Genomic DNA, 72,089 nt, shown 5'->3' on the forward strand with positions numbered 1-72,089 from the left:
ACTATAGCACTATACTATTTTCGCTTTCACTCATTCCTTCCCATTTCATTTTTCTCCCAGCCCAACTGGTGGAGGTAAAGGAATTGGAATGTTCTCTACTTTCTCTGTTGCCATTTCCAAGCTCTCCCCACTCTTCAACTCACATCATCCAGGTGCTATATGTTATTATATCTTCCTTTACTCCTGTCTCATATGAAGAGATGACCCTGCCCCTTGCCAAGGCAAGCACAATGCCCAACTTATGTGCACTAGAGATCTAATTTTACCCCATCTTCTCCCATTTTCGTACTCATTTTTAATCACTAATTCCTTCCTACTTACAAGTGGCACATTCTCCCCCATCCCCATTCTCAAAAAAAGAACTGTCCACTTGATCCATCCACCCCCATCAGATATCCCATAATTCTTCTTCCATTTGTGATTAAACTTCTTTAAGAGGTCATCCACAAAGGGGTAGAGTCATGATGGAGTAGTACAGGAAAGGACTGAGTTCTCCCCCAAAGCCCTCAAAATTCTTTTTTTTTTTTTTTTTTAAACACACAATGCTTTATAAATCATGTTGGAAGAGAAAAATCAGAACAAAAGGGAGAAATCATGGATGAGAAAAAAACAACACAGAAAAAAAAGAAGTGAACATAGCATGTGTTGATTTACATTCAATCTTTATAATTCTTTTTCTGGATCCAGACCAATTCCTTTAAATAATGACTCTAAACAAATTTTAGAGCATCAGAAAACATATAAAAGATGGAGTGGAACAATTTCCAGTCAAAGACAACTTAAAAGGTCATCAAGAAAGGGATGTAGTATCAGAGTGGGAATCCAACCTACAGTCCCAGAGTAGTCCACACCAGTGAAACCCCAGCGTATCCCACATCAGCAAAGTAGGAGCCAGCCTTGGAGCTCTGAATCAATGGCAGTACTGGCTACTTTCAGACCTCTCAGCCCAGAAATACTAACAATGACTTGGAAGATAAGCAGGAAATCTTTGTCTCAACTAGGATGAGAGGGCTTTGGGAAACGAGCAAACTACAAGCAGGTGTGGGTAGAGGCAGGCAGCAGCTTCAGGGATCTCAGCCCATAGGAAGCCTCTTTAGTAGCACTGAGAAAGGATTCTGTTGCTTTAGCACACTAGATCTTATAGCCACAGGGGGATGGAGACACTCTCCAGAGTTCCAGGTAGAAAAGAAGGCTTGTGGCCTAGAAGAATTTCTGAAAACAGTGCACCCTGAAGCCCTGGAAATAGAGCCTATTGAAACAAAAAGTTAAAAGCTGAATAATAGGCTGGAAAAATGAGTGAACAACAGAAAAAGATTCTGACCATAGAAAGCTACTGTGGTTACAAGAAAGGTCAAAGTACAGACTCAGAAAATAGTTTTTACATTTGAAACCTCCAAGAAAAATAAGAATTTGTCTCAAGCCATGAAAGAGTTCAAAAGATATTTTGAAAATCAACTAAGAGACAGGAAAAATTGGGAAGAGAAATGAGAATGATGCAAATGGAAATACAAAATGTTAATGGGGACAAGCTCTTTAAAAGCAAAATTGGCCAAATGGGAAAGAAAGTACAAAAGTTTATCAAGGAAAGTAATTTCTTGAAAATTAGAATTGAACAAATGGAAGCTAATGACTCTATGAGAAATCAAAAAACAAAACAAAACCCCCCAAAAAAGGAAAAAAATAGAAAACAGTGTGAATTATCTCCTTGGAAATATAACTAACCTGGAAAATAGATCCAGGAGAGATAATTTTAAATTATTGATCTACCTGAGGACCATGATTAAAAAAAGAGCCTAAACATCTTTTTTATTTTCTTGAAGGAAAAAATAGAAAAAAAAAAAAGCAAAAATGAAAACAAAATAAAACAGAACATTGTCATGTGCCCAGCAAAACATCAGGGAGGATTAAAAATCCATTAACAAATTACCAGTTTAAGAAAGGATATATAATAGTGACCATCTTTGCTTCCTTGTAGGTTGTTCTGTTTTATACTTTTGACTTTAGTCTTTTTTTCCCCTTTCATTCCCCACACTCTCCCTCCAATCAGGCTATAGTTAAGAATGTGTGTGTGTGTGTGTGTGTGTGTGTGTGTGTGTGTGTGTGTGTGTGTATATGTATATATATATATATATATATATATATATATATATATATATATATATATATATATATATATATATATAATGTTATGTTCTTTGATATTGGCTCTTAAGTGTTAAATTTTCTGTTGAGTTCAGGTTTTGTGGAAACAAAGTCCCGAAACTCTGGAAGTTCTTTGAATGCCTTTTTTCATTCAAAATTATGGATAATTTTGCTGAATATGATATTTTTTGCCATAAGACTAGTTCTTTTCATTGCCAGTACATATGATTCCAGGACCTGCAGTTTTCTATTGTGGTTGCTGCTAAGTCCTATACAATTCTAATTGTAGCTCCAAAATATTTGAATTCTTTCTTGCAATTTTTTCTCTTTGACATGGGGAGTTTGAAATTTGGCAATAATAATCCTATGTGTTTTTCACAAAGGATGTCTTTGAGGTGGTGATCTATTGATAGATTTTTTTTCTATTTCTACTTTCCCTTCCTGTTGTATCACTTTAGGACACTTAGATTATTTCTTGCATTATCGGTTCAAGGTTCTTTTTTTTTTTTTAAGTCACAGATTTCAGGCAGTCCAATTATTCTTATATTTTCTCTCCTTGATCTGTTTTCCAAATCTTGTTATTTTTATTATGTTTCACTGTTCTATTTTTTCCATTATTTATATTGTTTGGTTATTTCTTGGTCTCATAGCTTCACTGACTTCCCATTGCTCGATTCTAATTTTCAATTCTTTAATTTTCTTTAAGATTATCTTCTTTCCTAGTTAATTTTTTTTTGGGGGGGGGCATGGAAGAGGAATCTGCTTTCTTTCGTAACATGACTTTTATGAAAATGTTTTGCATAACTTTACATGTATCTTCTTAATGAGAGGTGGAGTGGGAAAAAGGGAGAGAATCTGGAACTCAGTTTTAAAAACAAATAAACATTGTTTTACATGTAATTGGGAGAAATAAAAATATTTTTTAAAAAAAGCCATCTATAGTTGGTGCTTCCACTTCATTTTCTCTCACTCTTTTGAAACCTTCTATAATCTGGCTTCTGTTAATTACTTTCTCCAAAACTACCAATGATCTTATATACTTCAACAATATTATATGATGATCAATTCTGATGGGCGAGGCCCTCTTCAACAATGAGATGAACCAAATCAGTTCCAATAAAGCAGTAATGAACTGAACCAGCTACACCCAGTAAAAGAACTCTGGGAGATGACTATGAACCACTAACATAGAATTCCCAATCCCTCTATTTTTGTCCGCCTGCATTTTTTATTTCCTTCACAGGCTAATTGTACACTATTTCAAAGTCCGATTCTTTTTGTGCAACAAAACAACTGTTTGGTCATGTATACATATATTGTATTTAACTTATACTTTAACATATTTAACATGTATTGGTCAACCTGCCATCTGTGGGAGGGGGTGCAGGGAAGGAGGGGAAAAGTTGGAACAAAAGGTTTTGCAATTGTTAATGTTGGAAAATTATCCATGCATAAATCTTATAAATAAAAAGCTGTAATAAAAAAAATTACCTTGATCTCTTTAATTGCCAAATCCAATATCCTTTTCCAAAGTCAGACATAACTGAAATGACTGAATAACAGCTTTTACTCATTCATCATCCTTCTTGACCTATCTGCAACTTTTGATACTGTTAATAATTGCTCTTTTCTCATTAATATTTATTATTTTTAGGTTTCCATGATAGTACTCTATTCTGATGCTCCTACCTTTCTGGCCATTGTTTCTTTTTCCAGGTCATATCTACCAATGACTTTTTCCTCTCCCCCTCTACCATATCTCTCAGGGAATATTAATTGCTCTTATGGATCCTATTATCACCTCTATGTTGCTAATCCACAGATCTACTTACCCAGTCCTAACATTTCCAATTGCCTTTTGGACATCTTGGATTCTATTTCTTCTGAGGATCAAATGAGATATTTGAAAAAAAATATGGTGGTGGGGGGAAGGGTTAGCATAGAGCCTAGAACAAAATAAGTGCTGTTTAAACACATTCCTTTGCATTCCTTTTTCTCTTCTCTCCCCTCTTCTCTTGCTTTTCTTTCCTATTTATTCCTTCCCCTTTCCATGCAATCTTTCCCCTCTTCATTTCTTTCTTTAATTACTGTAGAGGGTATCACCTTCTTCCCAGTCACTCAATCTTGCAACTCAAATGTTCTCATCTTTTAGGTCTCTTATCTAATTTGTTGTTGTGTTCTGTCATTTTAATCTTTTTTTTTTTTTTTAATTAGTTTTGTTGATTTTTTTTTTACATTAAAACTTTTCCCAGGATCTTGCCCCCTTCCTCTCTCAAAGAGTCATCCTATAAAATGAGTATTTTTTAAAAAGGAAAAAAATCAGTTGTCTTCCAGTTGTTTGACTTTGAGCTTTCTTGTTGTTCTTGTTTTACACAAAGACAATGAAGTACTTTGCCATTTCCTTCTCCAGCTCTTTTATGATAGGAAACTGAGGCACACAGGGTTAAGTGACTTTTCCAGTGTCACACAGCTAGTTAAATGTCTGAAGCCAACTTTGAAGATGAGTCTTACGTCAGGCCTGATATTCTATCCGCTATACCTCCTAGCTGCCTTAAAAATTAATCCATCCAATCAATACATTGAAAAAAATATAAAAACATGTCTAATATGAATATCTGTATCCATTCCACCTCCATGAAAGGGTGGGCTAGGAATATTCTTTTATAAAGATCTTGACCTTTATAATTTTTCTACATACATTGTTGATGTGTTTGTATGCATACATAGCTGTTCTTTCCAATTTACATTATTGTGAACATTGCGAATATTTTCTTTTGGGGAAAGGTTCTGCTTACCTTAGTATACATCAATTTATATAGCTCTTTCCATGTTTCTCTGTATTCATCACATTCAACATTTCTTATAGTGTAAGAATAGTACACTATATTCATGTATCACAATTTGTTTAGCCATCTTCCAATTGATGGGGATCTACTTTGAATCCAATTCCTTTTTGTCACAGAAAGTGCTACTATAATATTTTGATGAATATATGAATTGTCTTATCAATGGTTCCTTGGGCTCTAAGTCACATAAATATGAATACCCTTTGACCCAGAATCTTTGGGGTTAAATCAATGGGAACAAACATTTTTAGTCATGTTATTTGCATAATTTCAAATTTCTCCCCAAATGGTGTTACCAATTAATAGGTCCATTAACAATGCATCATCCCTCCAACATTGACTATTGTCATTTTTGGTAATTTATTCAAATTTGCAAGTCTGAGATAAAAACCTCAGCATTACTTAAATTTTATTTCTCATTATAAATCTTTTGTTTTTCCAAATAAATTTTGTTATTTTGTCAAGTTCTATAAGCATCCCTTTGATAATTTGACTGACATAGTATTAAAAATGTAAGTTAACTTTGGTAGCATTGTCATTTTTATTATGTTGGCATGGCCCTGCTGTGAGCACTAAACGTTTCCCCAGATTTAAGTTTTTCCTTTTTGAAGGAGCACCTTGTAACTGAATTTATACATGTCTCTTGTGTGTTTTGGCAGTTCAATTTACAGTATTTTATGCATTTTCTAGTTATTTATGATAGAATGTCTTTTCTATTGGTGCTTCTTGCATTTTATTATTGTATGAGAAAGCAGTTCATTTTTGAGGGTTAATTTTGTAATCTGCAACTTTGCTTAGGCCATTAAGTATCTCAATTAACACCTATCCTGATTTACCATCATATCATTAATAAATAGGAATGGTTTTAATTTTTATTTTTGCATTTTAATGTCTTTAATATCTTTCTCTTATCCTTTTGCTATTGCTAACATTTGTAGAACTATATAACAGTGGGAAGACTAGACATTCTAGTGTACACTAGAGTACTACTAGAACACACTCTAGTATATTCCCATTCTATGTGATACTTTGGGGTGAAGATGGATGCTTTCCGTAATATTAACAAAGGTCCCACTATGACTATACTTTGCTGTTTATGTGGGACTTTTCGTGTGGGCAAAAGCTTTTTCTACAATTGTTGAGATGCTTTTGTGATTTTGGCTTTAGATATGGTTTTACTGTTTTCCACATGTTAAATTATCCTTGCACTCTGGACATAAATTTAACTTAGTCAAAATAAATGATTTCTTAGATAAACCATTGTCATCTTATAAGGTTATTTAAAATTTAATGAATCAGTGTTCATTAATAATACTCATCTATAATTTTCTGGGTTTTATCCTTCTCTGATTTAGGTACTATTTGTCTTCTAAAAGGCTTTTGGTAAGGTGTTTTCTAAATTTTTGAAAATAATTTATCTGGCATGAGTACTAGGCGATTTAAAAAAAAATTAATAGAATTCTCCTGTAAATCCAGTAGGACCACGTATTTTTCTTTAATAGGTTGTTTTGTTTATTTTGTTTTGTTGGTGACTTTTTAATGGCTAGAACTGTAGAAGCCTGCAGATAGTAGGGAAATTCTGGGTAAGGTATAAGACCCTTCAGCTCAGAGGAAACCTGCTAACAATGTCTGGTTTAGCTCCCTATTTTCCCTTTGGTGTTCTTACCTTTCCTGAGTCAGGGAGGACCTGACCACTGAGTGAACACCTTGTTGTAAGTATCCTTTTTCCAAGTATAATAGGTGGTCACACCCTCCCTGACTTCTCAGGAAAGGTGAGATGCCCCAAGTGGAGATAGGGAGCTGAAGCAGACTATTAGCAGGTTCCCTCTGGGCTGAAGGGTCTATATTTTACCCAGAGTTCCCCCACTATCTTCTGCCCTCTACAAGAACTATTTCCTTTTTTTGAGATAAGATTTCTGCCAATTTGACTATTTTATGATTTTAAGGATATTCCTCTATTGCTTTTGTGTTCTCTCTTTTGTAGACATATAACTAAGCATAAAAAGAATCTGATTCTTAAAAACTTTTTTCTGGTTTTGATTTCCCAATGATTGTTATTTTATTGAATTGACTTTCTGCTTTTTAAGAATCAGATTAACTAAAGATTTATCCATTTTATTAGTCCTTTTGAAGAACCAAGTTTTTAGTTCTTCTGTTACTATTCTATCTCAGCCTAGGTGTACTTGTAGGTTAATGTTCTTGGTTTATAGTCCATGGTTCCTTTAAACATAATGTGGTCTCCTTGTTTATTCCATTTCATTTTTTCATTAGTTTTATTTTGTCAGATAGCACAATTGCAACCCTTACTTTTTTATATTCCACTTTATGCACAGAATATTTTTTAAACAAACTTCAGTTTTATTCTTTGTTTTTTCAATGAGTTTCTTATAAGTAACAAACTGTAGGGTATTGCTTTCTAATCCAATCTGTTATTTTTTCATTGTATTAGGTTATTTTGTCCATTCACATTTAAGGTTGTCAGAATTAGGTTTATATTTTCCTCCATTTCTCATATTGTTTTGCTTTTTAGTAAATCATTATTGTTTTACCTTTTATGCTTTAAATATACTATGTCTTTTCAGTTACTTTAGCTTAATCTTTTTAAAGTTGGCTACATTCTCGCTGGCTTACTTCCTTTCTTTTCTGATGTCCTGATGTCTTCATTCCTATTTATTTCCCCATCAGCTCTGGAATGTTGCTTATTACTTCTCTTTTTTCCCCTGCTTTTTTTCTGGCTATTTAATTTTTTTCCCTGAGGCAATTGAAGTTAAATGACTTGCCCAGGGTCACACAGCTAGGAAGTGTTGAGTGTCTGAAATCAAATTTGAACTCAGGTCCTTCTGACTTCAAGACTGGTGCTCAATCCACTGCACCACCTAGCTGCACCTGGCTATTTAATTGTTTACCACTTTTTTTTTTCCCCCACCAATTAGTCAAGTAAAATTTTCTTTCTTCTTCTGCCCTTCAACTAGCACTGTTCATTAGTCTTAAATTTTTATCTCCTCCACTCTCTTCACTATCCATCCTCCCTTTCTGTCTCCTTTAGACCCTCATTCTCTGGTTCATGGTCCCTATCCGTATCTAGTCCCTCCTTTTCTTGGCTCCTCATGGAGTCAAAATTTCCAAGATGTACATTCTGATTACCTGTAAGTAATCTCTACTTCTGCTTTTTTAGATCTTGCTTCTATCCCACCTTTTTCACTCCTAGAAAAATGCCACTTGCTGAAAAATAATCCTGGAAATGATAGAAAGGCCTCTGGCTCCATAGCAGAATGTCTATTCCCCAGCCCTTATCCCTAATTGTGCAGCCTTTTACTGGCCTATATTCTCCTTATGGTCACCTCTTTTTCCCACTTACAATAAAATTACTTCCCTCAGTCCATGTGCTCTCATTGCTCTCTGAATGCCAGTTGACCCTAGGAATTTCAAATTCCCTCCCCCAAAGTGGGACAAATGATATCCTTATAGACAGCTCCCAACAAACACAATGTTCTCATCTCCCTTCATAAAATATCTCATCAATCACCATCAAAACAAGGCCATCTCCTTTTTCTTCCCTGTCTTAAGTTCCCCTTCTTGAGAGACCACCGGAGTCACTTACCTCATATCATGAGCTCTTAACTTGACCAAAGCACGTCTCTCACATGTCTCTATCCTCCTTCCCCACTCTCCCTTCTCTCGAATTCTTCCATTTTGTAATTTAATTCTACCAAAACCAAAATGGATTCACCTGTACATGTGGTGCCATAAGCTCAGTCCATAATGCTTCAGGCTTACCTCTCTACCATCACTCCCCTCTGACTTTCACCCTCATTTTCACTCTGTGTCTTCTTGCTATTGAAATCTTTTAACGGTCCCTCTTCTAACACTCTTATTGTTGCTGTACTTGGCAACTATAATCATTTACCCTTACATTTCTATTTGAGAAGCTAACAATCTCTGTCTGGTTTTCTAAGAATGAAATGACTATTATTAAATATCCATCTTTTAAAATTTATTTCTTTATTTAGATGTTTATCCATCATTCATTCATTCAGTTAGTTAATTATAGTTAAGCCAAGATTTCTAAGGTAGAGCAGAATGAGTTTTGATCTTCACTGTCCTTTAGAGCGTATTATTCCATTCCCATCTGTGTTTTCTGGTGAGTAAAGAATAATTTTATGTTACTTCAATTTCCTTTCCTTTCCTTTCCTTTCTTTTGTATTCCTAGTTGCCTAGAGAATGCTTTGTTTTCCCACTGGGGGAATCTATGGATTCCTTCTTTTGGGCACCTTTGTCTCCTGTGTTAATTTTCTTTTATTATATCTTGAATTATTGTGATTTTTTTTTTCATCTTCTTCTGGGAGATCTACGATGCTGAGATTGTCTATATGCATCTTGTCTTCAAAATTCAATGTTTACCTTGTACAAAGAGGTTTCCTTTGATATACATTGCCTCTTACTTTTTCAAGGTTATCTTTCACTCCTATTTATAAGCCCAATCAGTTGTTCTCTATTTGGTTTTGTGTTTCTGTTTTTTTTTGTTTTGATGAGACTTGCCACCATGGATTCAAAATTTTCTATTTTGCTCATTTTTGCTGTGCAGGTCATAAAGTCTTCTCTCATTTCTCTTTTAAAACCATTCAGGGACAGCAAGTTGTGGGTCCAAAATCCACAGGATCATCTGCATTGTCAACTATTGAATCATTTTCCTTTGTTTTACAATATTTATTCATAGATGTCTCAAATACATTTACTAATTCTGGAGACCATACTTCCTTGTGTTATTAATATCTTCAGTATTGGTTTTTCAGCTTATGCTTTTTCTTTTTCCTGAAATCTTTGGTAATTTCAGTCTCTTTCTCCTTATTTTCCCTTTTTGGTCAATTGTTCAGTCCCCCTTTCCCCTCACCAGTAATGCTTTCCCTGGGGAAAGCGTCTCAGCCCCATTTCATACTGGGCAGTTCACAGTTAATTAGCCTAAGTTTCTGTCCCAATGAGTTCTTGGGAGGACAAAAACTGCCTGGAATTGGATATTGGCATCTCTCTTTAGGCTTAACAGAGAATCATATAGGCCTCTAGCAGTGCAGCTGTACCACTGCAAGTCTAGGCTGGGCACATTTCTGCCATTTGGGTGGCTTCCTTCCCTGGAGGAAGGTAAGGGTTGGTCTACAGGGCTGTAGCCTGTGAAGAGCCAAACACGCATCCTGTGCCCTTGCCTCTGTTTCTTTCCAGCAGAACTCTATTGCAGCTCTAATGCTCTATCATGGTCTCAGCAAATTTCTGCAGTTTGGAATTTGGCTCTCCAGGCACAAGGAATTTCATGAGCATTTCTGGCTCATAACTTTTGTCAACATTAGAGAATATAGATGCCTGGATCTGTCCACATGACCAACAAACCTACTTTTATCCTTGCAACCTTTCTCCTATCATCTCATACTCTGCTGGTTGGTCAGCCCACTTGGAGCACCAAGTCTCTTCTCACTTCAGTCCACCCTCCGCTCAGCTGTCAAATTGATCTTCCTAAAGCACAGGTCTGACCATGTCATCCCCTAATCAGTCAAGTCCAGGGCTTCCCTATCCTTTTCAGGATCATGTACAAAATTCTTTGTTTGACATTCAAAGTTCTTCATAACTGGCCTCCACCGCCTTTTCCAGTCTCCCCTAAACCCCAATACTCTGGGATGTAGTGATGCTGGCCTCCTGGTTGCTCCTTTAACAATATATTCTATAACAATATATTTTCCCATCTCTGAGCATTTTCACTTGGTGTCTGGCCTTCTTTCAAGTCTCTCTCTGTTTCAGTTTTGGGATTTCCTCCAAGCCCCAGCTAAAATCCCACTTTGCTTGATTCTCCTTTAGCATCTTTCGTTTGCTGATTATCTCCAATTTATCCTAAATGTATATTGTTTATTCATAGCTGTTTTATATTTTCCCTCCATTAGATTGTGAATTTCTTGAAAGTAAGGACTGGTTTTTGCCTTTGTGTGTGTGTGCAATCCCAGGGATTCTCACAGTTTCCAATACATAGAAGATGCTTAATAAATGTTTGTTGTATTGACTTAGTGCAACAGCATTCTACTGCATTCAAATACCATCATTTGTTCAGCCATGAACATACATATACATATATATATATCTGTATATCTATCTATCTATCACAACTCTGTTGATGCTGCATCAATGGATTCATTTTCCTATAGCCTCTACAACATCCCTTTTTTTGTTGTCTTTGCTAATCTGATAAGTATGAGTTGAGCCTCAGGTTTAACTTCTACTTCTCTAATTACTATCATTTTTTTCCATATAGTTATAGCCTGAATTTCTTCCCTTGATAACTGTCTGTTCTTATATTTTGACAATTCATCAATTGAGAAATAGTTTTATTATAAATTTTAATTGGTTCCTAATATGGAAAGACCTTTGTCAGAAAAAGTTGCTACAAAGATTTTTCCTCCAGTTAACTCTTTCCCTTCTAATCTTAGTTGCATTGATTTGTGGGAAAAAATTTTAATGTATTTCCCCCCATCCTGTTGTCTTTATGTTTCTTGTAACCCCTTTTACATCTTAGAAAATGGGTATGGAATAGAAGTAAACTCAGTACTAGTGCTTTATATGCAAATGGTTTCCATTCCTTCTTCTCTTCCCCTTACCCAATCACAGATTACTAGCCTGTTTTTCTTTACTCTTAAAAGTAAATGATCTTTCTCCCTCTCTTTCTCTCCCCCCCTCTCTTTCTTTTTCTCTTTCCCTCCCTTTCCTCCCTCTGTATGTGTATGAGAGAGTGTCTATTTTGCCATCCTTTGTCAGTTCAGATGAAAATAATGTTGAGATGACATCATCTCCCTTCCTCATAGTTTTCAACTTGCACCTCCCTTTATTTGGAGTTAAGTTCCTCCTCTTTTTCTTCTCTAATATATACCTTTTCTTCCTTCCTATCCTTTTTTTAAAAAAATATTATTAAAACATAAAATCACTTCCAGACATCACACTTCTTAGGACATGCTTGTGTCATCTCTTCTTCCTCCCATTAGAAGGCAAATTATTTAACCTTTTAAAGTTTTTTTTTTTCCAAATGCTAGTTTATATTTACCTATTGTTACTCTTTGAATTTCAAATTTTTAATTCACTTTCAATATTTTCATGTCCTCTATTTCACTAAGTGACCAACTGTCATCCATAGAATCATGCTTAGTTTTTTGTTGAGTAACTTATTCTTAGCTATAATCCTACATTTTTTGCTTTTTGGAATATTATATTCCATGCCTTCTATTTCTTTTTAGTGGTAGCTGCTAAATCTTGTGTGATCTTGATTATGCTTCCTTAGTACTAGAATTCCATCTGGTTGCTCAATTTTTGCTTTGACCCAGAAATTCTGGACTTTGATTTTGACATTTCTAGGAGTTTTCATTTTGAATGTTCTTTTAGAAGGTAACAAGTGGATTCTTTTTTTGCTTTACCCTCTAAGAGACCTGAGCAGTTTCACTGAAATATTGTATCTGGCAGTGTGTGTGTATATGTGTGTATTTGGTAATGATTTTTTTGGGTTGTTAAGTGATTCTTAATGATCTCTCTTTGACCTGTTTTCCAAATCAATTGTTTTTGATATGCTTTAAATTTTCTATTTCTTGATTTCTTGACTTTAGTTTTTAATATATCTTGTCTTGTGGAGTCATTTTTGGTATATCCTGATTTTCAAAAAAAAAAAAAAAACACAAAAAAAACCAACTCTGGATGTTTTGTGCTAAGCTGTTTCATTCTTTTCCCTAGTCTCTTAATAGCTTTCACTGACTTTCCAATTCTATCTTCTATCATTCTCATTTCATTTATAACATTTTTCACTATTAAAAAAACTATTTCCTCTGGGAACTCTTAATTGACTTTGTGGGAAAGCTATATTTTTCTTTGAGGTTTTACATATAGGTATTTTGGAATTGTTTTTTTTTTTTCTGGGTTTGTGCCTTGAACATTTCTGCCATAACATTTCTGCTCTTTATCCTTTTTTGTTCACTCTTTTTTTAAAAGTCATCTTCTCTGGGCAACCCAGAGTTGCTGCTTGCTAGAGCCAAAGGCTGATTTTATGATCCTGGCTTGTGCTTCTGATCTGTGCCCAAACCACCTCCATGATTAGCTTTGCATGTGTCTATGCTATGGCATAGTTCAATGTTGGGCCTTATAAATTCTTGCACTAAAATCCCCTATGAAAGGATAACCCTCATTTCACATCCTGGCTAAAGGAACAAGTCCACCTGCTACTCTGAACATCCCCATGCTTGGGTTCCAGGCACTGGGTCTACATCCCTGGACTTAAGTCTTACATCAAATCTAGACCTAGCTCAGAACTTGGCCACTGAGTCAGAGATCCTTGCCCACCCATGTTGTTCAGTTTCTACCCTGATCATTTGCCTGTAGGTCAAATTTGTAATGTGAGGCTAGAAAGATGAGCCACTTTATTTCTCCTTTGTTATTTCCCAATCACTCCTTAGCTCAGTTTTTTGTTGGAGTAGTTAGTATGGGAACAGGGATACACTGCTTCTTCCTACTCCTTCATCTTGGCTCAGTCTTGGGACTCTCTTCAAAGGCAGCTTTGTTTTAAAGGTCCGTATCATAGAGGATGGAGGGAGCTGCCTGGAAGGGGACTATGTGTTCCTATCCTGATTACTAATTCAAATAGAATTAAAACTAAGGATTATTTTATTGTTCAGGGTTATGATTTTATCTATATGGGGAACTCCCAATGCAAAAAATCTTTTCTACCTGTACAACAGCACATTCATAATTCTTTTGTATTCTTTGAGAGTTGCCTGAGAACACTAGGAGGGAGAGTAATCACACAGCTTGGACCCACCAGAGGCAAGGCTTGAACCTGGGTTCTCTTGATTTCAAGTATTTGGGATTTCAAGATCCCTCCAGCAAAGACATCATGAGTCTCTACTATTTATGCTAATTCAAAATCCAAGCATTAAAGTGTGAACTTTGTATCATCAGAGCATTCGGGTTGATTTTGGAGCCTTTACCAGGCTTCTTGGAGTTTTGAAAAGAACTTCATGGGAATTTCATCCAGCCGGGCCAAACTAAAGACTCTGTTTTTGCTCTTAGGAAAGTAACAGTAGTTTAGGAAATACTTGCCCAGTTAAGTTTTTCTAACTTTTCAGCCTTTGCTTTTATAGTTCCTTTGACCTGGAATGTCATCTTAACCATCCTTGGAGACCAGATTCATTCATCACCTTTTCCATGAAGCCATCTGCAGCTAAAATGTGCCCCTTCATCTCATCTGATGCTTCTTTATATGGTCCTTTAGTGCATGTAGCTTGCATAATCTTTCCATTAACTCAAGACTACCAGCCCTCCATACTTCAGCATATGGTCTTCATGAATTGCTGTGGACCAAAAAGTTCACTACTTGGTGGTCAACCTTTTGGTGGTGAGCCTTATTTTAGAAGGATACTTGGATAGCAGATACACCTCTGTCACTGTAGCAATACACAAAGCCTTTCTAGCTTGCTACAACCCACCAATGCTTATAATTTATTAATGTAGTCTGGAGGAGCAGCGGTCACCTCCATGCCATGATAGAGCATAGTAGAAGGATTTTAGTAGTAGGTTATGCCCTAGTCATAGTCTAATTTGGATTATAGCTAGCTTGACATTAATATAAATTTGAATAATGTAAAATTTAATTTAGTATAAATTATGAAAATTCACCATGTCACATTTAACATGAGCCAAACATCAATTAATATGACACATTATAAGCTTATTGACAATAATAACATATCCTTGCATCCTTGGTCTGTATTTGCCTATCATTGTGTGTGGATGTGATATATTGCAATGGCATACCATATCACCAATAGCTGCGTTATTTTTTTTTTTGGAGTTTTTAACAAAATGGACAAAAGGAAGACTACTTCAGATGGGAACATTGCTCACACAAAAAAGAATATGGTTATTACTACATTAGAACAAAAATGTATGTAGTTGAGTGACATGAACATAGTCATAATCACTCTGAGACAGAATAAGGTGTCAGTGTCTGAATCTATAGCAGAATATTATGATGAAAGCAAAATAAAAGAAAAAATGCAATTTTCTTTAGTTTATTTTTCTTTTTCTCGTTGTATGTGGCTTGCAAACAACTACAAGGAAGAGAAGTGTTACAATGAGAGAAATGGAGCGGCTTTTAGCCACATGGATTAAAGATTGCAATCAAAAAAGTGTTCCTTTTAGCAGAGTAACCATTCAGACAAAAGCTTCAGGTTTATGTAAGGCAGTGAAAGAAAACTTTTACTGCCAATGTTGGTTGGCCTGAATACTTTAAAAATAGAGTTCAATTGCATAATGTTAAAATTATCAAGGAGATGGCCAACGCAGATAGAGATGTAGCCAGTGCAGATGAGGATACGGCAACTAATTGTCCTGATGTTTTAAACAAAATAATCAATGAGGGTGGATACACTGATCAACAATTTTTTAATATGGATGAATGTGGGGGGGAATGGGAGTAGAGGGGAAGTATCTGATAGAACTTAAATTTCTAAGAAAAAAGAAAAAGTCAACCTGGATTTAAAATGTCTAGGAATTGCCTAACACTCTTATTGGAAGGTAATGTAGAAAGGCAAAACCAATGCTACAGTTGCTGTCTTGAAATCCTCATAATATGGGAGGCTATAGCCAGTAATCCTTTTCAGTGCTTTCGTGATCAAGTAAATAACCATGGATGATTAAAGCTGTTTTTGAGGGATGATTTCCAAGTTATTTTAGATCAGCTTTTGAAAAATATTGTAAGGACAACAACAGTATTGCTGACTTGAAATAAGGCCCCAGGATCATCCAAGTACACTTGATTCATTGCATGAGAATGAGGCATTCAAATTTGCTGAGATATGGATAAAACTCTCTGTACTCACAAGTGTATGTATGAAAATTTAAAGAAAGATGGTACAGCTTGGTTTATGCTACTAAAATATTTAAATAATAACATTTTGTCATATCAATTTATAGTATTCAATGATTTTTAAATTTTTTTAACTTTTAAAATTGTTTTCTATAACTACTCTATTACTCTGTAATAAACTTGAGAAGTACATTTTCATTATTCTTTCCTATACTATAATTAAAGAAAGCCTTAGTTTTAAAAAAAATTATCACTTATTTTCATTGAACTAGAACCAATTGCCATATTTTTATGTTTGCTTTTATAGTTCCTTAACCATCCTTGGAGACCAGACTCATATATCACCTTTCACTTTAAATAATGCAAATTCAAATAAAGTAACCATTTCATGGGATTATTTGCTCTAATTGGGACCCAATTTGTTGGATATGGATCAGTCTCCCTTCCTGGAATATTAGCTCTTAAAGTTAGGTACCCTATCTTCCTTATTTCTGAATACCCAGAACTCAGTAGATTTCATTGCACACATTTCTTCATGAATGTTTGATGGCTAAATGAAAGCATACATATTTCAATAAATTAGCAGATTCACTAAAATATCATAGAGATATTTTAATTTGGAGCCAGGGGAATATAGTATAAAGTAGGAATATGTCAAGAGGAGGATGGGGTTGATGACTTTGGTGCTTTGAGCTTTGGTGCCTTAGAGAAAGGCTTTAGTGAATAAAGAGTGTGTTGTGTGTAAGTAATACAGCTGTTACTATGGGATCCAGGAGCCTCTGGGGCTTCAACTTCTTCTCCATTAAAGGTCCAAACATGTATATAGAGTAGGTTCAAAATTTGAGGAGCTTGGCCTTCAAATAAAGGAATTGAGGTCTCTGACTTATTGTCTTTTTTGCTCTTTACATCCTGACCCTGAAACCCCAGAAAGAAATTACTTAAAAGTTAGGTTTCAGTTGATGTCCAAGTGCCCCTCAAATAGGTGGGTTAGAAAGCTACTCAATGTTGAATGTAAATCAGATATAAAAAAGCTATCTCTTCCCTCTCCTCAAAAGAAACACAAACTTAAAACCCACAAGCATGCACTGATAGAAAAGTTCACAAGCAAAAATAATGGTTACCTAAAATATCAGTGCATGGTACAGTTTGCAGGACGGTTGAATAGGCATTTTACATTCCACTTTGGCCCTGTACTGTCCCAACAATTCCTTTCACATACATGTATTCTAGCAAATGGCCAGAGCTTGGGTTCATCCTCTTATTGGTAATCATCATCTCCTCCAAAAAAACACCATGGTAGTCACAGAAAGGACACCTCCTCTATCCCATGTCTACTGAGGACCCAGATTTTCTGGACAACTAGAACTCGAGGTGATAGTAAGGTGGAAATTTCCATTTAATGGTTACTCTTTGGTTACCCACAGCAAATCAAAGAAACACAAAGTAAAAAAGGCATTGCTCTAAAATAACAATCTTGCACTGAACCAAGGCAGGATATGTGCTTTAATTGCCAAAAGCTCACAGTTGCCAAAGAGCTAAAGAGACAGAGAGGAGGGACCCCTGCCCCATGCCTTATAGGAGAGTTACCTGCCATGAAGAGTTGAAGGAAGAGAAAGAAACAGAGAGCTGTCATCCTATTTTAAAAACCAGAAACAACTGTTCCTGACTTGGGGGCCAATCTCATCTGATGCAAATTACTGGGATGGGGGTTGATTGTGTCATCCTAAAGAGGTAAGTTGAGCACACTCCCATAAAAGGCCTTTCACTTATAGCTTCTTGGTAAAGCCCCTCAAGACTCACCTCTTCAAGCATCCCATGAAGTGCAAATGACCTCTCTCTCTTTTACTACTTCATTGAGGTTTGAGGAGTATATTTTACAAGTGTTTTAAGAGAACAAGATTCAAACAATGCATCCTCTAAAGAAGGAATTATGTATAACTTTTGGAAGTAAAAGGTAGAAATCATCAAACAAACTCTTGAAATTCATTTTGTTTTTAAAATTAAAGGTAGAGGTTCAATGGTCTTATGATAAAGAGAGCCATTTGCATCCAGAGAGAGGAATGTGAGAACTTAGCATGAATCACAACATAGTATTTTCACTTTTTTTGTTTTGGTTTGGTTTTTTGCCTGCATTTTGATTTTTTTTCTCATTTTTTTCCTTTTTGATCTGATTTTTCAGATATGTAAAAATATGTATAGAAGAATTGCACATGTTTAACATAAATTAGATTATTTGCCATCTAGGAGAGAGGGTGGGGAGAAGGGAGGGAAAATTTGGAACACAAGGTTTTACAAGGGTGAATGTTGAAGATTATCCATGCATATATTATGAAAATAAAAAGCTTTAGCTAAGATAAAGAAAATATGGAAAAGTGAAAAAATAAATTAAATTAAAAACAGGAAAAATCTGGACCTTTTTCAAAGATGTAAAATGAAAGGGGGAAAGCAAAGCGGAAGTGATCACAGCTGGTCAAATAAATTCAAAGAAGTTACCTGGACCTGGACCTATAGGAAAAGAGAATAGTGAGAAATTATATTTATAGCATTAAAGGAGAAAGAAAAAAAGATGGTAGTCAGAAAGGAGGAGAAAAGAAAGAAAAAAGAATACAAGGTAGGCAGGGATACAACAAGTTCAACAGCCAATGCAATCAGATGAATGAAGGAAGAAGAAAGTTCTTGAAGAACAGATTAGAGCTAGAGCATCCAATTTCTGAAGAACTAGTCTGTCAAAGACAATGTAGTGAGCAAAGTAAACAAAAAGAAATGGCATCTTTCAAGCCTTTCACCATAAGAAGGGTCAGTAGTGCTACAAGGGAGGAAGGAACTTCACCTGTACCTAATTAAAAAGTAGAATATGGATGTAACCAAGAAGGAACCTTCTTGATGAAATCTAATCTAAATAGGCCTACTTTAATACAAGATCAAATGATGTCTATTTAGGTGGCCATGGTAGCAGATTGAAACAAAACATAAAAAAGGGGAAGCAGCCACTAGAACTGTTGGGATTTAATCAGCAAGAAAGAATAGAGATTGGGTAATGTGCAGAGAAACAACCTTTTCTGATCATGTTATGGCAATAGATGAAAGCAATTTTTCCCTAGTTGAGAAAGTTGGCAGCAGAATGGGGAAAATGAGCAAATTCCTGTTAGAACAGGAAGAGATTCAAAAATGTAAGAGGAATGATCAAAGGGAGAGAAGTCCTGTGATCCCTTTCAAGATGTCAGAGAATGATGAGACATGTTAAAGTAAAGAACATTTGAGGGAGGGGGTAAAGGCAAAAGTTTCCAAAGAATAGTGTAGACATTCATAGCTTTTGAGACATTTAAACCAGAGTATTCTTTTTGTATATGGAAATTCAAGCAGAAATATTGCAAATCAAAAAATTAATGAATTGAGGAGAACAAATCAGGGTGATGAAAGAAGAAAAGACTCATCAAGAATAACGACATTATCAATTATCAGCCAAAGCTAATTCTATAACCATTTATTATGTCCCCTACATGCAAAACACTAAAATTCACAAAATACTCACCCATATTTTAAAGTGTAAAAGAGAAGATTAGAAAATAATGGAAAGCTTAAGACACAGGAATGAACAATGAAGTTTGAAATGAAAAACTGTGAATAATTGAAGTGTTCATTATGTGACCCTTCCCAGGACCCATTGAGGAAGAGAGAAGAGACAAGAGCTGTATCCTGATGCTATGGTCCAATTTAAAGATGAAGTGGCCAATGATTTAACAGTGTCAAGGTAACTGCTGCAATCAGGTTACTAACACTAGAAGGAATTCCTTGATTTGATAATTTTTGCAGCACATCCCATCAAGCTTTTTTAAAACAAAATTTTATTAATGTTTTTTGGCTTGACATAATCTATATTACTCAATGTATTATCCCATCTCCTGCCTCTAAATTCCATTCCAAGAGCCATCACTTACGATAATTTTTAAAAATTAAGGGAGGAGAGAAAGCAGCTCAGCAATCCAAAATATAGAAATGGTTTGACATTGCACCTCTGCAAAGAAGTGGGGTGAGGTACTTTTTCATATCTCTTTTTTCAAGTTCAAGCTTTGTAATTTTAATTTTACTACATTCTGTTTTCATCATTTTGTTATTTCCATTTGCATTACAGACATATATATGTCACATACATTGTATATGTATGTACATGTATATATATATATGTAGTCATTGTATATATTGTTTATTCATTAAAACTTTTGAGTGATACCCCAAAAAAGGCTTTGTTTTCTGTTTTTAATGCTAGCCATATGGATGAAAAACCAACCAGCACTGTGAAACAAAGAACACTGATGGTGTGTTTTATCAAAGGTGGTCAGAAGCATCACTCAACACTGATTAGACCTGTTTTCATGAATCCTGCAGCAAAGACTGGCAAGATTAGCAGAAGATATGGTTATCAAACAAGGCGTAGCAGCACGCCATAAAGGACTAGGGGAGAGCTGAGTGGTGAATTTAAACCAATCTCAGGATCTGCCAAACAAAGGAGGAAGGTTCGAAGATATTTATGATGTTGAGTGTACAAACTAGGATTTTCATTTTACGACTACAATGTGAAGATATGTGGAAAGGAACAGGGTATAGTGCAGAGACAGCTGGAATCAGTCAATGTAAAATCTGGGCTGGAATCCCCACCTCTGACATTTACTAGCTATGTGACCATGGGGAAGTCACCTACTCTCTCTGCACCTCACACAGCTCTCCAAGATCTATTGACTAAGTTGCACCAGGTTTGGTAGAAGAAACTCCCATACCCATGAAATCATATCTCCTTGATATATTGACAATGAATTTTTTAAATGAGTGTGCTATCTTCCTCCCATATTTTCAAGGTGTGTATGGCAAGGGGTGGGTTGGTATAGAATATTGCATGTACTTTCAGACAAGGTTGAAATTTTGGTTTTGCTGAATTACTTTTTTAATGTAAATCACTATAAGTGATTGTTCATTGAGTGGGGGAGAGAAGAAATGGCATGCTTGGATAAGGTAATGCAAAAAAAAAAAACAAAAAAACAAAACAAAAACCCCCCACCAACTATGTCAATATAAAAACATAAATTTTAAGTGTGTGCTAGATAAGCTGTTGAAATGTTACCAGTGCCCTGTTATACTTTGTGGTTACAAATCATGGAATATCGCTATCTCCAAAGAACCAGATCCAAAGTGATCCAAAATAATTCCTTTGATTGTAAATAGACTGTAATATACCACCAATTATTATTGGATAAAAGAAATGGTATAGAAACATCCCCAAAGTTATGTATACCACAAAAAAGAATTGGCTTGATCATGAAGAGAAGATAGACAGACCATGTATTGTACTGGGATCCGTGAATCCAATTTAGTCAAACAAGCATTTATTAAGAATCTACTATGTATAAAAAGCACTGAAAATATCAAAAAGACCATGGGAAGATTTCTAGCATGTTGAGTAGGTCCTCAATGGTAGATATATGAAAAGGCATTGGACAAGGGATGTGCAGGGATAAGAAGGTATGATTAGTAAGAGACAAATTTTAGCATGGGAGAAGGACCAGGCCCACTGTGATATAAATCACTTATTTCAGTAGAAGAAGCAAACATAAAAAAGGGACGAAACCATGCTTTTCTTTTCTTTTTCTTTTCTTCTATCCAAGGAACCAACCTTGGATAAACCATTTCTACTTTCTTCCTCTATTTCATTTAAGGATGAAAGTTTTTGAAATAATCCTTCTGAACAAGACTTCTTAATCAAAGATCTGTGAACCCTTGTCATGGTCTTTAGATTCATATAAAAATAGATGATAAAATATGAGAGAATTAGAACTTTTAAAAATTGCTGTTTACATGATACCTCCAGGCTTGCAAAGTAATGTATATATTTAGTGGGTGGGTACCCCATTCTTCTCTCTATTCTCTTACCCCTTATACTCCCCCCATCCCAAGTTTTCTCTCTCTAGGCTTGCTTCCCTCCTCCCTTTAACCTGCCTACACACAGGCAGGTTGGAGTCCTCCAGAGCAGACAGCTTCTACAACTCCTCTTAGAGTAGTTTAAAGAATGACCCTGATGGGTGTCTACTCTCCTAACGCTGTAGTTCATGAGCCTCCACCAGTGTGCTTTCCATTAACAAGTCAGCCACCTGACTCAATTAACTCTTAACAAAAAGCATTTATTCAAAATGCAGAGAGCAAGAAAAATAGTTAAAACAATACAGTGCCCATAAACCTAAGGAACATTCTCACATCGGTGAATACAATGCCCATGAGAGAGAGTGGATTCAAAGTGCCAGGCACTGTGCAGAGAATTCATGTGGCCAAAACAACTCACAACTCTTGAGACTGTGGACCCCATTTTCCCCCCTTTTCCTAAAAACAAACAAAGCTCCCTGCTCCCTGCTTCATGTAGTATCTGAGCTGAGTTTGTGTCTCTGCTGAGCAGCTTGCTACAGCTCCATCACAGGACTGGTCCAAGATGTTCCTCTGCTGGGCGGCTGCTTTGCAGGGGCACAAAGGGTGAGAGAGACCCTTCCTTATCCTGGGATTGACAGAAGCTTCTCCAGTTCTGCTCCCTTGCCCGGGTTCTAAGAGGTTTGTTTCCCAAACAGCAGGTGATAGGGCAGAGAATTGCCTCTCTTTTGCCAACCAACTCTTCCATGTAGCAGGTGTGCAGAAAGATATTGATTCTTCCATAGAGTTAGGAGGTTTTCTCTTACATCAGTTCTTCCTAGTACAAGACTAGGTCCTCTTAGTGAGAAACCTCACTCTAGCTTATGGTGATTAACCAAAACATTACCAAAAACTTTAACTCTGCCAGCTAACCCCAAACCAGGAAATGTACATTTGGCCAATAATCACAAAACAGTTCTGGATTCAGGATTTCCCAATTATTAACTACAAAATTCCCTCATTAGTTTTATGCAAGTGACTAGCTGGGAAACAAGACACTGAGAACGAGAGACAGACTTGTCTCTGGATCAGTGCATTGTCTCTATGTGCTGCTTTCTTCCTATTTTTCGTATCTCTCACATTTCTCTTTGTCTTTTTACTTTTCCCTGTAAAAACCTGAAAGAGACACACACACCCTTACATGTTCATTAAGTCCTCATAAACAGCCTATGAGGTGAATGAGATGTGCAAGAAGCATACACTCAGTACAGATAAGGAAATGGGTCTTGTCAGAGAAAGTAAGTGAATTGCCCAAAGTCACACAGTTAGCAAGTGGCAGAGCCAGAACAAGCCACGAACATCAAAGGTACCAAGTCAATCACTTTTTCCACTCCTACCTCAGGGTTTTGCAGGATGAGTTCCTGCTCTGCCATCTGAACCAAACTGGTGTCCCTGGCAACAACAAAAAAAGGTTACGGGTATTTAACTCAGGGATGGGCAACTGAGCACAGGCTGGCTCTGAATTTGGGGGAGGCACAAAACAAACTGTAAAAATTAGAGCAAGTGAAAAAACAACATCGATGTAGAAGAAATTTGAAAACTATCATTCAGATGATTGAGTTGCAGCATGGTAGCCTAGAGAGCAGATTGAATTTAAGAAAACCTGGGTTCAAACCCCAACTTTGCGACCTTTAATAAACCATTTCTACTTGCTTCCTCCATTTCAATAAAGGACGAAAGTTTTTGAAATAATCCTTCTGAACAAGGCTTCTTAATCAAAGATCTGTGAACTCGTGTTTTAACATGTTTGACATGTCATTTTGACATCTAATTGACAATTAGATTTTAATATAATTATATTGCTCTCCAATCCCATGTGTTTTATTTAATACATGTAAAAAGTGTTTTTCTGAGAAGTCTAGATTTGAGCAGTTTCTTCATCTGTTTTTGGAGGAGGAGGAATGTACTGGTGGGGAGGAATTACCTTTTAGATTTCCTTGCAGTTCTAAAAATCTATGTTCTGATAATCAAACAGTTTCTGGTCCCAATAGAATTTTTTTTTCATCATCCACAAAAACAATATGGTGTCCTGCTCCAGGGAAATGTTTTATGTGCCCCGTGCTCAAGGCAAACTAAGAAGTCAGTTTTAAGCTTCTTGTACTGGATGGGAAAGGAGCAAGTCAAATTAGCATAAAATCATGTTAATAGTTTCAAGGCTGTTTTTTTTTTTCTAATTCAACTTTAAGAAGGTTAAGTGACAATAATAGTTGGGGTATAAGCTGGGGAGCATGGAGAAGGATAAGCTTCAAATTCTGCCCATATTGAAAGACTGGAGGGGAGGGTGTTCTCCTTATAAAGAAAAATCCAGAATAGGGAATTAAGACAATCATTCATGGAGAAAAGAACAAAATAATTTTCTACAAAGAGGGCTTTGTACTTGACAAATTAAAGAGGGCATAGATTCCAACTCAATGTAAGGAAAAACTTCCTAACAATGAGAACTGTCCAAAAGAGCATGAATGGCAGGCGTCAAGAGTGAGCGATTGTTTCTCCTCAGAACTCAGCAAGCCTAAGACAGACAACCACTTTGGGGGATATTATAGAAGAGATTCCTGTTCAGGTACCAGTTGGACTAAGTAAGTTCAAGGCGCTTTCTTCCTCTCTTTTATTTAAGGATTAAAGTTTTTGAAATAATTCTTTTGAACAAGATTTCTTAATCAAAAATGTATGCACTCATTTTTTATGTATGTTGACAACTAGATTTTAATATATTTTTCTCCATAATCCCATGTATTTCATTTAATACATTTTCAAAGTGTTATTCATAGCACTAGGTCTAATTTATAGACCATGTTGTCAAAGGAGTCCATAATAAAAATCATTTTTTAAAGCCCTGACTCAGAGGTTATGATAATGGGAAAAAATGGGACAAAGTGTAGGTGTCATAAGGAATGTTTTACATAATCAACCACAACTTGTGGAAAGAACATTTTGGAGCAAAAGCAACAATATTGTTCAAGAGAAGAGTTCTAGGGAAGAGACAAGACCACACCCAGGACTCTCAACAGATCACTTTTGGAGGTAGCTGGGAGTACTTCTTTCCTTCATCTACCACTTGGTAACACTTTTTGTTGGTAACATTTCTTAACACTTTCCACCTGCAGAGATCACAACCCCTCTCCTTCTCTGTTGACAGTCTTTTATGGGTAATTGTGACCAAAGAAACTTATCAGCCTAGTTGTATCTCTGAATTCAGGTGGATCCTTAAACATCAGGCACACAGTTTCACACGATCCGACTTCAGAGTCTTTCTGGGACCATAGGACTACTAAATAAGAGTTTGCAATCCTCTGGCTTGACCCTCAAGGACCCCCGGTCACCTCCATGCTATGAGGAAGCATCAGCACAGTTAGAACAATTCTAATAATCATCCATCGTTAAGTGGAAAGGGAGGCTTGGAGTAGCAGCTTTTATAGATTGATTATCTTGATAATTTTCAGGATTAATAATAATAACTAGAGCTTAACACAAGCCCCTGGAAACTTGTGGAACTTCTGCTCTCCAATTGCCAAGGAATCTCTAGATGACATTGTGACGTGGGCAGTCCTCTGCCGTACCATTTTGTAGACGACCTGGGTGATCAGCTCCATGCTCAGCATGTTGAGGTCTTGGTGGAGGTCCTCAGTGAGAGGCAGTCACTCATCCCTGCAAGAAGCCTGGCCTAGGGCCCTTCAAAGATGCAGAAAATGGGCCTTGTGACCTGACCGAGGTTCTCACTTCTTCCTCTTCTCTCTCATAACTAGGGGTACCATGCCCAGACTGGACCCTTCTGTCCTGTCCTTGCCTAAGCCTGTTGCTTCCTAAAGTAGCCCCGGACATAAGAAGGGTTTTAGTGGATGATCCTGGGGGGAGGAGGCATGATACTGGTGGGAGCTTCCCCTAGAGAAGGAAATGTGGCCCTGCTTCTAAGGGAAGGGAACAAGAACCAGGTGACCCTGGTAAGGTAGGCTGAGGAGGGCCATTTGCATTATTTCAGGAGAAAGAGTTAGGAAAGAGTGGACAGTGAAGACATATTTTGGGCTGGTTCTGACTCAGGCTTGGAAGCTTATATTTGATAATGGAATGAAATGAGATATTTATAGATTATTCAATAATTTAAGTGGAATTTATTCATTTATAGAAGAAAGATATTCAGCAAAGATATACATTGAGGACACATTGAATTAATTCAGCTCTGCTACCCTGCCTCTGACTTGTCCATGGTGATCCACAGGTTAATCAAACAATAAATATTTATTAAATATTCACTACGTGTGAGACACTACGTTAAGTGCTAAGGATACAAACAGGACAAAGACAATCCTTGTCCTCAAGGAGCTTACAGTCGAAGTAGGGAATCTGCTACTAAGAACTGATTATTCAATTTTCACCAGAAATTGACAAATGCTACAGATGGAGGCTTGGTTTTTAAAATTGATTGTCTATATTTAAGTGTTGTAGAAAATGTTAATGTGGATAAATTTAAAAGTATTTTGGTACATATAATTTTCCCCCCTGGAGAGCTAATTTTTAATGTTTAACATTAACTTAATCAAGTGATAGGTCATAGAGGGTTTGATCCACTTCAGTAGGAGTGGGCTTACTTCTCTGATTCTGTCATTAAAGAAAATAATGTCTATCTTCATATTTCTTGTATTTCTCCCTTTTAAATATTCCCATCTATTTCTCTTCTGACATGAAGTGAACATCATTAAAATGAAAAGTCATTTGTACTAGAGGTTTTTAATAACTCAGGCAAATGTGACCCAGAAAGGTTATTAAAGTCTCACCCCAAAATGGGTTAAATAAATCATATGAATACTGTGAAACTTGGGTTCTACTGAAGATCAAGTTGTGTTGGAGCAATGAATCACCACTAAAATAGCACTGGCATTTTTCAAAGTGAAGGTAAGGTTTTTTGGGTTTTTTTTTAAGACAAAGTAAAGATAAAATATAACATTTTGCTCCATCTTTTATTCAGTGTTTTCTATTCTTTTTGACTATGTTTCAAAGTTGACCTGGGTTTTTGAAGGCTAGGTCAGCAGAACCTAAATTCCATTAGATTCTACTAAAAACAATGTTATTTGATAGATCACATGGCATAGCAAATAGGGTTCTCCACTATGAATCCAAATACAAATTGTACTTTATAGAACTGGACAATATAATGACCAAATTCATATAGTAGAACAAAAAAATCTGGAATATAAAAAGATATTATATTTTTAAAATCAAAAGGAAAAACTTGAACTTCTAGATCTCAGATTTTACCATAAAGCAACAATCATCAAATTTGTTTGGTACTATAGAAAATAGAAAATGTGTTTGTTGGAATGGGTTAGAAATGAGCTGCAAAATGATGCATATAGTACTTAAAAGAATGAAGCTAGAATTCTTTGAAGTTGACAAAAGCATTCATTATTCAATAAAACTGATTGGGAAACTAGATTTCAATTTGGCAAAAAATATAAAGAGATCAGCATTTTCTGTCATACACTGCAGTAAATCTCAAATATTTCTACCATTTAAATATTTTTTAGGGAAAAAAAACTTTTAAGATCAAAGGATTATTAGAGCTTTCAAAGTCCAATCCAATGAACACTTAACTAAACTCTTCCTATCTGCATCAAAATGGGTTAGGTGCTAGTAATCAAGAACAAAATACAAAACAGTCCCTGAATTTGAGGAGGTATTATTCTAGTAAGAAAAGATACTCTCAATCTGTGAGTTAAGAAGAAATTATGAGACAAAATAGATGAATCTGTCATGTTAAATGTTTTTGTACAAAAAAAAGTAATGCAACTAGAATAAAAAAAAGACTTGAAAAATGTTTCAAATTTCCATAAATCATGGAAATGCAAATTTTAAAAAACTCTATAGAGATTCTATCCAAAATCTGTCAACAAAGATAATAAAAAAAATAAAAAATTCAGTCCATACAGGATTACAATACAGTAGACACATTTCTACTGCTGATGAAGTTGTTAATTGGGTCTACCTTTTTTGAAAAGTAGAATGGAAATTATATAACAACAATCATAAAATGTACATACCCTTTGACTCAATGATCAAACCCAAAGGAAATTATTTACATGAAAAAGTCTGCACAAAAAAGTTCTAGCAGTATTATTTGTATTATCAAGAAATTGGAAAACTAGATGTCCATCACTTGGACTACAACTAAAAAAAATATGGTCTAGAGAGAGAGAGAGAGAGAGAGAGAGAGAGGAATATTGCTGTATCATAAGAAATGATGAATATGAAGAAGTTAAAGTAATATAAAAGGATGGACAGGGTGCAGAGTATAAAAAGAACAGTATACTCATTGGCCTAGATGTTATTCAAAGTTGCAATAACAGCAATTCATCCTGACTTTATACACAAAAAAAGGTAAAAATGGTCTCCAAAACAAAGCTAATGTGTTTTCTTTTCTATTAAAGTCAATCTACATGTCTTCTTTAAGATGGAGTTAAAGACAGAAAGAAGGAGACCTTTTTTTTAGACAAATACCAAATAATAGTGCTGGTATTGGCATTGCTTTTTATAGCTTGCAAAGCATGTTTCAATGCATAGTTTGATTCTCATGATAACCATATGAGGAAGAATATATTAATACTCTGTATCATATACTGAATGGTATATTTACTATAAAATACACACTGTAGGCCACAATGGTCCTATGATAATTCTACCCTAACTGCTAGGTCGTTCCTTTTGTCATTAATTTCCTATATACAGGGTCATCTTAAAAATGTTAGTGTAATTTTTTTCTTTTTCTTCTTTTTTAAACAATTAAAGCTTAAAATTGCACTAAGATTTTGAGGGACACCCTGCGACCTGTACATACTTGCACAGGTCCTTATTGCTTCCGCTACTCAAATATAAGCTTCTTGAAGACAAGGACTGTTTCACTTTTCATATCTTCTATGCTTAGTATAATGCCTGGTTCTAGTAAGTGCTTTATAGATGCTGGTTGATTGATATTCCATTTTATATAGAAGGAAATTTACTCAGAGAGATCGAGTAATTTTCCAAGAGTCCAAAAGCCAGTAGATGACAAAGGCAGCATTTGAACTTGAAACAAATGCTCCACTATTCTCTGGTATCTATACTCATTCCTTCTCTCATTTCTTGGCCTCTGCTTCATTGTGCATCTTCATTTCATATATTTCTATTTAAGTTTCTATTAAAAAAAGTTTCATTTAAGCTAAGTGACCAGAACAAAGCAGTATTTTGATTGTGCTGATTCTTATTTTGATAAATTGTTTGTAGATTGGTCTTGGGAGCTACATTTTCTCTAATACAAGGAATGACTAGTTTAATTCTCTATGATTTTTTTTTTAATTACACTGTTTCAAAAAGGAAAAAAATAGTAGGGAAATGTATGCCCAATCAAGGTATTTGTCATGTAATGGAGGGTGTCCTGCCCAGAGTCCAAATGGATGACAGATTCCTTATCAACGACGAGGTCCTCCAGATACTCCAGTTTATCTATGGCATCATGCTGATTATCAATAGCAAGCCCACAAATATTACAGGATTTCCTCAATTAATTCCATAGCGACTAGAAAGAGATCAATCCACTAATTCACAAAGATAAATAAAAGCTATAGCTAGAAATTGTAGCACATGCTAAGGCTCACAAAGAGCTTTAATAGAAATTGTCATTTGATTCTCACAACAGTCCTGGGAGATGGGTGCTATTATCCTCACTTTACAGAGAAGGAAACCGAGACATAGATGAGTTAAGCAACCTGGTCAGGGTCACACAGCTAGGAATAGTCAAGAGGTATTGTCAAGGTCCTTTGCCCCAAAGCTGTCCTCCTATCCATATCACATAGCCAAATATTAGAAAATGACTAAGCTGACGCAACCCAACGAATTTCTGTATCTGTGCTCATATCTTAGAAAGCACTGCAACGAAGAGGACTTGTATTGCATTTGGAAAAGATGTACACACAGTGCCTTTACCAATGCTCTCTCACAAAGAAGCCATTGTTAGCGTACCAGCTTCCCTTCACGACCATGTTAGAAGAATCTAAATTTCGGGTGGCCCAAAGATCAATGAAGAGATGCATGGCAGACATAAATAGGCTGTGGCATATTGCCAAGGCTGGCTTTCCACCTAAGAAGCAGCAAACATTCTGCCAAGGAGCCAGACTCCCACCGGAGGTGGAGCTGGCAGCTTCCACAACACCCCAACCCTATTCTGAGATTCTTAAAACTTCCCCCTGCAGCTGAAAACTTTGCTATCTAGCTCGATCTTCTGTTAGCTTTCTTTCTTCCCAAAATGGGAAGAAACTCAACCCTCAAGAATTTTTAGTAATTTAAGACTCCCTTTCAAAAGGTAGCCAGTCCTAGCCTGGCCAGTGGTCCTGGAAGCTTTGTAAAAAAGTCAAACTCTGCTTCCCATTCTTCCTTCCTCAAATCCACCCCCCCAATACACACACACACACACACACACACACACACACACACACACACACACACACACACAATGTTCAGTGTTCGGTAGGTAACAGCTACTAGGACCTAGATTGATTGATGAATTTAAATTTCATGAGTCCCAAAGGAGGAGAGGCTGCCAAGCAGTGGAAGGAGAGGGAAAGGCTTGGTATGACAATAAGGAGCAGGAATATTCTGACTCTCCCGCTGCAACCAATGACTGAGAATCTATGAGCTAAAAAAGGTGTGGGCCAAAGATGCATTGCCATCCTGAGGGAACCAGACCCCAGGGAGTGCCAGAAGCTCGAAGGAGAGAAAGAGCATTTGTTAATTATGGAGCAGGTACCAGAGTGCACTATAGGAGATATGGGGAGATGTCGAAGGGAAGGTTGAAGGGAAAGAGAACAGGAAAATGGACAGTTAGAACTGGGGGAGGGGAGAATGTTATTCTTTGGTAGTTGGGGATTCAAAGAGGAAAGGAGAAGATGGGAGAAGGCAAACTACTGGGCAATCAAAATAGAGTATCACCAATGAACTACCCTCATGAAGGTAGGCGATCGGCAGGTTCAAGGTCAGTCCTGTAGGTTTCACACAGTCCTCAGCTAATTTGACCAGACATGACTCCTTGCAGATCCAAGCAAGGAGGTGGTGTGTTCTGAGCCAGAAGGCTATTGAGTCCTAAGCTGTCCAAGGGCAAGCCTGGTAATGTGGTGGCCCTCTAGGCTTCCAGATATTTATGAAGGAGTCAAAAAGTTGAGTGGAGGAATCTTAAAAATCATCTTTTTGATCCCTTCATTTTATAGGTGAAGAAACTACTTGTCACAGAGGTCAGATGATATGTCACCGTCACATGAGTGGTCAGTGGCATTTCTGAAAGTGGAATCTGGGTCTCCATCCTCAGATAGTGCCTGAAAAATTTTCACTTCACTTTGTTACTTTAATTCCACCAATTACAAATTGCAGAACCCTAGCACTGTAATAGACCTCAGCAGTCTTATACCCAGTAGTCCCCCTTATTTTAGGCAAAAATCCCTGGCAAGTGGTTATCCATCCTTTGCTTGAAGATACCCAATGATAAGAAGCTAACAGCGACAAGGAAACAACCTCCTCCATTTTAAATGCATATGATTGTTAGGAATCCTCTGCACAGAACAGCCTGTACAACTCTCCCTCTTCGCTGTACCCGTCCCCAATTCAGACCTGCCTCCTGAGTGCCATCCAGCAGTCTTTGGAGATATTCTCCTGTTACAACAAAGTAATTTGGGAAAATATTCTCCAGTTGCTCCAGGGGGGAGACAGGGAACAGAGGAAGAACTAAGAAGAGAGAACAAGGTTCTGCTCCCTTGAACTCTGGCTCCTAGCAAGCCATGTAGGTTTTTGTGTGAGCAGCAGATACACCGTTTGGAGGAGGGGGAGGGAAACAAATGGTACTGACCAGAGTTTGGAGTCAATCCAAAACATGCCTGAGAAGAGAGCTGCTCGTGGCCCCACTCTGCCCACTTCTCCCTTCTATGATCCTGCTGAATGAGACTTGGGGCTGTAGGGACCGTGTACAAGGGGATGTAAGGACCACGTACAAGACAAGAGAGTTAGGCTTTAAAAAATCCCAACAGATAAACCCCAATTCCATCTGTAAGAGTATAGCAGAAAGAGCACTGGCTCTGGAGTTGGAGGACCTGGGTTCAAACCCCAACTGGATACTTTTGGACAGTTTCCCTTGGCTTCAGTTTCCTCATCTGTAAAATGAGGTCGTTGGATGAGATGATGCTCCATCTCGGTGGAAATCATCTTCTCTTAATTAGCAATTATCTTAGAATGAGTGAGCTCACCTAAGAAAGGGAATGAGTGCCATCTACTGGAGGAAAGCTGAACTGCAAAGTGAAGGGAAGAGAATGCGGGTGGGTGGGTCATGGGCATCATCTGCTGGAGGAGAGCTGAAGAGCAGAGACCCCTGACCATCGCAGCCCTGCCCCAAGGGAAGACGGGGAATGGAGAGAAAAGCAGACATCCCCATCGCTAAATCTCCGGGATCTAAAATCATTGGGGCTGATCTGTCTCTAGCAATCATGGCTGATGCTGCCAAAGGTTCAGCTCAACCCAGATTGGTCCCTTCGTAAAGGGGTCCAGGCTCCCTTTGCATCTGAGCGGAACAAGCCCCAATATTCAGGCTCACTTAGCTGGGGAAACCCCCGTCCTGGTAGAACTGACAAGCCCCCGGACCAATGCCTGGTATCATATCTATGGCATAAGTTGCCAAGCATCCTCGCTGTCCCCACATTATTTTTTAACATGAGTAAGTCCTGTCTAGGTAAGTTTCCATTTGAACATGAGGTTCCTCTCTCCCCTCAGATCCAAACACACATAGTTCAAGTAGGGAAGAAGGAAACAGTCCCAGAAGAGACTATCAACCTGAGAGAAGGGATTCCCCACCAACTGGGAACAGTTAAAAGATACCGAATAGCCGTTGGAGGAGGGTGTTGAGAAGAGGGAGTATCGAAGGGTGACTTCTGGGTGTGGAGAAGAGCTGCAGAGGAAAGCAACATAGTCCAGACAGGGGAATCATGGAGAACGCAGCCCTGCCTCCCACATTGGAAGCCTACCCAGGGCAGTACTGTAAGTCACAGAGACTGTGCAGGTCTTTGAATGAAGTTTTCTGTTTCTGAGGCCCCTTCGTCAGTCTTCTAGTTTAGACGCTCTGGGATTATTTTCCTTCTTAAAAAGGAGATTTCCAGAACTGAACACAATACCCCAAAAGCACTCTAAAAGAGTGCAGAGGTGAAGGAAGGTACCGTTTTAATCCAAAGTATTCGTTTTATCATTTTATTAAAGAGTATTCAAAGTATCATTTTACTTTGATATACTAGACTTTTATGTGTTTCTATTACAGGATCAGTGAGGGAAAGAACCTCAGAATTCATCAAGCCCACCTTGCTCATATTATAGATGAGGAAACTGAGGTTTAGGAAATGATGATTGAATATCAGCATCTCATCGATTTTCACAAACCATTATACTATTTTCCCAAAGTTTCCCTGTCTAGGTCATAAAGCATCCTCTATAAAGACACTGTGGGAGTTTTATGGGACAATCAATTTATATCTTAATACAAAGCAATCCAATCAGGTCTTCAATTCTAGCTGAATTCATCTTTATTCAGGAGTTTTGGTTGTAAAAAGGAGCACGGGTACATAAAATTGGGTTATTTAGGAGCAGGAAAAGCCTGGGTGCTATTAATGATAAGAGCATCAATTGAGGTAGTCAGAAGTACCATTATTGCAATTAAAAAGTTAAGTGAGGTGCTCAAGGACAATGTACTAGTTCATTACTATCTTTCATGGTTTTGACCTCTAATTTCTTAGATTAAGCTCTTCTCATTCGCTTCTGATGACTTCTGCTCTAGTTTAATTTCTGTCTCTCCTTTTTTCCTAAGAGAAGATTTGATCTCTCCAGCTGTGCTTGGCCCTTGGCAGCCTCTAGACCACCAGTCCCTGCTTCAGTTCATCTAGCCTTGACAGCTGGACCATTCATTCCCATACTCTGAGATCGATTCCTCCCTCTTCCCTGTCTCCTTCCTCGATGAAGGACAGCAGATTTCTTATTTGTCAGGTTCCATCACTGAAAATTGACAAATAGGGTAGTGGGGTGGACAGACAGGGCTTAAGAAAATGGAAGGCATGTAGGCAATTGGAGTGGGAAAGGAATAAGGTGAAAGGGGAACAAGAAGGTGACAGTATCAAAATCAACTGGAGCCTTGAGGCATTCCTGGACCCAGGAAATCAGGAGATAACTAAAACTTTTACTTCCCCTTCCCCGTTCCTATCTCTCCTCTTTCCTTTCTCCTTTTTTCCTATCTTACTAACCCATCACCACACAGCCTTCTATTTCCAGGATCCACAATTGAGAATCAACTAAATCATGGATCAAATCAGCCTCTATTTCTGATTTGTTTTTCCACCACACTCATTTCCCAGTTTACCTCCCTCTCCCGAACCCTTGCTTCTAACAAAGAAAGACAGTTAAGCAGGACCAACTGACGATTGAGCACAACCAACATTCCATACCCAGAGCCCCCTCTATATCTTCAACTGAACTGTTTGTGGTTTGAATCAACTATGCTTTAGAAAATCCTTTCTTGGAGGGAAGAAACGTGTTCCTAGTTCTATACAACCAAATTACAATTGCTTTTAGAATGAGACCATTTTATGTGTTGGGGCTCCCCTATATATTTCATGAAGTGTGACTGTGTATTTGAAATACAACACAGATTTTAAACAATACACATGCCCCAAAGTGCCTTCAGAAATATTTTGTTACATAAGAAAATGCATCTTCATTTCATTTTGATCCCTTATTATCTTGCCCACCTTGACCCACCCTTCATTGGACTTGGCTTCAAATAACTTTTGTCCAGAAATCAAATCTCTTAAGAATGAAGTTTTGCCCCCAGAAAGGGTATGAGAACTTCGGAGCCTGAATCCAATTTCTAAAGGAGATTCCAAAGCCTTGTGATGTGTGGGCTGTCTAGGAATTCAAAGGCCAGGTCACTATGATTCTCCTTTGATGCAAACTGAGGACAAGGAAGCATTTTTCTTTAACATCTATCTAAGGGGAGAGTCAGCAGGTAATTTCCAACTTATTAGAAGCTTGAAGAAAAAAGAGAAAATGACAGAAAAAGACCTTTTTTTTTTTTAGATAAGGAGGGAAAATGAGAGAACATAGGCTCCCTGAAGAAGTTAAGAGAAAATGGCTATTCAATTTAATCCAACACACAATATGAACCACCTACTATGTGCACAGCAGCGTGTACAGAGCTGAGTATATAAAAACAACAACAACAACAAAAACTATCTTTGCTATAAAAGCTTACATTTTATTTTATTTTTTATTTTTATTTTTTAGAATTATAATTTTTTGACAGTATATATGCATGAGTAATTTTTTTTAATAACATTATCTCTTGTATTCTTTTTTCCAAAATTTCCCCTTCCTCCCTCTACTCCCTCCCCTTGATGACAGGCAATCCCATACATTTTACATGTGTTACAGTATAATCTAGATACAATATATGTATGTAAATACCATTTTCTTGTTGCACATTAATTATTAGCTTCCGAAGGTATAAGTAACCTGGGTAGACAGACAGTAGTGCTAACAATTTACATTCACTTCCCAGTGTTCCTTCTCTGGGTGTAGTTGTTTCTGTCCATCATTATCAGCTGGAAGTGAGTTGTATCTTCTTAAATGTTGAAGATATCCACTTCCATCAGAATTGTTGTTGAAGTGTACAGCGATCTTCTGGTTCTGCTCATTTCACTCGGCATCAGTTCATGCAAGTCTCTCCAAACCTTTCTGAATTCATCCTGCTGGTCATTTCTTACAGAAAAAGCTTATATTTTAGGGGATACAACATGTACATAAAATATCAAATGTACGTTCAGATAAAATCTTTTAACCCTTTTAAAGTCTGAGACATTAAAAATAGGTATAGTACATGGTAAATGAAAGATGGAAAGAGTACTAATAATGGTGCATCAGGAAAGGCTGCAGAAAAAAGTGCTACCTTTGAGCCAAACCTTGTAGAAATAGGATTCTGAGATTTGGAGATGAGGGGAGTATTCTAGGCATGGCAGATAGCCTTACAATTGCATGGAGGGAAGAGGTGGAGTGGAGGGAAGAGGTGGAGTTCAGGGAAGAGATCCAGTTTGGGTGGACTGCAGAGTGTATGAAAGGAAGTAAGATAAAATTATTATGGAAAGGTAGGTTGGAAATAGATTTTTCAGTGACAAATACCATACTGAGAGTGTTTTTGTTTTGTTTTATTTAACTTAGAGAGAAACTGAAAATTAACATATTCAGATCTCTGTTTTATGTGTTAAGGATCAATTACATAATTTTGAGCTGTGAATTGCTAAGAATACACATATTCAAAGCATCTTCAGAAATTTTATCAGCAAATTTCTAGAGGATGAATTGGAGAAAAGATTAGAAGCAAGAGAATTTTATTAAATAGTCAAGGATGATGAGGATCTGAACTTTGAATAGTGGTTGTGTGAATAAAGAAAAGGGGACACGTGAGAAATAGAGAAAGAAGAAACAATACTTGGCAATTTATAGATGGTGAGAGAAAAAAACAAAATAAAAAATGATACCAAGATTATAAACCCAGGTAACTAAAATGGTGGTAATGATCTCAGTAGAATTAGGAAAATTTGAAGGAGAGGATGGCTTCAATGAGAAGGGTTTGTTTCCATTTTTACCATGATGGGCTTGAGATAACAGGACGTGGAGAGGGAGTGTCCAACAAGCACATACTTAAAGAAGCCTCACAAGGAAATCATTTTGAAAAGGAAGACTTACATGTCTCTACAGTAATCAAGAAACTTTTAAATACTATGAAATAATGGGCCAAAGCATCAGTACTAGCTAACAGCAAGTCTCCTTGTACCCTTGTAATTTACTCCAAATGTCCATTTAATCAGCACATTTTGAGTCTCACTTGCCTCATGTAGTCATCTGGTCTCTGGATATCTTCTCTTGTACATTCCAGAATAGATTTAATTCTCAGGAAAGCTCCGAAGTGGGTCTGCTTCTTTGGTTTCAAATCAGTTTTGTAGAGGTTCTTAGATAATTCTGCTAGTAACGACTTAATATAACTTAGTACAATCTCTTAAATATTGTTCTCCAAAACTAAAACTTCAGAGAATTTCACTTTTTATATACCACTTGTTTTTTTTTTATTTTTGCTGTACCTGTACCTGATTTAAGAATCCTTTTTTAAAAAATTCATAAAGATGTAATTTGTAAAATGAATTATTTTTTTTTAAAAATAAGATATTTAAAAAATGGGAAAATATTTTACTTTCTTCACTATAATCTGTCCTTTAATTTTGAGAATTTTTCATTAAAACATACTCAAAGACTGAATTTCCATACTAGATACATTTGGAAGCCAATCATGTGTGTGTGTGTGTGTGTGTGTGTGTGTGTGTGTGTGTGTGTGTGTGTATAATTCTTAGAGAAAAGTCTAATCCTTTTGTTTTCTCAAATTTTACCATTCTACTTAATTAGAAAAACTTTGCCTTATTTCTTTTTCTAATTCCCCCTTTAAGTGTATATCATACTTTTGTTATAATTTGACCACAAATATAGATTAAAATTGTAAGATTTTTCTTACTTGCATTGTTATAGTAACTCGAGATGTTCCAGTATCAATCTGTTAATATATCTAGCATAGTACTTATAAAATTTCTATTGCTCTATCTGCCCTGATTATAGAAACTTGCTATGAAAGGAAAAGCAGAGATATAGTTACAACAATGTCAAGACTAGTTCCTCAAGGGCACAGTCTGACCTGACTAAAAACATAATAGGGGGGAAAATCCCTTTGCTCTGTTTGATTCCAGGAACAAATCATTCTGACAGCCAATCATCGTCACAGGGTATCAAAAACAAAGCTCAGGATTAACCAAGTAGGAAAATTTCCTGTTCAGAAAGGAAATTAAAGTAACTGAGTAAAAATGCCCAAGTCATGCCCAGAATTTTTTCCCCAGGGACATTCACCTGTCACAATTCTCAGACTACAACACCTTCCATTTTCTATTATACTGCATTACTATATATTTTCATAATTTCTATACATAATAGCAAAAAAATTCAAATGAAAATTTACTTATTAGGTTTTGAGATAAAATATATTCCATTACAAATTTAAATTTTAAAATAATTATTTTATCAAATTCTTTTAAAATTTCAATTCAATGTCTTGTGTGGGACAGTGACCTTATCCAAATTAAAATCAGAGACTCTCAAGGCAAAAAGGCAAAAAAGGATTTACTACAAATTCACAGGAAAGGGCAGCACCCAATAGACAAGGTGTCAGTAGAGGAACACAAAGCACAAACACAAGATTATATAAACCCTAATGCAGAAGCCCCCACCCCTACCAGACCTTTTCTTCCGTTGTCTGGGGGAGTCCAGGATTATACTCTAAATAGGGAAATCAATCCCAGAAACAAACAAAAAAAATTAGTAAATAACAAACTCTGAGATGCACTTAAATGCTAATTAAGGGGTGAATGAAGGAATAGGAAGGCAAATGTTCATCAATCTAATTCTTATATTTCTTTAAAATAAATTCTACAGAGTAGTACCCTAAAACTCACTAAGATATTTCATCATGTTTAGCTAAGTGAAAATTATTTGCCTCCAAAACCTTTAATAATTACTCTCCAATCTTTAGTCTCTAAACCTCCAAAATCTACTGAGATGTTTTTAATAGTTTAAAAAGAAGTTATCCTTTCTATGATTATCTGACTTTATCTCTGTAATTCCAGCATGGCTAAGGCTGAAATGCAGAGGCAGTGGGGTTTGTTACCTTTTCAGTAATCTCATACTGAAAGCCTCAAATGGGAACTTGTCCTGATTACTAGAATACTGCTGTAAATATAAAACTTCATTAATCTTCCCCAGTATTCTCAACTCTTTGGGTATATCCTTTCATCAGTTTTTCTGGCTGGCTGCATTTTTCCTTTAGAAATCTCTCAAGGACTATGCCCACACGTTAATCTAATTTGTGCATACCCTTTTGATGAGGTACAAATGATGTTAGTGGTAGTGAAGAGGTATGAGAATTGGGGAATCCCCACCCCAAGTCCAATTCAAAAGAATTTGCAAACCCAAAATCTGTGTGGCAAAAGGGATTTTTATTGGCACTGAGAAGCCAGCTTTGCTAGGAAGACAGACTTTTTAGTCAAAAGGTTCTGTTAGGGAGATAGCAAAGGTTAATGTTAGGATTACTAAGTGAGAACTGAGGTTGTCTGGATAGTGACAAGGTGAGAATTCAGGTTTTCTGGACAATTACAAGGTGAGAACTCAGGTTGACTTGATAGAGGGGGCAAGCTCATTGGCTGGGGTGGTTCTTCCCAGAAGCCCTTGCATTATCCCACGCCCATTCTCTGGGAGGATAAAAGAGACAGCACTGGGCGCAAAGAGCAGATCGGCCTGGAGAAGGATAAGAGCTGGAGGAGATTCAGAGCCAGGATTCAAGAAGAAAGACTCTGCATTGCATCAGGCTTGACGGGGCTCTCTGCAGAAGGGAAGTCACTTCTAAGGACAAGAGTTAACAGCAACTGCCTGGAGACAACGGTTCGTTACAGGAAGAAGAATCTGTCGGAGAGATTTGAGTAGAAGACACAGCAGGTTAACACTAAGAAGAGAATATCTTCACAGTGGACACAAGTCAGATTTGCCAAAAAAAAAAAAGAGCTTCCTTAGCAAAGCATAGTCCTGTTTAGGACTTCTGCAAAGATTTGGGGTTTAGAGTTGTCTTTTATTAGTCTTCTGAGGCTTGGGCTTCCATTCAAAATTGAATGAGAAGCCCAAGATTGGGAGTTTGAGCTCCTGGGAGTGGTTCCAGACTAATCTTCAACTCAATAGAGGATGTGACCATATCTCTGGCCAGATCTCCAAATGAATGAAACCACTGTGAAAGAATTCGAAAACCTGAAATCTGTGTGTCAAAAACAGGGGATTTTATTGTTCACCAAGAAGGAAGCTTTCTTAGAGGGCAAAATTCCTCTTTAGGAATTTTGGCAAAGGTGGGTCCTAGTCAGGCATCCCATGATCTCCAGGCTTAAGGAGCAGTTGAAAACTCATTTCCTTCTAGCAAGTTTAAGCAGCATTCTGCAATGCTGTTTTAATTTAAGCTTTTTAGTTTTGAGATCTTTCAAGCCGAATTTGTTTCTGCCTAAGGAAGGATCCTTAGAAACAGAAATGTTCTGTCCCATTTTGCCACAAGCCTTAGTTTTCCCAATTCTATAGCGCCTTGTCCTTCTCTAGACATCTCTAGAGATGGAGAGATGATAAAATGCTGCCTGATTAAGGGGACTTTTTATCAGAGAATGCAAGAGTTCCCATTCTAGTGTCCCTGAGAGAATTCTGCTCAAGTTGAGCTCCAAGGACTCAAATGTTCCCCAGTATTTGAGTGTCCTAGAATAGGATAATCAACAAGAAAAGGCTTTACATCTTCCAGATTCTCTGGGATTCCCAGTCAGGGAACCAAAATGATGAGGTTAGTGGTAGTTGTAATGTAGGTGTGAGAATTGGGGTGGGGAATCTCCTCTAGTAGGCGCAGGTCCAATGTGAAAGAATTTGCAAACCTGAAATCTGTGTGGCAAAAAAAGGGAATTTTATTGTTCACTAAGAAGGAAACTTTCTTAGTGGGCAGAACTCCTGATTAGGAATTTGGCAAAGGTGGATTGACAAATTGTGATTATATGGGATACATCTTGGCCTGGGGCTGGGAGAAGACCATCAGACAGAGATCTTCACTTGAATAACTGAAAATTTGAACTGCTGAGAGATGTTTGTGACAATTCAATGGAGGGTAATTGACCAAAATCTCCAATTAAATAACTGGGAGTTTGTAGGCTTTTCCTAGGGTCTGGGACCTCCCCAAGAGGATCCAGCTTCCTGGCCCCCCAAAAGATCTCAGTTTACATCACTTTGAGCAAGCAATACCTAAACTGCTGGGTCTGTATACCAAAGACATTATGAGAGATGTAGAGATTGGGGGAGGGGAGGAATTATTGACACAAAAATATTTATAGTAGCTCTTTTTATGGTGGTAAAGAATTGGAAATTGAAGAGATACTCTTTAATTGGGAAGTGGCTAAACAATTTGTGATATGTGATTGGGAGGAATATTATTGTGCTATAAGAAATGAGCAAGATATTTTCAGAAAAACCTGTTAAGAATTATATGAACTGATGCAAAGTAAAGTGACTAAAGCAGAATGTTGAGTATAATAACAGCAATATTATATAATGATCAACTGTGAATTATTTAGCTATTCTCAGCAATACAATAGTCCAAGATAGCCCAAAGAATCAATCATAAAGCATACTATCCAACTCCAGAGAGGAGAAAAAATTATGTTGTCTGAATACAGACTGAAGCATGCTATTTTTCACTTTTTCTTCTTTCATTTCAATTTGAGTTTTCTTGTACACAATGACTAATATGTAAATGTTTTATATGATTGTATATTATTATGTATATTATATATTGTATATCATATATATATATATATAATGTATAATATATAACCTGTATTAGATTGTTTATTGTCTCAGGGAGAGGGAAGGGGAAGGAGGAATAGAATTTGGAACTCAAAACTTTTTTAAAATTGTTTTAACATGTTATTAGGGGAAAATAAAATATTTTGTAAAAAGATCTTCATGATCTGGCTCTAACAAGAAAGAAGGAAGGAAGGAAGAGAGGAAGGGAAGAAAGGAAGGAAAAGATAAAAAACGTCTATAAACAACACTATACAAGATGCAAGACAAATATTTTCCTACATTTTACAAAGATACAAAAACACAGAAAAAGGGTACAATTTTCCAAACTTTAAGAGTAATTGAAAGTTCGTCAGGCCAATTTTGGGGTCCCTGTTGAATATTTCTATATTTTAGCATAATTTGAGAAATCTATGTTTAGTTACCCCCCTCCACTTCTGTATGGGACTCTACATCAGTTTCCAGGACAATAAGAATTTTATTGAAGGGATATAAATTTAACAAAGTGCTCTGCCTCAATCTCTACCCTTAGGGGAAAATGTAATTCTTAAACTAAATTTAATCCTAAACTTCCTGCCTCCTGGAGACAATCTTTCTCCAAACCCTTGGACCAAATTTAAATCTCCCCAGAAAATGTAATGCAAACCTCATTTTCCCCAATTTGGGGGATAGAAATATAATCTGGGGCAGTTAAAATAATACAACATTAGGTAATCTGATTTCTAATTGGATGAAAGATTAGAGACCTTTCAAATTGGGACTATAATTCCCTGAAATTAAAAAAGGCATTGTCCTACTATCCCAAGTATCTGTAAACAAACTAAAGAATATGGAAACAATACTGATTGATCAGTATGGAGCCAGTTTTCAGATAAGACATGAATTTTAAGACACAATGAATTATGACAAAAGTCTTTACATCAGTTTTTGAGTCAGACTGGGTTTTTGGTCCGATAATCTTCAGTCATGTCTGACTCTTCATGACCCTATTTTTTTTGTTTGTTTGTTTGTTTTGTTTTGTTTTGTTTTGTTTACCATTTCCTCTTCCTCATGTCACATAGAATATTTTTTTAATTTAATTTTTATTTTATTTTATAATTATAACTTTTTTTTTGACATTACATATGCATGGGTAATTTTTTACAACATTATCCCTTGCACTTACTTCTATTCAGATTTTTTCCCTTCCTCCCCCAACCCCCTCCCCCAGATGGCAGGCAGTCTTATACATGTTAAATATATTACAATATATTCTAGATACAATATATGTGTGTAGAACCGAATTTTTTGTTGCACAGGAAGAATTGGATTCAGAAGGTAAAAATAACAATTTACACTCATTTCCCAGTGTTCCTTTTCTGGATGTAGCTGATTCTGTCCATCATTAATCAATTGGAATTGGATTAGCTCTTCTCTATGTTGAAGATTTCCACTTCCATCAGCATACATCCTCATACAGTATCATTGTTGAAGTGTATAATGATCTTCTGGTTCTGCTCGTTTCACTCAGCATCAGTTGATGTAAGTCTCTCCAAGCCTCTCTGTATTTCTTTCTCCTGTTGGTTCATGACCCTATTTTGGTATTTTAGCAAAGATACTGGAGTGGTTTGCCATTGTCTTCTCCAGCTCATTTTATAGATAAGAAAACTAAGGCAAACAGGGTTAAATAAGTACCTGGAGTCTCACAGTAAATGTCTTAGGCCAAATTTGAACACATGAGTTTTCATGATTCCAAGGCCAGTGCTTTATCCACTGCGCCATCTAGTTGCCTCAGTGATGAGATCTAGATTTTGGGGTTCTCTTTGATCAGGGAACCAAATAATGAGATTAGAATTCAGGGAACCAAAATGAAACGAGGGTTTCTGGTGGTCAGGGAGTTAAATGATGAGATTAATGGCAGGTATGGGGTTCAGGGAACCAAATGAAGAGGTGATTCAGCTTTTTAGCTATGCAGATATAGATTCAAACAATTCAATAAAGTTTTCTCTCAATTTTTACAATTTAATTATTAATATTAACAAATAAGACTGGACTAAATCCATAATTGAACAGAAAGGGAACTAAGCCAGCTCCAGAATTGAATCATGAGATGGAGTCACTGTGGTTTACTCAGTTCCTACAGTTAACCATCTGCTGTCTTAATCTCAATTTCCTCAGTAGATGGATCTCAGAAAGGCACTAGAAAGTGAGAAGAGGGGACAAGAAATCCAGAAATATTTCTCATTGAAATGTGATGGAATTATACTAAAGGATATCGAGGAAAAGCCCAATCAGAATATAACATCCCTGGGATTGTGTCTGTAAATCTTCTAAGAATGGAAATTTTAACCATGGCCTTTTGATATTGGGAAACCAACAATGAGATCACTGCTGAAGATTTGGCTTGGAGTTTCAGTTCCTTAACTTGTTAAATCTATGACCTAGGAGATATTTGACCCTTTGTTCATTACTATAATAAGGTAGTTCTCTAAGATGATCTCTAAACTCAGAAGAATTGTCTCTTGGAACTACCAAACATCCATCTAAAATGAAAATTGTTTTTCATTTGTTGCTCCTGGTTTATAATCAGATTTAAAGTATTTCTTATTCTTTCTTCCAGATGTCCTTGGTCTCAGGTCTTACCTGATCAGTGTAAAACTCTTTTATGGTCTGGATAGTGGAGGCAGAAAGACTTGGATTCAAAATCCACTTCTGACAAATAATAGGTGTGTGATCCCAAGTAAGTCATTTAATTGTTGGATGTCTATGGCAATTCTCAAAGATTTATAGTCAACTGCCATGCCTATCAGCATTGACAAAGAAGAATATCTTTATTAGGAGTTCCTAATTATTAAGAATTTCCAATGAATCCAAAAGAATCTAGAGAATGAGATTAAAGACAAAGATTCCTGGTGGGGTACAAGAGAGATGGATTAACACAATTGCCATCAAAGCTTACTGTTTTTAAAAAAATATAACTTTTTATTGACAGAACATATGCCTGGGTAATTTTTTACAACATTATCCCTTGCCATCTAGGGGAGGGAGGGTGGAAGAAGGGAAGGGAAAAATTGGAACATTTATTAAACAAGTATTGCACTAGAGAGTATGGAGGAAATAATCAGAAATAGCCCCAAATCTCTAGGAACTTAAAATCTGCTAATTATAATTTGTGACTCAGCTGACATGTCAGGGGATTAAGTACATTTGAAATATTTCCTATTTTGTCACTTTCCTCTTAATACCTTTTTTCGTGGTTTTTACTTAATATTACTATTATTTTATTTTGCTTTGGTCCTATTTTCTTATAATATCTAGTAATTAGATGATAGTCACTGTATTCTGCCTTGATCAGATCCTTACTAGAATATTTTGTTCAGTTTCAGGTACCACTTTTTATGAAGAAAATTCAGAAGCTTGAAACCATCCTAAAGAGAGTACCTGAGATGATGAAAAGTCACAAGTTTATGAGGATTAGTTACGAAAACTAAGGATACAGCAAAAGAACTCTGGGAGATGACTATGAACCACTACACAGAATTCCCAATCCCTCTATTTTTGTCCTCCTTCATTTTTGATTTCCTTCACAAGCTAATTGTACACTATTTCAAAATCTGATTGTTTTTGTACAGCAAAACAACTGTTTGGATATGTATACATATATTGTATTTAATTTATACTTTAACATATTGAACATGTATTGGTCAACCTGCCATCTGGGGGGGGGGGAGGGGAAAAATTAGAACAAAAGGTTTGACAATTGTCAATGTTGTAAAATTACCCATGCATATATCTGGTAAATAAAAACTATTTTTAAAAAAAGAAAAAGAAAAGAAAATTAGGGATGGTTAGGCTGGAAAAGAAAGGACTTGGGAATGGAGGGATATGGTAGCAACCTTCAAGTACCTCAAGAACTCTCTTGATTCTCCTTGATTAAGGATTATCTTTAAAGATAGGAGAGATGGTAGCTAGAGTGGAGATGGGCTTGAAGGGGGAAATTTGGGAATGGTGCATGGAAGCAGCAAAGGCAGATTTTTGCCACAGTTTCAGGAACAACTTGCTTACACTTAGAGCTATCCCACAGTGGAATGGGACATTCCAGGAAGGAGAACCCTTTTCCTTCACTTCTCTGCCAGTTCTGAAGTTGGATTGTTCTGCAGTGAGATGATCTCCAAGGATCTTCCAGTCTTGCTTTCATCTTATGTTTCTTTCCATTTGATAAGTAGGGTATAGCTTAGTTATTCCAATTCAATCATCAGGAAAAGGGAAAGAAATAGACAAATACAAAGAGACATTCAGAAAGATAGAGACAGAAGCATAAAACAGAGAGAAAAAAAGGAAAAGGGAGAGGGAGAGAGAAGGGGGGAAAGAGAAAGAAGAAAAAGGGGAGAAGGAAGGAAGGGAAGGAAAGAAGGGAAAGAAGGAAAGGAAGGAAGGAAAAAGTAGGAAGGAAAAAAGTAGCAAGGAGAGGAAGGATGGAGAAAAAAGGAAGAAAAGGAAAGAGGGGAAGAGAGAAAGACAGGCAGAGAGGGAAACAATAAAAAGGGAGAAAGGCAAAAGTAGGAAAGGAGAGAAGAGAAAATCAGTTCCTCCTGCTGTCAGTTTTTAGATTAATTTTTGTGACATATTGCCCAATTCAAATGCCATCCTTTGTGCAATCCTCTTTGAGTCAGAAGTGATCCCTTTTTTTCTTTGGATCATTCTAAGACTTTGTATTTTTAAAGTATTTTTGCCCTATTTTTGTTCATATATCTCATTGCTTATTCACAGTATTGTTAATGAGTATATTAAATTTAATAAAATAGTAACAAAATTTTCCTGGTTTTGCCTCCTTCTGAATTTCCTTCTGTTCTGTCTTATTAAATATTTCATTTGACTCATGTTTTTCTATTATCTCTTGGAATCAACAAATCATAGAATTTGAGCATTGTAAGGTCATTTAGATCAACTCTTGTACAAAAGAAATCACTCTCACATGCCTGCCAAGTGGTTGTCCAACTTGAAGATATCCAAAGTGAAAGAGTCTGCTACTTCTGCAGTGGCCTTTTTCCACTTTTGTACAGCTCTTATTATTAAGATTTTCCCAACCTCAAGTCAAAATCGGCCTCTTTGTCACCTCTACCCTTTGCTCCAGATTCTGTCCTCTGGGGCTAAATGGAACAAGTCTAAACTCTCCTTTAAACAAGATAATTATTTAATTGCTTGAAAGCAGCTTCATTCCTTCAATAATTATATGACATGAACTCAAGGCCCTTCATCTAGGGCTGAATCAGCAGTGTTCCAGATGAAGGTGATGGGTGCAGAATACAGTATAATTTCTGGAAGCCAAATTCCTCTTTAATCAGCCCAAGATTTCATTAAGTTTTTAGCTGCCACATTACAATGCTGGCTCATAGTGTACTGATCATCCACTAAAACCCCAATTTTTTTTTTCAGAATTGTTTCCACATATCACACTTGTGAAATTGTTTGTACCCAAGTGCAAAATACTATGCTTTTCTCTATTGATTGTCATCTTAGAAGGTATAACCCAATTTTATACAACTCATTGACCTCTTTTTAATTCATGATTCAGTTTATCAATGTGTTAGGGATCCCTCTTAGCTTTTTCCATCTGCAGATTCAATGAGTATACGTTCCATATAATGTTATTCAAGTAATTTAAAAAACTTTAGAGAGCACAGGGCCACACACAGATCTCTGGTGTACTTCTCTGGATACCTCTTGCAACAATCATTAGCAGATAGTTTTTTAGTTCAATCATCCAATCAGTTCTGAATCTAACGGTATTGTATAATAACAATTGTTAGCAAGCAATGAACAAACATTAAGCATCTGCTACATGCTAGGCACTGCACAAAGTACTGGAGATTCAAAAAAAGTTATTTTTCACAAGGATCTCACAATCTAATGGAGAAAAACAAGCAAAAAGTATAAAAGTCTATGTGGGACAAATAGGAAATCATTAATAGAGGAAAGGCACTAGAAGTAAGGGCTTGGAAAAATCTTCCTGGTCATTTCCTTCCCTCTTTGACTCTGTCAGACAGAAGCCTTCCCTTGTGACCAGAGTTGTACACAACACATTCCCATGGCCAGTGTCTGAATCGCATTGACATTCTATCACCTCTTCACGCTTTTATTATCAGCCTGTTGAAGCCATAGCTAGTAATTGCCTTCTTAAAAGTGAGTTCTCAAGTTTTTCACAGTTTCCCTTTATGTTATTGTAGTTAATTTGTAATAAAGCTCATTTCATTCTGCACCAGTTCATCAAGTCTCAGGTTTCTCCCATTATCATATGCTATAATTGTTCAACTATTGATTAATAGGCACCCACATTGCTTCTGGTTGATATTAATAAAAATACTGCTTATAAATATTTTTGTCAAAATGGATTCTTTCCCTCTGTTTTTGAACTCTTTGGTATAGACAGCTAGGTGGTTCAGTAGAGAGAAGAATGCAGTTCATGTCAGGATAACCCACATTCAAATCCTGCCTCATAAATTTATTAACTATAAGACCCTGAACAAATCATTTAATCTCTGTCTCCCATAGTTCCCTTATCTGTAAAATAGGAATAGTAATAATAGCTCTTAGGTCACAGGGCTGTTCTGAGAATTTAATGAGTTAACATATGTTTGCCAACCTAAAGCTATATATAAATGTTTGCAATTAGTGTTATTGCTCACTCATATCCACCTTTTCCATTCTTTGAGGGTTTCTTAGCAAAGCTATTGGAAGTGCTTTGCCATTTCCTTCTCTAGCTCATTTTACAGATGAGGAAACTGAGACAAGTCACTTGCCTAGGGTCACTCAGCTAGTAAATGCCTGAGACCACTCAGATCTTCCTGATTCCCTGCCTAGTGCTCTATCCACTGCTCTACTTAGCTACAACTATTAACATTACATACCTAGTAGTGGGATCATTAGGTAAAATAATACCAATTCAAAGATTTGTTTTTGCAGTTTTTTCATTTGTGGATAAGGAAAGTAGGCTCGCAGAAGTTAAATGACTTTTTCCAAATCACACTGCCAACTTGGTAGCACAGTGAATGGATTGCTGGGCTGAGAACCAAGATTTCCTAAGATTCAAATCTAACTTCACATACTTATTAGCTGCATGATCTTGGCCAAATTATTTAACCTTGTTTGACTCAGTTTCCTCATCTGTAAAATGAGTTGAAGGAAAAGGCAAACAACTTCAATATCTGCCAAGAAAACACCAAATGTGTCATGAAGGGTCAGACTCACCTGAAAAAACAACTGAACAGCAGCAATTAAAAGACCCAAGAATCAAATGGAGTTCCAATGATGCCAAATTCTTTGTCCCAGTAAGTCAAGGATTTTGTTCCTTGACACAATGGTGGTGAGTAATGGTAATTTCAAACTAAATTGAAACCAATTCTTTTCTCCTCCCTTTGGAGACACTGCACTGATTAGTTTTATTTTCTTTTTCAGTGACATAGAAAATAGTATGGGACCCCCAATGTATTAAATGTCAAAAGGAGTGAAAGCCAGGTTCCTTGGTAGCTTTCATTATACTTCCATTTTGAACCAGTGTAATCTACTTTATTGCTCTTGATACCCTTCTCATTTTATTTCCTATTTCTATTATCTCTAAAAACTCACAGTATTTGGGGAGCTGGGGAGAAAAGGAATCAGAGATGGGAGAACATGCAAAGAGTTCATGGTAAAGAATTAGTCCAAGTTTCTCTTCACACACCCCACTGTTCTTTTCACCATTTGTTTTGATCTGACAATGTCATCTTTGGAGAAAAATGCAATATAAATGTCAACATCAACATAGTGTAGGGTAATGGAGAGAGTCTTTGCCTTGGAGTAAGGAAATCTTGCAAATGAATCTTTCTTTTGACACAAGTAGCTGGGTGACCCTGAATAAATCATTTACTTTTTCTGGGCCTCAGTTTCTTCATCTGTAAATTAAGTTGAACTCAATCACCTAGAAATCCCTATCATTTCAAAGGCTATGATCCCATGACCTTAGATTGATATAGCTCCTTTATATTGAACACCTCCAAGAGACAGTTTTGCATAGTTAGAAGAATACTGGATGTTAAGCATGTAACTTCTGTTTCTATCACTAGTCTCTAGCATAGAACCTGGCACATAGCAAGTATTTATATATACACAAAACATACATATATATGCATTAGAAGGATTGCTCATTAGTGATTGAAATCTGGATTCAGACCCCAGTTCTGGTAGTTGATGGCTTGGTAGTTGCAGAAAAGTCACCACCTTTCTGAATTTGTTTCCTCATTTCCTTTCATCACCTACCTGACAGCGATTGTGAGGAAAAGATGCTTTCTGTAGTTCAAAGTAGTAAGTGTTACCTTTTATTATGGCAGCACTCAAGGAATCCCCCAAAACACTATAAAATAATGCTATCATAATTATTTGGGAGTCCCATGAAGACAGGTTCTGCTATGTAATACCCATTTGATCTATTTGGTAAGAATTAATACAAATCCAAGTATTGTGTTAAAGGAGAAAGGACACTGGATTTATGTTCAGATGACCTTGACTGAACTACTGGTCTTTGTTCATATCATTGCCTTACTTCTTCCTGTGTGACCTTGGTCAAATTAATCTTCTCTGAGCTTCAATTGTCTACATAATAGTATAAAATCAGGGATTTACACTAGGTTAATAATCTGCAAGGCTTTTTTCAGTTATCCTGTAATTCTAAGGTCCATAAAGATGGATTTGGGAACAGAAGGAGAGATAAAGATGCCTCTGGCTTGTCTAAAAAATCAGCCTCACAAAAGCCTACTACTTTGGAGCCCTCACTTATAGTAGCCTGCAGTGGGAGAACACAATTTCGAGTCCTTATCTTTTTAGGAACTATGACTAAGAGAAAAAAAAAAATAAAAGAGAAATCATGGGAAACCTTTGACACTAGTCAGAAAACAAACACTAGCCAATGAAAGCCAGTGCTGATTAAAGACTGGCTAGGAGGAGACAGAATGGAAGAGCCTGGCCAATTGGAGCCAAGCCAACTGCTCCTGGAAGTCCTGAGAGATCAGATAAAACACCCATCTGGCTGGAATCTGGAACTCTTTTTCAAGCAGTTGCCACTGTTGTTTCACAAAGGTTCTGTTCTGGTGGCTGCTGAGAGAGCCAACATGAGAAATGTGGGTAGGTAACTCCACGGTTTGAGGTGGCATACCCTCAGATTCCCCTTATCCTAGTACCTAGTAGAATCCATCCAGCTTTTCAGGACTGAAAAGCAAAGCTTTTAGCTGACCCAGAATGCTTTTCCAATGTCCATGCTCTTTGTTTATCCCTGCCATTCTGTTGCCAGCTTTTTGGAGATACTCCACTTTATGGAAGGGAAATGGAAGTGAAGGGAGGCAAAATGCAGTTAATTTTAGAACTTTTGACTACCATGGAGAGTTGGCAATGATTTCTACCGATAAAGTGAGCTCCTCCTTCAGAAGGTCAGCTTCCTGGGGGCAGGGACTATGTTTTTCTCTTTCTTTATATCTCCGGCAAATAGTAAGAGCTTAATTGATGATTATTGGGAGACTGGATGACTACACGTTTTCAAGGATCTATAGGAAGCTTGGGAATAGGAGTATTTAAGAATCAGAAGGAAATGAGGAAATAAGGAGAAAATAAAGCTACCCGAGGTCAGGGCCTTTTTTTTTTTTTTTAATCTATGCATTTTTAATAATCAGGTTTAGTGCCTTGCACATGGCAGATGCTAGATAAATGTTTAAATGGTGAAAAACAAAAAAAAGAAATAGAAGATAAAGGAAATGGGAGATTCAGGATAAAAAGGAAAATCACAACACATAGGGACTAGGACCAGGACAAAACTGGATGTCACTAAAATCTTTAATGGATGTAATTTTCCAGGGTTTGTTAATAGTGCCACATGCAATCTGTGTTAATCAGGACCTAAACAATGAGCAAAAAGGGCTTGCCCTAGGACCTATTAGTGGCCAATGAGAATCAGATTGGTTTTGGTTTATTTAAGGCACGATCTTTAAGAAAGAAATATAGCCAATAAACTCTAAGATATCTTGGGAGGGTTCAGAGGTACAAAAGAGGGGGAAAATGCTTTTATGAGAATCTGTAGGTAAAGGTGTCTTACTCTACGTGGACAGAGAAAGGAAAAGAGGGAAAGAGGGAGAAAGAAAGGGAAGGAGGGACCCTGAGGGTCTTCCTCTCCTAGATTTATTTGTTTAATTTTCTTATACTAGATGAAAAAGTAACTTTGCCTCAATTGATGTGTATCTTTAATCACTGACTGGATAGAGCCTGGGTCAAACTGAGACCTGTTGAAGACCTTAGCTTAAAAAGGCCAGCCTCTCCCATTTCATCAAAGGGCTACCTCCAAAAGTCTTGACTTATATTTTGTCACTGGACCAGATGGTTCTTGAGGGAAAAGTTTAGGCAAGTGACTTTGCACAGCCCTCTCTTACTTAAATTCAATTTACTTGCATGTTATGGTATCACCTCCCTGATATCATGGTCTTCTTGGAGAATGAAGAACAATAACAACAACATAGAAATCACAAAAATCTTGTCACTTCTAGATGCAAGGAACAAAGGCAAATTTTAAAAGGTGGTCAATCTCTTGCCATGTTTGACTCTGTTAATGAAGACCTGCAGGAAACATAAATCATTAATCCATTCATTCACTTGGCAAACATTTATTCATGGAATCCTTAAACTGGAGTACCTCTATTAACAGCAAAATCTAGCTACACATTTGAGGGATATCTCTTTCAAAATCTCTCCAGAAGACATTTTTAAAAAAATAATTGTGCATTTTTATTTATTTTTGTTTTCTATCTATATTTTTTCTCAATAACATTTTATTTTTTCTAAATACATATAAAGATAATTTTCAATATTTTTATAAGATTTTGTGTTCCAAATTTCTTCTCCTTCCCTCCTCTACCACACTCCTCCCATGAGACAATAAGCAATCTGATAAAGATTATACATATACAATATCTTTAAACATATTAATTTTTTGTGAGTAATTTTTCAAATTCATGCAAAGATAGTTTTCAACATTCACCTATGCAAAATCTTATGTTCCAAATTTTTTTTCCCTCTTCTCTCCCCTTCACTCTCCCCAAGACAGTAAGCAATCTAATAGAGGTTAAACATGTGCAATCTTCTAAAAACATTTCTATATTCATCATGATGTGCAAAAAGTAATATCAAAAGGAGAAAAAACAAGGAAAAAAGAAACAACAAATGTGAAAATGCTTTGATCCATATTCAGTCTTCACAGTTTTCTCTGTGAATGTGGATGCCGCTTTCTAGCCAAGTCTATTAGAATTACCTTGACTCACCTCATTATTAAAAAGAGCCATGCCCATTATCATCACATAATCTTATTGAGGCTGTATACAATGTTCTCTTGGTTCTGCTCATTTCACTCAGTATCAGTTCATATAAGTCTTTCCAGGCCTTTCTGAAATCAGCCTGCTCATCATTTCTTATAGAACACTAATATTCCATTACATTCATATACCATGACTTAATTAGTCATTCCCCAGCTGGTGGGCATCCACACAATTTCTAGTTCCTTGCCACTACAAAAAGGGCTGCTACAAACATTTTTGTACATATGGTTCCTTTTCTCTCTTTTTTATGATCTCCTTGGTATACAGATTCAGTAGAAACACTGCTGGATCAAAGGATATGCAGAGTTTTATAATTCTTTGGACATAATTCCAAATTGCTCCCCAGAATGGTTTCACAACTTCACCAACAATTCATTAGTATCCCAGTTTTCCCACATCCCCTCCAACATTCATGATTTTTTCCTGTCATCTTAGCCAATTTGAGAGGTGTGGAATGATACCTCAGAATTGTCTTAATTTGCATTTCTCTATTCAATGGTGATTTAGAGCATTTTTCTATATGACTACAAATAGCTTTCATTTCCTCTTCTGAAAATTGTTCATATCTTTTGACCATTTATCAATTGGGGAATGGTTTGTGTTGTAATAAATTTGAGTCAGTTCTCTATTTTAGAAATGAGGTCTTTAGAAAGATATTGCTGGAACAGAATAATATTTCAAAGTAACTTCATACAATACTGTATTGTTTTCAATTATAGCCTTATAGCTTTGTCAACTTCATTATCTACTGCTTTTACTGTCTGACATACAGCAATTACTTGGGTTAATAAATCTGTAATGTTTATACTGACATGTTATACTAATGGGTAAAATGTACCAGTTTATATGGACAAGATGCCACAGAAACACCCATAAGGGTGAAATTGCTTTTAATAGGTTTTTATAAATTCATTACTATGATGGATATGTAATAGATCTTTTTTTTGAGATTCTTTTGTAACTTGATTGCCATTCATCTAAATATCTTATATTTTATTGTGTGTGTTATATGTAGTCTGGGCTTTAAGAACAGTTTCTATTTTGATGAACTCTGAATTTGTACATTTTAGGAATTCCATAGGAAAAATAATGGTTTGTCTTTAAGGTGTAATTGGGAGTAAATCCACTCTGAAAATCCATCTGGTCATTAGCCTATAACAATTTAGAATTGTAAATTGAAGAACTGAAGACTTTAAAAGGGTTCTTCAATTACAGATAATTTCTAAAAGTGCAACTCAGACATTAAAAAGATTTTGTTTTCAGTTTTGTTGAATTCAAAATAGATGAATACATATCTATATATACACACTCAAGTATGTTTTCATACATAGATACATATGTATATATATATATATATATATATATATATATATTTATATATGTGTGTGCCCATCAAATTTCTCCTCAGATGATTCAGACTTCCCTTGGCATTCATATGTTTTAACAAAATGGTGAAAAAAGGGTTGGGGAAAAAAAACAGAATCAACTATCTGGCTTCTACTTTGTCCATTGATCTGGTTTAATCCTGTTGTTAAGACTGTATGACACAGATTCATGCAGAAATTAACACAAAATTAGAAAAAAGCTGATTGTAAAAAGAAAGAAAGAAATGAGGCCTTTAATCAGAAATAATTACTATAAAAGAATTTTTTCCCCAGCTTTCTGCTTTCCTTCTCATCTTGGCTGCATTTGTTTTGTTAGTGCAAAACCTTTTAATTTAATGTAATCAAGATTATCCATTTTGCATTTCATAATGTTTTCTAGTTCTTCTTTGGCCATAAATTCCTCCCTTTTCCACAAATTTGAGAGGTAAACTATCCCTTGTTCTCTTATAGTATTACCCTTTATGTATGAATCATTAACCCATTTTGACCTTATCTTGATATATAGGATGTTACATGTTGGCCATTTCTGCTTTACTGTTTTCCGGTTTCACAGCAGTTTTTGTCAAAGAGTGGGTTCTTATCCCAGATTCTGGAGTCTTTATATTATCAAAAATTAACTATTATATTCATTAACTATTGTGTTTTGTGAACCTAACCTAGTCCATTGATCCAATCAAGTTCTTAGCCAGTATCAAATTGTTTTGGTGACCACTGCCTTATAAAATAGTTTTATGTCTGATACAACTAGGCCACTTTTGCTTGAAAATTTTTCACTAATTCCTTTGAAATTCTTGACCTTTTGTTCTTCCAAATAAATGTTTTTATTACTTTTCTAGGTCTATAAAACAATTTCTTGACAGTTTGATTGATAGATAGATAAATTTAAGTAGAATTGTCATTTTAATATATATTAGTTTGGCCTGCTCATGAGCCCTTGATATTCTTCCAGATGCTTAGATCTAACTTTATCTGTGTGAAAAATGTTTTATAATTATGTTCATATAGTTCCTGGTTTTGTCTTCTCAGGTAGGCTCCCAAATATTTTATATTATCGCAAATGGGATTTTTCTTTCTATCTCTTGCTGCTAGGTTTTGTTGGTAACATATAAAAATGCCCATGATTTATGTGGGTTCATTTTATATCCTGGAACTTTAAGTTGCTAATTGCTTCTAGTAGTTTTTTTTTAGTGAATTCTCTAAATAGCCATCATCATCTGTAAAGAATGATAGTTTTGTTTCTTCATTACCTAATCTAATTCTTTCAATTTATTTTTCTTCTTTTATTGCTAAAGCTAACATATCTAGTACAATATTGAATAGTATTCCTCTTACTAGGAATGATTCTAGCCTATTACATAAAATGCTTGCTCTTGGTTTTAGATAAATGCTAATTATAATTTTAAGGAAAATTCCATTCATTCTTATGCTCTCTAGTGTTTTTAATGGGAAGGGTGCTATATTTTGTCAAACTCTATAATCATATATTTGCTGTTAGTTTGGATATTGATAAAGTCAGTTATGCCAATAGTTTCCCTGGCATTGAACCAGCTCTGAATTCCTGATAAAAAAATCCCACTTGGTTATAATATATTATCTTGGTGATAAATTACTATAATCTGCTAATATTTTATTTTTACATTGATATTCATCAGAGAAATTGTCTATAATTTTCTTTCTGTGTTTTGGCCTTTCCTGGTTTAGGGGTCAGTACTATATCTGTGTAGAAGACCTTTTTTCCCTTTTCATAAATTTCGGAAAAGTTTATACATCATTGGAATTAATTGTTCTTTAAATATTTGGTAAAATTCACTTGTAAATCCAGAGATTAAGTTCAAGCAATGCTTATCCCCCTATTTTCTTTTCCCCAAGTGTAATAATAAGTCTTTGGTGCCTCTTCATGTGATGTTATTTACCCCATTTTACCTCTTCTTTCCTCTTCTACCAAGACAATTCTTTTTCCACCCCTAATTTCTTTTTTATATCATTACATTAAAGTCAATTTATACCTACACTCTCCAATACCCCTTCTGATTGCCCTAAGAAAGATACAATTCTCAAGAATTACACATATCATTTTTCCATATAGGGATTTAAACATTTTAACCTTTAAAAACATAGTTTTTTCCCTTCCATTTACCTCTTTATGCTTCACTTCAATCTTGTATTTGGAGATCAGATTTTCTGCTCAGTTATGGTCTTTTTTATCAGAAATAGTTAAAAATTACTGATTTCATTGAATTTGCATCTTTTCCTTTAAAAGATAACGCTTAATATTGTTTGATAATCAATTCTTGATTGTAGTCCAATCTCCTTTGCTTTCTGGAATATCTTCTAGCCCTCTGATGTTGAAGCTGCTAAGTCTTGGGTAATCCTGATTGTGGCTCCTCAAGATTTGAATTATTTCCTTCTGGCTGCTTGATCTGATAATTCAGGAATTTAGCTACTACATTCTTTGGAGTTTTTATTTCTGGGTCTCTTATCAGGAAGTGATTGGTGATTTCTTTCTTTTTTTATAATTTTTAAATTAATTTTATAATTATAACATTTTTGATAGTACATATGTATAGGTAATTTTTTACAACATTATCCCTTGTACTCCCTTCTATTCCGAATTTTTCCCCTCCTTCCCTCCACCCTCTCCCCTAGATGGCAGGCATTCCCATACATATTAAATATGTTATAGTATATCCTAGATACTATATATATATATATATATATATATATATATATATATATATATATATGTGTGTGTGTGTGTATATATATATATATATATATATGTGTGTATATATATATATATATATATATATATGCAGAACCGAATTTTGTTGTTGTTGTTGTTGTTGCAAAGGAAGAATTGGATTCAGAAGGTAAAAATAACCTGGGAAGAAAAACAAAAAATGCAAACAATTTACACTCATTTCCCAGTGTTCCTTCTCTGGGTATAGCTGATTCTGTCCATCATTGATCAATTGGAACTGGATTTGATCTTCTCTATGTTGAAGATATCCACTTCCTTCAGAATACATCCTCATATAGTATTGTTGTTGAAGTGTATACTGATCTCCTAGTTCTGCTCATTTCACCCAGCATCAGTTGATGTAAGTCTCTCCAAGCCTCTCTGTATTCATCCTGCTGGTCATTTCTTACAGAACAGTAATATTCTATAACATTCATATACCATAATTTATCCAACCATTCTCCAATTGATGGACATCCATTCATTTTCCAGTTTCTAGCCACTACCAAAAGGGCTGCCACAAATATTTTGGCACATACAGGTCCCTTTCCCTTCTTTGGGAATTCCCTTCTTGGAATATAAGCCCAGTAGTAGCACTGCTGGATCAAAGGGTATGCACAGTTTGATAACTTTTGGGGCATAATTCCAGCTTGCTCTCCAGAATGTTTGAATTCTTTTACAACTCCACCAACAATGCATCAGTGTCCCAGTTTTCCCACATCCCCTCCAACATTCATCATTATTTGTTCCTGTCATCTTAGCCAATCTGACAGGTGTGTAGTGGTATCTCAGAATTGTCTTAATTTGCATTTCTCTGATCAGTAGTGATTTGGAACACTCTTTCATATGAGTGGAAATAGTTTCAATTTCATCATCTGAAAATTGTCTGTTCATATCCTTTGACCATTTATCAATTGGAGAATGGCTTGATTTCTTATAGAGTCAATTCTCTGTATATTTTGGAGATGAGGCCTTTATCAGAACCTTTAACTGTAAAAATGTTTTCCCAATTTGTTACTTCCCTTCTAATCTTGTTTGCATTAGTTTTGTTTGTACAAAAGCTTTTTAATTTGATGTAATCAAAATTTTCTATTTTGTGATCAATAATGATCTCTAGTTCTCCTTTGGTCACAAATTCCTTCCTCCTCCACAAGTCTGAGAGGTAAACTATCTTATGTTCCTCTAATTTATTTATGATCTCATTCTTTATACCTAAATCATGGACCCATTTTCATCTTATCTTAGTATGTGGTGTTAAGTGTGGGTCCATGCCTAGTTTCTGCCCATACTAATTTCCAGTTTTCCCAGTAGTTTTTATCAAATAATAAATTCTTATTCCAAAAGTTGGGATCTTTGAGTTTATCAAACACTAGAGTGCTATTTTTATTCACTATCTTGTCCTGTGAACCTAACCTATTCTACTGATCAACTAATCTATTTCTTAGCCAATACCAAATGGTTTTGGTGACTGCTGCTTTATAATATAGTTCTAGATCAGGTACAGCTAGGCCACCTTCATTTGATTTTTTTTTTCAATAATTCCCTTGAAACTCTCCACCTTTTGTTCTTCCATATGAATTTTGTTATTATTTTTTCTAGGTCATTAAAATAGTTTCTTGGGAGTCTGATTGGTATAGCACTAAATAAATAGATTAGTTTAGGGAGTATTGTCATCTTGATTATATTCGCTCCACCTATCCAAGAGCACTTAATGTCTTTCCAATTATTTAAATCTGACTTTATCTTTGTGACAAGTGTTTTGTAATTTTGTTCATATAATTCCTGACTTTCCTTTGGTAGATATATTCCCAAATATTTTATACTATCGACAGTTATTTTGAATGGAATTTCTCTTTGTATCTCTTGCTGTTGGATTGTTTTGGTCATGTATAAAAATGCTGAGGATTTATGTGGATTTATTTTGTATCCTGCAACTTTGCTAAAGTTATGAATTATTTCTAATAGCTTTTTAGCAGAGTCTTTGGGGTTCTCTAAGTATACCATCATGTCATCTGCAAAGAGTGATAGTTTAATTTCTTCATTACCTACTCTAATTCCTTTAATCTCTTTCTCTGCTCTTATTGCCACGGCTAGCATTTCTAGTACAATATTGAATAGTAATGATGATAGTGGGCAACCTTGTTTTACTCCTGATATTACTGGGAAAGGTTCCAGTTTATTGCCATTACATATGATGTTTACTGACAGTTTTAAATATATGCTCCTGATTATTTTAAGGAATAGTCCATTTATTCCTATACTCTCAAGTGTTTTTAGTAGGAATGGATGTTGGATTTTATCAAATGCTTTTTCTGCATCTATTGAGATAATCATATGGTTTTTGTTAATTTGGTTATTGATATAGTCAATTATGATAATAGTTTTCCTAATATTGACCCAGCCCTGCATTCCTAGTATAAATCCTACTTGGTTATAGTGTATTATCCTGGGGATGATTTTCTGTAGTCTTTTTGCTAATATTTTATTTAAGATTTTAGCATCAATATTCATTGGGAGATTGGTCTATAATTTTCTTTCTCTGTTTTCAGCCTACCTGGTTTACCATGTCTGTGTCATAAAAGGAATTTGGTAGGACTCCTTCAATCCCTATTTTTTCAAATAGTTTATATAGCATTGGAGTTAATTGTTCTTTAAATGTATGGTAGAATTCACTTGTAAATCCATCTGGTCCTGGGGATTTTTTTTAGGGAGTTGGCTTAGCTTATTCTATTTCTTTTTCTGAAATGGGACTATTTAGACTATTTACTTCTTCATCTATTAACCTGGGCAAGCTATAATTTGAAGGTATTCTTCCATTTAATTTATCAAATTTATTGGCATAAAGTTGGGCAAAGTAACTCCTAACTATTATTCTAATTTCCTCTTCATTAGTGGCAAGTTTTCCCTTTTCATTTTTAAGACTAACAATTTGCTTTTCCTCTTTCCTTTTTTAAATCAGATTTACTAAGGGTTTGTCTATTTTGTTGGTTTTTTCATAGAACCAACTGTTAGTTTTATTAATTAATTCAATAGTTTTTTTTTTTAACTTTCAATTTTATTAATCTCTCCTTTTATTTTTAGAATTTCAAGTTTCATGTTTGTCTGGGGGTTTTTAATTTGTTCCTTTTCTAGCATTTTTAGTTGTAAGCCCAATTCATTGACCTTTTCTTTCTCTATTTTATGCAAGTAGGCCTCTAGAGATATAAAATTTCCCCTTATTACTGCTTTGGCTGTATCCTACACTCATTATTGTCTGTCTCATTATTGTCATTTTCTTGGGTGAAGTTACTAATTATGTCTATGATTTGCTGTTTCACTCAATCATTCTTTAGTATGAGATTATTTAGTTTCCAATTATTTTTTGGTCTATTTTTCCCTGGCTTTTTATTGAATGTAATTTCCATTGCATTATGGTCTGAAAAGGATGCATTTACTATTTCTGCCTTACTGCATTTGATTTTGAGGTTTTTATGTCCTAGTATATAATCAATTTTTGTATAAGTTCCATGAACTACTGAGAAGAAAGTGTACTCCTTTCTGTCTCCATTTAGCTTTTGCCAAAGATCTATCATATCAAACTTTTCTAGTATTCTATTTACCTCTTTGATTTCTTTCTTATGTCTTTTGTGATTTGATTTATCTAATTCTGAGAGTGCAAGGTTGAGATCTCCCATTATTATAGTTTTGCTGTCAATTTCTTTTTGAAGCTCTCTTAATTTCTCTTTTAAGAATTTAGATGCTGCACCACTTGGTGTGTATATGTTTAACATTGATACTGCTTCATTATCTATGCTACCCTTTAGCAAGATATAATGCCCTTCCTTATCTCTTTTAATTAGATCAATTTTTGTTTTTGCTTGATCTAAGATGAGGATGGCTACCCCTGCTTTTTTGGCTTCACCTGAAGCATAGTAGATTCTGCTCCAACCTTTTACCTTTATTCTGTTTGTATCACCCTGTTTCAGGTATGTTTCCTGTAAACAACATATTGTAGGATTCTGGCTTTTAATTCAGTCTGCTAACTGCTTCCACTTTATGGGGGAGTTTACCCCATTCACATTTATGGTTAAAATGACTAATTCTATATTGCTTGCCATCCTGTTGACCCCTGCATATACTTTTCTTCTTTCCTTCCTTCTTACCTCCCCTCCCCAGTATTATACTTGTGAGCAGCACTTGCTTTTCACAGCCCTCCTTTTTTTATTATCCCTCCCCCACCTTAAAATTCCTCCCCCTATTTTACCCCTTTTCTTCACAATTTCTGTATTCCCTTCCCCTTAGCTTACTCCTTCCCTCCCACTTTTCAATGAAGTGGAAGGAGTTTCACCATAAATCGAATATGTCTATTGATATACACTATGTTCATCCCCCTCCTTTCTTTCTCTCAGATATAATAGGTTACCTTTGCCTCTTCATGAGATGTAGTACCCCCACTTTACCTTTTTTTATGATATAATTTCCTTTCCACCTGTAGTTTCTTGGACAAGTTATATGTGTTCTTTACATATCTTTGTGGCAGAAATATAGTTCTCAAGATTTTTTTTTACCTTTTTAGAAATCTCTTGAGTTCTGTATTTGAAGATCAAACTTTTTGTGTAGATCTGGTTTTTTCATCAAGAATAGATGGAATTCATTTGTTTCATTAAATGTCCATCTTCTTCCCTGGAAAAAGATGCTCATATTTGCTGGGTAAGTTATTCTTGGCTGCATAACAAGTTCCTTAGCCTTTCAGAATATCATATTCCAGGCCCTTCACTCCTTTAATGTTGATGCTGCTAGATCCTGGGTTACCCTTATTGTGGCTCCTCCATATCTGAATTGATTTTTTCTAGCAGCTTCCAATATTTTTTCCTTTGTCTGATGGTTCTTGGACTTGGCCACTATATTTCTTGGCATTTTGATTTTAGGGTCCTTTTCAGTAGGTGATCAATGAATTTTTTCAATGTCTATTTTACCCTCTGTTTCTAAAATGTTTGGGCAGTTCTCTTTGACAAGTTCCTGGAAAATAGTGTCCAAGCTATTTTTTTCCTCATATTTTTCAGGGAGTCCAATTATTCTCAAATTGTCTCTCCTGGATCTGTTTTCCAGATCTGTTGTCTTCCTTAAAAGGTATTTGACATTCTTTTCCATGGTTTCATTTTTCTGGTTTTGCTTGACTACTTCTTAGTTTCTCCTTGAGTCATTCAATTCTACTTGTTCAATTCTGATTTTCAATGATGTATTTTCTTCATTCACTTTTTTTATATCTTTTTGTAATTGTCCAATTGAGTTTTTAAGTGATTTTTTTTCTTCTATGGAATTTTTTTCCATTTCATCAATTTTATTTTTTAGAGAGCGTTTTCGTTTTCCAACTCACTAATATTATTTCTCTTTATTCACTCTGGATGACTTCTCCAGATTCTCTTGCCAAGTTTCCCTTTCCTTTTCCCATTTCTCTTCTAGCTCTCTTGTGAGAGCCTTTTTGATTTCCTCTATGAGTCTTGTATATTGAGGAGCAGATCATATCCCCCTTAGGGGATTCCTCTGGAAACAGTCTGCTTTTAGTCTCCTCAGGGTTTGAAGTCTGCTCTCTATCCATACAGAAGCTGTTCATTTTGTCAGAGTGGAATCGAAGAAAACAAATTGACAAGAGAAACAATAGGTCTGTTTTGGGGGGGATGGGGCTGAATGGTGTTAATGGGCTTCCTCTACAGACTGTGGGAGACAGCAGTGAGGCACTAACAGGTCCCAAGAGATGCTAGCTTTCCGGGGTTTTATTCTTTACCTCCTGTGTTTACACCTTCTCTGCTTATCCTGGCTTGCTGCCAAGATGGAATATCCACGCTGGGGTAAAGGTCATTCTGCAGAAATGGCAGAAATTGCATCCTGCACCCCTCCCCACTCTGGTCTGAGCAGTGTGAGCTGCCTGCCTCGCTCTCGCTGCTTGCCCTCAGCCTGCACCCAGTCTGTTCGTCCCCTCCCCTGAGCAAAAACAGACCTTTTCTGGTGAATTTCAAGGGTGTCTTCTGTTGGTAATTATTTGTGGGGGGGTTTTCTGGTCAAGCATTAATTTTGAGACTTATCATGAAGGAAATTCTGAGCTCAAGCAGCTGTGTGCCTCCTCTCCACCATCTTGGCCAGAAGTCTCGGTGATTTCTTTCAATGACTATTTGCCTTCTAGTTCTAGAATATCGGGGCAGTTTTTCCTTGATTATTTCTGGAAAGATGTTGTCCAGGATCTTTTTTTTTTTTTATCATAGCTCTCAGGTAGCTTAATAATTCTTAGATTGTCTCTCCTGGATCCATTTTCCAGGTTAGTTGTTTTTCCAATTAGTTATTTTATATTTTATTCTATTTTTGTTTTTTAATTTTCTTTGACTGCTTCTTGATGTTTCATTGAGTCATTCACTTCTATTTATTTAATGCTAACTTTTAGTGAATTATTTTCTACAGTTAGCTTTTCCATCTCTTTTTATATTTGGCCAATTGTACTTTTTAAGATATTTTGTTCAATGGATATTTTTTTCCATTTCACCAATTCTATTTTTAAAGAGTTGTTTTCTTTTTCTAGTTCATCAAATTTATTTTTAAGAAGTTTTTTTTTAGCACATTATTTTCCATTTCACCAAATTTAATTTTTTTTCTTCTGAGGCTGGGGTTAAGTGACTTGCCCAGTGTTACATAGCTAAGAAGTGTTAATTGTCTGAGACCAGATTTGAACTCGGGTCCTCCTGAAGTCAGGGCTGGTGCTCTATCCACTGCGCCACCTGGCTGCCCCCAAATTTAATTTTTAAGGAGTCATTTTCTTCAATCAAGTTGTTAGCTTTTTTTCTCTATAACCTATCATAACTTCCCTGCATAGCTCTCATTTCTTTTCCCATTTTTCTTCTATCTCTCTTTTAAGATCCTTTTTAAATTCTTCCAAGAGAGATTTTTGAATTGAAGACCAAATCATATCCCTTTTGAGGCTTTACCTGGAGGTATTTTGCCTTTGCTGTCCTTTTCTGGGTTTGTGTTTTGATCTTACCTGTCTCCATAGTAGCTCTCTATGGTAAGAGAACTTTTTGCTTTTATGCTCATTTTTAAAGGTTGAAGTCTGCTCTTAGGGCACAGGGAAGATTGTTCCAAGCTTTCTCTGCAGGGCAATGGGGCTTCTCACTGACTGTGCTCCGACCAGTGGTACTGTAGGCTTCCCCTACTGAACTAGATGAGCCTGGCCAAGTCCCATTTGTTATGCTGGGGTTGGGGTGCACAATTTGCTTTCTGTAGTTAAGCTGGTAATCTCACAGCTAATCTGCTGATCCTAATAGCCTTTGGCACCAGATCAGAATAGCCAACACTTCTGTATTTTGGCTAAGAGCCTCCTCCTAAATTCCATATGGTGGACCTCTTAATCCCAGGCTTCCTCACATTGTGCCTGCACTGAGACAAATTCCCCACTGCCCTGTTGAGATGGTCTTTTCCTGAAGTCTTTCCAAGATATCTTAGGCTGGAAAATTATTACACTCCAAATATTTGTAGATTCTGTCACTCCAAAATCCACTCAGAAGCTTGATTTAGTGTTGATTCTGAGAGAAGTTGGGTTGAGCTCAGGCAATGTCCTAGGTACTCTCCACCATCTTGGCTCTGCTTGCCCCCCCAAAAACAAAACAAAACAAAACAAATAATGCCATGTTGTGAAAGAAAAATCAGACACAAAGGTGAAAAAAGTCTGCTTCAATCCATATTCAGTCTCCATTTTTTTCTCTCTGGATGTGAATGACATTTTCCATCCCATGTCTATCAGAATTGTCATAAATCACTGCAGCCTAAGAAGATCTAAGTCTATCATAGTCAATTATTACATAATTTTACTGTTGCTGTGTCTAGGAGAGATTTCCCCTATCACAAAGAAGCCCTGGGAACTTAGAAAACTGATTTGTTTAATTTCCTAGAAAGGATTCTCAGCAACTCTGCAATTACTAAGGTTAAAATGATATTTAAACCTAGAAATTCTTTTGCTTAACAGAACAAAAAGAGAAATTACTTTTATCCAAACCCATACAGAATCAAGAAACTTCTGCCAATTCCTATGGGAATGATAGAAATGTCTCATATCAAGCAGAAAGTTTAGAATCATTTCTCACACTTTCCACATAACATATATAATCCTTGCAACCTACAACTTTGCTCTCTGTGGCTCAGTGTCACTTCAAGAACAACAAAGCAGTATGGGGAATTGGGAAGAATGGTAAACTTGGTATCAGGAAGGGGTCTGTGTTCAAATTCTGTTATTTACCAGTTGTGTAGCCTTGAGCTAGTCACTTTATATCTGAGCCTCAGTTTCTTCATCTGTAAAATGGGTGATTCAATTATTTTGGAACAAACATCTAAGTAGCTACTTTGTACAAGACACTGAGCCAGGGGCTAGAGTAGCAAAGATTGAAACTAAAAGCATTCCCTGTCCTCAATGAACTTACATTTTCCTAAGACAATATATACAATGTATACAATAGGCATATAAATAAACACAAGAAAATGCAAGAGAAGTAGGAGGATTGTGGGAAGGCTGAGACAGAAAGAAAGAATGCATTGTAAGCATTGGGAACAGCCTTTTTGATGGTATGGTGGTAAAATCCAGGAAATGTAAGTAGGCCATTTTGGCTAGAACAAAAATGCATGAAAGGAGCTAAAATTAAGTTTGAAAAGGATAGGTGAGGACCAGGTATGGAGGGTTTTAAATATCAGTCTAAGACTCTTCTATTTTATTCTTAAGAGACAACAGTTAACCAACACAGGAAACTAGGTGGCATGTGAATACAATACTGGACTTGAGTCAGAAAGACTTTCTTTAAATATTTAAAAGACGGTCAAGGAGAAATGGGATTTGACCTAATTTATGTAACTCCAAAGGGGAAATCTGGACCCTTAGATGGCTCAGTATAAGAACTTGCTAACAATTAAAACTGTTTGAAATTAGTGAGAATTGCTTCATGAACTAATAAGATGATTATGCCTGGAAGTTTCTAAGCAAAGGCTAAATGGCCATGAGTCATAACCTAGAAATCACTCTTGCATTGGGGATAGGACTAGATGATCTTAAGGTCTCTTCCAAAGATAACATTTTTAGTCATCTTATTTCTGGATATTGACTGTAAGCCTAGTTTATTGGTTTCTTATTCCCCATATAGATGTCATTGCTTCAACAAACCTTATAGTACTGCTAGAAGATGAACTCTTTGCTGACTTTTTCAACACATTTCTGTCTCTCCCAGTAAGTATCTGTTGCATATTAACTTAAGCCCCTGAAGGTTTAACTTATATATTATATATGAAATTGTATTGTATTGTGTAGGTGGTATAGAGGGTACAGCTCTGGGCCAGAAGTCACTTACTAGCCACTTGTCCTTGGGCAAGAAACAACTTCTATCTGACTCAGTTTCCTCATCTTAAAATGGGGAATAATAGTATAACTACCTTGAAGGATTGTTTGGAGGATCAGTTAAGATAAAAATTAGAAAAAAGAAGACTTGGGGAAATGCCTGGAACATAATAAGTATTATATAAATGTTATCTTTTGTTATCATTATGTTGTGTCATATTGTATTATATCATATTATATCATGTATTTATTTTATCTGATTGAGAAACAAACTAAAGTATTTTCATCTAATTTGATTAACAATTCAAGACAAAAGTGAACATAGATTTTTTTAGGAGGTTAGGGGGAATTCAGTGATCCAGATAGATAGATAGATAATAGAAAAAATATTATACTTGGAGGCAGTACTATACCTCAGTTCCAATGCAGTCTCAGAAAGTAGGGAAATTATTTAACCTCTATTGACCTTAATTTCCCCATTCTTAAAATGGCAACAGTATCTCAGGGTTGTTGTGGGACTCAAATATAATGATATGTAAAAAGCACTCTGCAAACCTTAAAAACTATGTATAAACAGCTATTATGAAAATGACTAAATTCCAACATCAAAACATAAAGTCTCTAGTCATATATTAACTGATTCTGTTTGAATTGCAAAAAGTCCACCAGTCCACTTTAGAGTCTGGGTGAACTTTCCAATTGGTATAAAAATGATTCTACTAGATTTTTCCCTTAGAATCTTCTCTCTTTATTCATCATTCAGTCATTTTCATTTTTAAAGTAATATTTTATTTTTTCTCTCAAATTGCATGAAAAAAGAAATTTTAAAATTCTTCTTAAATTTTGCATTCTAAATTCTCTCCCTTTTCACTTTCTTTCCCTTCTCCCTTCTCTGAGATGAAAAGCAATTTGAAATAGATTATACATGTGCAATCATGCAAATATATTTCTGTATCAGAATGATAAAAAAAACATAGAACAAAACAACAACAACAATAACAAAAAGAAAGTTTAAAAAATAGCATTCTTCCATCTGCATCCAGTTTCCATCAATTTTTCTCTGAAGAGGGATAGCATTTTTCATCATAAATACTTAGGAATGCTTTTGAATCACTGTATTGATGATAATGCTTAAATCATTCACAATTGATCATTACATTATATTGTTGTTACTTTGTACGATGTTCTCTTGGTTCTGCTCACTTTACTTTCTATCAATTCATGTAAGTCTTTGCAGGTTTTTCTGACATCCTGCTAAATTTTATAGTATAACATTTTGTTAAAATCATATACCACAACTTATTCAGCCATTCCTCATTTGATAGACATTACCTCAATTTCCACTTCTTAGCCACCACAAGAAGACCTACTATAACTTATTTATTTACAAATAGGTTCCAGTCTCACCACCCTTCCTTTTTTTAATCTCTTTGGAATACAGATCTAGTGCTATATTGTGGGGTCAGAGAGAGAGAGAGCAGGAATACTTTTAGAGACCTTTGGACAGCATTTCAAATTGTCCTACAGACTGGTTGGGATAGTTCAAAAATCCATTACATGCATTAGTGTTTTAGTTTTCCCATATTCCCTCCAACATTACTCATTTTCTTTTTCTGTTATTTTAGCCAATCTGATAGGTATGAGATAATATATTAGAATTGTTTTAATTTGCATTTCTCTAATCAGTAGTGGGATTTAGAATATTTTTATATAACTATTAATAACTTTGATTTTTTTTACCTGAAAACTACTTGTTGATATCTTTTGATAATTTATCAACTGGGGAATGACATTTTTTAAAAATAAATTTGACTCAATTCTCTATGTATTTCAGTAATGAAGCTTTTATCAGAGAAACTTGATGTAAAATTTGTTTCCCATCTTTCTGTTTTGTTTTTTTTTTCTAATCTTGATGGTACTGGTTTTGTTTGTGGAGAGCCTTTTTCATTTAATATAATCAAAATTATCCATTTTACAAATCATAATGCTCTCTATTTCTTGTTTGATTGTGAATTCTTCCCTTATCCATAGATCTAACAGGTAAACTATTCCATGCAAACCTAATTTATTTATGGTATCACCATTTATGCTTAAGTTATGTACCAATTTTGATCTTATCTTGGTATATGGTATGAAATGTTGGTCTATACCTAGTTTTTACCATTTTAGTTTGCAGTTTTTGTTAGTGACTTCTTGATCCAAAAGCTTGGGTCTTTGTATTTATCAAACAATAGATTATTATGGTCATTTATTACTGTGTAATATGTAACTAATCTATTCCACTAATATACCACTCTGTTTCTTAGCCTGTTCCAGGTTATTTTGATGACTAACACTTTACAATACTTTACAACATTTTTACAATTACTTTATAACTAAGTCACCTTCATATATAACACTGATTTTCTTGATGTTTTGTTCTTCCAGATGAATTTTGTTATTTTTTTCTAGATTTATCAAATAATTTGTTGATAATTTGATTGATTTGATAATAAATCAATATAGATAAATTGTCATTTTTATTTTGTTTTCTCAGTTTATATGTGAGCAATCAATATTTTTCCAATTGTTTAGATCTGACTTTAATTGTGTAAGATATGTTCCCAGGTTTTTCCTGGAAGATAGATTCCCCAAATATTTTATATTGTTTACAGTTATTTTATTTAATTTATTAAAGATTTTTATTTACAAAACATATTCATGGGTAATTTTTTCAACATTATCCTTGCAAAACCTTTTGTTCCAAATTTTCCCCTTCTTCCCCTCACCCCCACCCCTACCTGACAGGTAGTCCAATACATATTAAATATGTTAAAATACATGTTAAATCCAATATATGTATACATATTTATACAGTTATCTTGCTGCACAAGAAAAATCAGATCAAGAAGGAAGAAAAAGAAAAACTGAGAAAGCAAACAAAATTCAAGCAAATAACAACAGAGAGAATGAGAATGCTATCTTGTGGTCCATACTCTGTTCCCATGGCTCTCTTCATCACTGAACAAGTGGAACTGGTTTGAATTGTCTCATTGTTGAAGAGAGCCATGTCCATCAGAATAGATCATCATATAGTCTTATTGTTGCTGTGTATAGTGATCTCCTAGGTCTGCTCAATTTCACTTAGTATCAGTTCATGTAGGTCTCTGCAAGCTTTTCTGAAATCATCCTGCTAGTCATTTCTTACAGAACAATAATATTCCATAGCATTCATATATCATAATTTATTCAGCCATTCTCCAATTGATGGGCATTTACTCAGTTTCCAGTTTCTTGCCATTATAAAGAGGGCTACCACAAACTTTTTTGCACATGTGAGTCCCTTTCCCTCCTTTAAGATCTCTTTGGGATATAATCCCAATAGAAACCCTGCTGGAAAAAAGGATATGCACAATTTGATAACTTTTTGAGCATTCCAAATTGCTCTCCAGAATGGTTGGATCTATTCACAGTTCTACTAACAATGTATCAGTGTCCTAGTTTTCCCACATCCTCTCCAACATTCATCATTATCGTTTCCTGTCATCTTGGCCAATCTTAGAGGTGTGTAGTGGTATCTCAGAGTTGTCTTAATTTGTATTTCTCTGATCAATGGTGATTTGGAGCACCTTTTCATGTGACTACAAATAGTTTCAATTTCTTCATCTGAAAATTGTTCATATCCTTTGACCATTTATCAATGAGAGAATGACTTGAACTATTATAAATTTGAGTCAATTCTCTATACATTTTAGAAATGAGGTCTTTATCAGAACTTTTGGATGTAAAAATGTTTTCCCTTCTAATCTTGTTTACATTACTTTTGTTTTTACTAAAACTTTTTAACTAATATAATTAAAATTATCTAATTTGTGATCAATAATGATCTCTAATTCTTTTTTGGTCACAAATCCCCTCCTCCTCCACAAATCTGAAAGGTAAACTATCCTATGGTCTTCTAATTTGTTTATAATATCATTCTTTATGTCCAGATCATGAACCCATTTTGACTTTATCTTGGTATACAATGTTAGGTGTGGTTCTATTCCTACTTTCTGCCATACTAGTTTCCAATTTTCCCAGAAGTTTTTGTCAAATCTTATCCCCAAAGCTGGGGTCTTTGGGTTTGTCAAATACTAGATTGCTATAGTCATTGACTATTTTGTTCTGTGAACCTAACCTGTTCCATTGATCAACTTCTCTCTTTCTTAGCCAGTACCAAATGGTTTTGATGACTACTGCTTTATAATATAGCTTTAGATCTGATACAGCTAGGCCACCTTCATTTGTTTTTCTTTTCATTAATTCCTTTGAAATTTTTGATCTTTTGTTCTTCCAGATGAATTTTGTTGTTATTTTTTCTACATCAGTAAGATAGTTTCATGGGAGTTTGATTGATGTAGTATTAAATAAATAAATTAGCTTAGGTAGTATTGTCATCTTTGCTTGACCTATCCAAGAGCAGTTGATATTTTCCCAATTGCTTAAATCTGACTTTATTTGTGTGGAAAGTGTTTTGTAGTTTTGCTCATATAGTTCCTGACCCTCCCTTGGTAGATAGATTCCCAAATGTTTTATCCTTTCAACAATTATTTTAAATGGAATCTGTTTTTGTATCTCTTGCTGCTGGATTTTGTTAGTTATAAATAAAAATGCTGATGATGTGGATTTATTTTGTATCCTGCAACTTTGCTAAAGTTATAGATTACTTCTAATAGTTTTTAGTGGATTCTCTAGAGTTCTCTAAGTATACCATCATATCATCTCCAAAGAGTGATAATTTGGTTTCCTTATTACTTACTCTTAATTCCTTTAATGTCTTTTTCTTCTCTTATTGCCAAAGCTAGCATTTCTAATACAAAATTGAATAATTTTGGTTTTGAATATTGAACAGTAATGGTGATAGTGGGCAACCTTGTTTCATCCCTGATTTTACTGGGAATGGTTCCAGTTTTCCCCATTACATATGATGCTTGCTGATGGTTTTAAATAGATGCTACTGGCTGTTTTATGGAAAAGTCAATTTATTACTATACTCAAGTATTTTTAATAGGAATGGGTGTTAGATTTTACCAAATGCTTTTTCTGCATCTATTGAGATAGCCATATGGCTTTTGTTAATTTGGTTACTGATACAGTTAATTATGCTAATAATTTGCCTAATATTGAACCAGCCTTACATCTCTGGTATAAATCCTAGTTGGTCATGGTATGTTATTTAGGGGATGATTTTCTGTAATCTCTTTGCCAATATTTTATTCAAAATTTTTGTATTAATATTCATTAGGGAAATTGGTCTATAATTTTCTTTCTCTGTTTTTGTCCTACCTGGTTTAGGTACCAGTACCATGTCTGTGTCATTAATGGAATTTGGTAGGAATCCTTCATTCCCTATTTTTATAAATAGTTTGTATAGTATTGGAGTTAATTGTTCTTTGAATGTTGGGTAGAATTCACATGTAAATCCATCTGGTCCTGGGGATTTTTTCTTAGGGAACTGATTAATAACTTGTTCTATTTTTTTTTTTTCTAAAATGGGACTATTTAAGCAATTTATCTCCTCCTCTGTTAATCTGGGAAGTCTATATTTTTGTAGGTATTCCTCCATTTCACTTAGGTTGTCAAATTTATTGGCATAAAGTTGGGCAAAGTAACTCCTAATTATTGCTCTAATTTCCTCTTCATTGGTGGAAAGTTCTCTCTTTTCATTTTTAAGACTAACAATTTGATTTTCCTCTTCCATTTTTCTAATCAAATTAACTAAAGGTTTATCTATTTTGTTGGTTTTTTCATAAAACCAACTTTTAGTTTTATTAATTCAATTGCATTTTTTACTTTCAGTTTTATTAATCTCTCCTTTTGTTTTTAGAATTTCAAGTTTAGTATTTGATTGGGGGTTTTTAATTTGCTCTTTTTCTAACTTTTTTAGTCGCAAGCCCAATTCATTGGTTTTCTCTTTCTCTATTTTA

The 72,089-nt window shown here is 35.6% G+C and overlaps 1 long non-coding RNA gene across 1 annotated transcript; it reads left to right on the forward strand.

Annotated features, from left to right (window-relative positions):
• The first annotated feature begins 34,335 nt into the window (after positions 1 to 34,335).
• On the forward strand, positions 34,336 to 46,017 carry LOC141540553 (uncharacterized). The gene is made up of 4 exons (XR_012481583.1): positions 34,336 to 34,855; positions 42,659 to 42,831; positions 43,910 to 44,015; positions 44,670 to 46,017. It is a non-coding gene; the product is annotated as an uncharacterized LOC141540553 (long non-coding RNA).
• Positions 46,018 to 72,089: the final 26,072 nt, after the last annotated feature.

The sequence above is a fragment of the Sminthopsis crassicaudata genome, chromosome 4 (assembly GCF_048593235.1).
Source record: "Sminthopsis crassicaudata isolate SCR6 chromosome 4, ASM4859323v1, whole genome shotgun sequence".
In the NCBI taxonomy this organism is placed as follows: domain Eukaryota; kingdom Metazoa; phylum Chordata; class Mammalia; order Dasyuromorphia; family Dasyuridae; genus Sminthopsis; species Sminthopsis crassicaudata.